A 72,089-nucleotide genomic window follows, 5' to 3' on the forward strand; every position below is an offset into this window, starting at 1 on the left:
TTTCATTCATTCTTTTTCTGTTATTTTGAAGTCACGTATACCCTATTTGTGCTAAAGTTGCACATTTAGTTACTTCAGTTAGGAATTTTAAGTCTAGGTCAAACCCACAGTATGCAATTAAATCGATATTAATTATGTTCCTTGCAGCCTAACAGTCAACAGAATTTGAAAAATATGTGTCTTTAACAATATATATTTAATATCATGGTCCACTAAACATAAAAAAGTTCAGCTTAAATGTTCCATACGTCCCTCTGTGGCTGGTATTAAATTATGTCAGGTTCAGCTGTAAGTAAAATGCTAAAGCATTAACCATATAAAGACTATGTATTGTTTTAAAAGTGATTATCTTAGCTGCTAAACATAACTAAAATGATATTAATTTCCTCATTAATTTCTACTGAGAAAACACAAACTGGGAAGAATAAAGATAATCCTGAAAAGAAAATTAATTAACATAGGAAACAAGTTCAGACCAACAAGTTAGTGAGATAAAGGAACATCAAACTCACCCATACATCATGAGATCTTCATTTCAGTGGGTACAAATGCAACACTGTATTTTTGGTGTGACTGGGATGTATCTTTTTAAAAAAAAAAAAAAAAAAAAAATTCTCAAAAGCTTCTTTTGACTGAATAATCCACATAGAAGTGTTTCTTTTGCGTAAACTAGGAGCTTATAACTTTACTGTTTATGTGCTTGAAATCAAGCATATAAATTATGGCCTCCAGAATGAAAGCTTGTATGTTATAGTGAAGGTTAGCATCAGCAGTGTTAACTTGAAGAATTCATGATCAAAAACATTCTTTGAATATTCACTCTGTAATAATATATAGTTTTAATTAAGAAATAGACAATGAGTTTGAAGCAGACACAGCAAGTGAAAGGTTTGACTGAAATCACATTTTAAATATTGATTTAGGCACAAGGCTAAGAAAATGTATTCTAAAGAGCATCAGGTTGCTCTGGCAAATGGAGTACTACATCAAAAATACATGATTGTTCAAAAAGTAATTAGATTTTGTGTGAAAATCATACTCAGCTATTACATGTATCTTCCTGTCCTTTGCAAAAGAGGAAAAATATTGTGGTACATATTTATCTTTTCCCTGGGAAGGACATAGTAGGATGAAAACCTAAGTGGCTGATCAGCGTAACCAGACAGACTCCAGTCTCACAGTCTTTTTGGGTTGCACAGTGCATTCAATACAGTTTCCTTATCAGCTGATCTTTGTTTAAAAGAGAACCAAAATTTTAATTAGCCTGTGTGATCTCTGTCCTGATTGTCACCTCAGTAAGTTGATAGAGTAAGTTTGATAGGACAGCAAATTGTGCTCAGGTGTCAAGAATGTTAAAACACAATGGGAAATATACTGGTTGTTTAAGAAAGTGGGTGGTCAGGCTTTAATTACCTTGGAGTCCTACTATTGAGTTACTTTAAGAAAAGAAGTTTTCATCAATTCATCAATTATTTATAGAAAATTTAAAGTTTTCAGACACTGTTCTACTTCTGACTTTTTGTCTTTTTTCCTTCTTCAACTGCCACCTGAGGCTGATTGTTACTTAATATTAGCATCAGCTGAAGAGGGAACATACCAAGGTTGACAATATATTTAGACTAAATATCTTCTGTGGTATTTTCAGGACTATCCTGAAATATCCATTGACCCAGAATTCTGATCAGCAAAAATTGTGATTTTACTCCCTTACACATTAAGGCTTATTAAAATCATGCTTTTTTTTTTTTTTTTTTTTCCCCCTGTGGTTCTTTAGCCACTGCTTACTTACTAAATCACATTACAGCTGGGTGGATTATTTGACCTCCTTATCCTTAATGCCATGTTGGTTAATCTAGTAGGTGTTGACATTTGATTGAAATACAGCTTTGCAAGGAGCTGGAAAATCAAATTTATTGTCATGGAGGACCAGATATAAAATTTAGGGAAATTAGGGATTTCTGGTTATCAACGCAAATTATAACAACATGAAAAGTACAACCTGATTTTACAGCATAATTCTCCTTTTTGTCGTAAACTTTGTTAATGGAATCATCAGTAGCCTGCTTTAGTTGCACTTAAATTCCAATGCTATATGCATATGAACTGCACCACAGCTACTGCAGGAGGTGAACATAAATGACTTCACTTTTTCAAAATGATAATTTTCTGACGTATTGTTGTTTACAAAAGTACAGAGTAGACGCTGAAAACAGCCCTATTACTATCAGTAGTGAAGTCCTTAGACATGATATGCATGTAAACTTTTGGAGGCATGTATTGTGTTCAGGGGTGTAGTCAGTGGTGACTGATGTCCAGCTCTGACCGTATCACAGGACAAAAGAGCCACAACTAACAGTGTTGGATGGATGAGCCTCTTTTTTATTAGATAGATACCTTAAGTATAATGATGTCACATATCATTTTTGTCTATATTCATCAAAGGTTACTTAGAATAAAATGTAGAACTTCAGTACATGTTTAAGCCAATAAATCATTAACTAGTTGAAGATTGAAGAGACAGATGGCTAGAGATTTTTGGCATGTAAGGAAGAGTTGATAGACAAAAAAAGGTGGCGGTGGGATTAATAACAATCATATGTTCAAAAGTAATGATTTCAGCTATACCATAACACACAGACTTCATAGAGCAAATTATAATTAATTTCAATTTTTTGACACGATAAATTAGAAGTAACATCAAATACCATCTGGCCTATTTTAAGTTTAGGAGATTATCAATATTTTTAAATCTTGGAAAACCTGCGCTTCTCTAATAATTAGAGAGAAATCGTACATTATAGTGAACAATGGGGGGTGATAAGGTTCATGAATTTGTCTTTTATCTTTTCAGAGTGAAACTTGTTATATCCCACTAGTCATGAAAAAAAAGGCTTAAAATGGTTTAACTGAGCCTAGACAAGCAGTCCTTAGAGTATCTGGAAATTAAGGTTCATGGGTTTTCTAAAGAAATAAATTTGGTATTTTTTCTCATCATGGCTATGAAAAAATAGCCTTTCACATCTCCATTAGCTTTGCTGAGAAGTAGGACTTCTCCAGGTGACATTAATACTGCAAAGTCACAGTTTAAGTTCAGGCACAGTGTGGATTTTACTTTGGAGATTCACAAACGAAAGCTTTTGGTGATTTCCATCTGACTATAAAACCATAACATCAATAACTCATATATCTATCTTAAATGATAGCCTACAAAAAATGAATTCCTATTACAAATACCTTTCAAGAGGCCTTATGCTATTTTTTGTACTTCACACTGTAACAGTTACCATAATTAGTAATTTGTTAAATGTAGGGCAACTGATCTATACTAGAACACCAAAAGTGTCTTGACATTCTGACACCACCAAGATTTTACTATACTTTTAAGCAGCTTAAAAACAGCTTTATGCATGATGTTGTGCACACTGTGCACATGATGACTGATATTGAATTCCTGAAGATGGCAAGTACTTCAGAATTCTACTTTTAAAAATACATAGGTTACATAATTGCAAGTCATTACAATAGTAACTCCACTGCTTGTTCTTACCTCAAATACAGTCTTCAAAAGTAGAAAATTGACCCTTTATTTTCATCTATTTTCCTGCCTTTTCATTCTGCTAGCTGTGTCTATCCAAAGGAGGTTCACTCATTCCTCTGCTGCATGCACTTCTCCGCTATTGGAGGTGGGTTCCTGTTTGAATTTATTAATTTTTGATCAGAGAAAAATTATTTCAAACAGAGAACTGCCATTTTACTCTTTTGTTCAACAATTAGCCTGAAATATACTGTTGACCCTTCCATGACTGGGGATGCAATACCCATTTTTTTCATAAGTGTATATTTTCATATACCATATAGACCAAGATAATTATTACACAGTCCCAAGGCTGTGCCATAAGAAACACTATATTTGCACTGAAATTTCTGTAGACAGTTCATTTTTTCTAAAATTTTAATATTTTCTTATTTTTTTCCTATATTTCAGTCACCTTTTAAATCAATATTGAGATAATAAATCATTAATGAGTAATATTTGCATCAGAAAAAAAAAAAAACTTTTGAAAAATCTAAATATTTTGCATTTTTTATTTTATGAACTATATCTCTTGATTCAACATGGTATTTAGTTTAAAAGTTTTGTTAAAATGTTTTTTATGGGCTTTTATTTTCAATAATTAATTACATTCAAAAGCAACTTGTAAGTTACAATGCACAAAGTACATTAAATAGTTGACTGAAACATAAAATCAATGCATTGAAAACTATTGTACAAATCAAATTATCTGTAAGTCTGATTACACTTACAAATATTTCTTGCTGCTGTTGTTGTTGGTATTGCTATGCTGTATTGGAGCTCAGAAACTTCAGTCATTGACTGGATATTTTTACACCATAACTCTTCTGTGCTGCAAAGACTTGTGCTTTTGTTGTGCTCACTGATAGCATGTGATATTGCCAAAATCCTTAGGGCTACTGATCATGCACTAGGTTAAGCATGGTACTACTTTGTTTTGCCATTGTAACGCTTTATGGACCACATAAACTGTATTGTATTGCCTGTGATATGCGGTGGGCTTGAGATGGAAGAATGAAGAATTGTGTAATGTTATATTGATAAAAACTTTGCAAAACCCCCACAGTTTTATCAAGGCAACATGACTTCTACAAGGTTTATATCTAGCTCGTTTCTCATACTGTGTTGCAGACACAAATAGCCAATTTACAGGCCCAGTCAGAAAGTTCTCTGTCACAGCAACCTCATCAGATACCTGGTCAGAGATGTCTGATTTCCACTGAGATGCTCAAGTAAGGAAGATATGTGACACAACTGTGAGTTCTTTTTTCCCAGATGGCTTATTTCCAGGTGTGTGGTGTGTTGACTTTACCTATGCAAATGAAAATTTATGTGGAAGGTGAAGGCTCAGTGAGGTAAAGTAGAAAAGGATTGTGAATGGCTCCATTGCTCATGGACTTGATCTTCATCACTTGATCTAAGTGATACCAAGAGATGCAGAAGTCTCAACTCTGAGCTACTGATGCTCTATAACTATTTTCTCAGTCCTTAAACCATATCTGGTTAAAAATTATTTCTTCTTCTTAGGTTTTCTAGGAGTCATAAATTAGAAATGTTACTTTTGTGATCTCTCCGGAATATTCTCAGACTGATTCATTGCAGGCAATTTCATGTCTGGACTTGAGGCTGCCCATTGTTTGGAAAGAACTGTGGTGATCTTCACATACTTATGAGCTTTATCCAGAAATTTATGTTGTCAAAATATGTATGCCAGCACGAACAAATGCATGTTCATCATTGTGTCACTTTCACCTAAAAATGTTCCTTTCACAATGCAAAAATATTAAGTAGCTAAGGAAAGCCCAATAAAAGTAATATTAAGAGGCATTTATATAATACAAATTATATTATTTAATCAATGATGATTGTCCTATATGGAAGACTCTTAAACTTAATGGTTCAAATCCTCAGATCATAACTTGACTGAACTCCACTCGAGTTAATGCATACAGAAAATTTTGTATCAGATGAGGATCTATCCCTGAGTTTTACGTATTTCAACAAAACAATTCTTTCTTGACTCTTAAGTTTCTCTTCATGTAAAGAACCTTATGTGGCCCTCTTTATCTCACAGCACTGTATTCCAAGTACAAATGCTACAGTTTTACTGGAAACCAAAACAGTAAAACAAGAATAAGGTAATTTATTTTCTTAGAGTCATGACATTCCCTGTGTTTTAGAAACATATTTTTACTGAGGTGGCTCTTTACTATTTGGATAAACAGTCAAAAGGCATTAAGGGTAAATGAAGGAAGTTTTGCAAGACAAACTTGATTGCTTCTGTTCTCAGTAGTTTGTAAAGGAGTGGATTACGATCTCAAGAAAATAGATTAAGCATCTATCTTGCCAGACATTTAAAATTAAACTGAACTGAACATTGAAAATCATAGTTTGAGCAACAATTGTTTATTAGCAGAAAACTGAATAGAAGATGCAGATTTATTTCACCTTACTTTCTTTGGTTCTCATGCTATGTCTGCTGTCAATTTGCTCTAATAGTGCACATTGTCGTGCTGTTGGAAATTTTGGCCCATTGAATTAGGTCTTCATGCATTTAGAAGAAATGAAGAAGAAGGAGTCTCCTTTGCCTCTAAATGTCTTCCTAAACATAAACTGCTTATCTCTTTCAAATTATTTTATGGTTTTATTACTAAAAGCATCAGCATGGTGAGTTGTAGCCAGGATGTTTTAGTCTTTAACACTTGATTGAAATTGAATTTTGTTTAACAGCTATGTTCTCTAGTACCTTTGCTGTTTTAAAATTGACCCACCATGCTTCATTGTTTTGAAGTACAGGGCATGCTTTCTTGTTTTACAATATGAAGAAACATATCTATAGATTACTTTTTCTATTAAATTTCTTCACTTAATGGGATTGGATTTTTTTGCTTTATTGCTCTTAGTTTGTTCATGTTGACCTTTTATACGTTTGAGATTAACTGGATTTAGCACTGAACTTTTTAAGAGCTCAAGCATTCCTGTGCTAGATAATAATATATAAAACTGATCACAGGCTGTGTAGTAGCAGAACCTCAACTGACTTTTGTAAGAAACCAGCAATGATGGGTTGACTGTTTGGTCCATCTATTACTCTATCCTCCCTCTAGCAGGAATACATAGTTTATTTTGCAGCAAACAGGAACTTGACCATTGCTAATAATTTAAAACTACCAGAGAAGCGGGAAATTTCCCCCCATGCCTTCAACCAGCCCCATGTAATCATGTGCTATTGTGCAAGTATTGTGTTATGGTACTATATTGATTTGTATGGCTGAGTGTGGTGCTCTAAGTCTTGGTTTCTAAGATGTCTCTGTGTCTGGGGGCAGAGGCACCCCTGGTTTGCAGAAGGGAGAAGAGGTAAGCACACATCATGCCATGGCTATGCCCAGGATGAAGTCTGCCCCACAATGAATGACTTGTGAATGAGGACATCTGCCTCCTCCATTTCTCCTTGTGGGGAGGGGACTGCCGTGGCTGCAAGCAGCACACTAGTCACACCAACAGCACTTCTGAGCTCCAGCCCCAGGTGAGAAATTGCTGAGCTACTGGATGCACTTCTCCCTTCTTCATTTCTGTTCACTCTGTGAGCTCATAGGATTTTTGTTATCATCCAGAGTATGTGTCCCATTCATACTAACTAATTAAAAGTAATTTATTGGAAATCTGGGTTAATGCAGGGGTATTTGGAAGTACTGTATAGCAAAGATGTTTTTTTTTTCTCTTTCCCTGGTATATTTTTTATTACTACTTTTAGGGGAAGGAGGGAATTGGATTTTGCAGAAAGTCATGACCTATGCCTGCAAGAGTTTACATTTGAACTTTAACATAATGCAATAGTATCAGTGTTTAAAAGTAGACGACAAGGAGAGGAAAAAGTGGAGGTGAGAAGGATAGTGATTTATTAATCCCTTTCAGCTTATTTGCAACACATTGTAGGATACTGAAAAGGAATTTTGAATGAGCCAAAATAAAGGGTCAATACTGCACCATACAACATTTTAAACTGGAAGGTTAGGAACTTTCACAACTACTGTCTGCTGCTGGATAGGTTAAAACACACAGAAAAAGTGTCAGCCATGCAATTAATATATTGACACAGAAAGACTTTGTGAATCTCGTTTAACTGCATTAATATATATGCTTGCAAGATAACTGCTCCCCACAAGAATCATAAAAAGCACTGGATAACTTTTATCCTCATAAGATTTAGGATACAATCTAAATACTCTGTCAAAAGTGTTAAGTGGTTTGTTTAACTAGAAAAGTTATTGTGAGAATTTTACAATGCAGACTCACAGGCAGTGTTTCTTTGATAAGAGCACTGGATAGCAGGGCTCATCTTGTTTGAGTGTATGCACGATTTATAGATGCATTTTGATGAATGTATATTGTGTATTTCCAACTTCTTAATGTTTCCTGAGTATTCACTAGTTTTCAGTGCTTCTGATGTGGTTTTTGTAGTATATTCTTTACAGGAGACCTTAGACCTGTGTGGTAACTTACAGAGCAAGTGCCTCATCTTTGTCATTGGGTCTGCTGAATAATGTTGTTAACCTGTTTTTGCCAAACCATATTTGATGAAATAGAAGGGAACAAAAACAGGGAAGAAGGGACCCAACCAACATTTTACCAAAATTATTTTGGGTATTCTTCGTGAAATAGTCAAGAGAAACCTTGGGGATTTCTGTCATAATCATCTTATGCATCTGAAAGACAAACAGCATACACTTTCAGAATGCGTGACATTAGAAAGAGTACATTGACGTGAATGCTGAGTATGCCTCTCTGCATGATATTGTGCCAAACTGACCTCTATCGATGGAAAAATAACCACTCAATCCTATTCAGAAAAGACTTCTGATAATAGTAAACCTTGTGGTATGAAGGGGTGAACATATCTCATCCACTTGTCCAGTGAGCTCCATGAATACAGCGAGATTAATGGAGTTAACAAGAAATGGAAGAAAAATTCTCTAGACTTCCAGCCTTCTTATGCAGATGTGGTTTGAGTGTCTAACTGTTTCTCATACTCCCAGTAATGGATTTTGCTTTCTTTAGGTGAACAATCATTGCAGTAATCTGTTGAGCTAAAGATTGTCTAGCAAATACAGTTTTCCTAGATGGGACAATATGTATTGTGTTATTTCTTTACACAGATCTTATTCATGAAATACCACATAAATATGAGGGAAAATATTTTAAACCTAAAATCAGAGTGAATGTGATTTGAAACAAGTATGCAAACATTCAACTTGAATGAGCTATATGACAATTTTATCACTCTTGTAAAATATTTCTTTTCATTTAGCCAGCAAGGGCAAACAGATGCTTCAACTTCTATTATTCAGCAAAATAAATGACATTATTTAAAATTAATGAAAAAATTCAAGGAGCTGGAATATGAAATACCCATTCAAATTTTTAAAGTTTGATAAAATTACAAGAATCAGCATCCAATACTTGAATAATTTCAGTGAGTTTAACAATAAGCAATCTCTCCGGCTCTCTGACTCCGAGACATGCATTGACTCCATAAATATGTGAAGGATTCATGGAGTGCAGAGAGATAAGATAATGGAATATAAGTTCCATGTAACAGTAGTCTACCATTGAAAATAATCCCCCAAAATAAGGAACATTTCAGATGTATAGCATTGCCTCCATACAGGTTGTACATAGAAATCTGTGCTGGGATAACATCAATTATATTATAAATGAAATTGACTATTATTTAGGTAATTCTAGCATTCAAGTAGAGGTTGTCTTCATTTATGTCTGTTCTGCTTACACTATTCTAATCCCATTTTTTGTTTTTGTTTTTTCCCTTATATGTGGCTCAGGGCTTATGCAGAGTGCACCATGCATTTAGATTATCACCCTCTACCTCCACAGAGGCCAAACTGATTTTCCGCATGGATATTTTATGACATTTTATCATATTCACAGATGAAGAGGAAGTCGATGAGGCCTTCTACAGATAGCTGAAAGTAGCCTGAAGATCACAGGTCCTGGTTTTCATTGGGAACTTCAACCAGCCTGGTATCTGCTGGAAAGACAACATAGCCAGGCATACAGAGTCCAGGAGGTTCATGCAGAGCATTGATGATAGCTTTTTGACAGCAGGTGGAGAAGCCAAGAAGGAGAGGTGTGCTACTGGACTTTGTACTAACAAACGGAGAAAAACTGGTTTGGGATGTGAAGACTGGGGGTAGCCTTGGCTGTGGTAGCCATGAGATGATAGAGTTCAGGATCCTGCATTGGGGAAGCAGAACAATAAGTAGAATTACGACCATGGTCTCCAAGAGTTCCTACTTTGGCCTCTTCAAGGTCCTACTTGGAAGAATCCTATCGGTTAGGGCTCTAGAAGGTAGAGAGGTCCAAGAGAGCTGGTTAAGGGATAAAGGGACAGAGTGTACCCTCAGCAAGTTTGTTGATGATGCAAAACTGAGAGGAGTGACTGATACACCAGAAGGCTGTGCTGCCATTCAGTGAGACCTGGACAAGCTGGAGAGTCGAGTGGAGAGAAATATAATGAAGCTCAACAAAGGGAAGTGTGGAGTCCTACACCTAGGGAAGAATAACCCCAGGCACCAGTATAGGTTATGGAGTTGACCTACTGGAAAGACTCTCTGCAGAGAAGGACCTGGGAGTTCTGGTGGAAAACAGGTTGACCATGGGTCAGCAATGTGCCTCTATGGCCAAAAAGGCCAAAGATATCCTGGGGCACATTAGGAAGAGTGTGACCGGCAGGTTGTGGGTTTACCCCCCCTCTCCTCTGCCCTGGGGAGGACACGTCTAGAGTACTGTGTCCAGCTCCTAACTCAGTTTAAGAAGGACAAGGAATTACTGGAGGGAGTCCAGCAATGGCTACAAAAATGATTAGGGATTTGAAGCATCTTTCTTGTGAGTAGAGACTGAGAAAGCTCGTCTGTTCAGCCTGGAGAAAAGAAGGCTGAGGGGATCTTATCAATGCTTATAAATATCTGAAGGGTGTATGTCGAAATGATGGGACTAGACTCTTCTCAGGGGGTCCCAGCAACAGGTTAAGGGGCAATGGACACAAAATGAAGCACAGGAGGTTTCATCTGAATATGAGAAGAAACTTCTTTACTGTGAGGGTGCCAGAGCACTGGAACAGGCTGCCCAGAGAGGCTGTGGAATCTCCTTCTCTGAAGATACTCAAAACACACCCGAATGCAATCCTGTGCGACCTGATCCAGGTGAACCTGCTTTAGCAGATGGGTTGGACTAGATGGTCTCCAGAGTTCCCTTCCAACCCCAGTCATTGTGTGATTCTGTGAGTAGTTCATAAATAGTAACGTCTATGTTCTGGCGAACTATTACTTACAAGCTGATTAGCTTGAAGCACTTGGGGTTTATCTTGTCTGTCTCTAACATTGCATAGCATTCACGTATTTCAGCACAGTTCATATTAACGTCACGTGCAGCCATGAGTTGATGACAGATCTGTAATTTAGACCACAGATGTCTTAATCAGACACTCAGAAAACAAGGAACATACACTTATAAGGATCTTCACCAGCAGCCCTCAGTATGTGTTTAATGCTTCCAGCTGTAAATGAACTGGGGACAGCAAGAAGACCCTCCTTCATTGCCCAATCATTCCTACATCATGTTTCATCCTTAGACCTGATCCCTTCTGTATGATCATATTTTTTTCCTGGGACTCAGGAAAATCCTCCAAATATATAGAGGCTGAACTAACTTTACAAATGATTCTAGCACTTCCCACATGTAATGAATTTAATTTTACCTTTCGGATGATATATTGTTGATAAGAGGTAATAATTTGATGTTTTAAAAGCATATTTATTAGGTATGGCACATCAACTGGGACATATAAAATTTTAACACAATAAGGCACCCTAATCTTACTTTCAACAGGGGAGTATATTTGAGGTTCTACAAAAAATGGCATTTTAAAAGCTTTCTCCTCTCCTCTCCTCTCCTCTCCTCTCCTCTCCTCTCCTCTCCTCTCCTCTCCTCTCCTCTCCTCTCCTCTCCTCTCCTCTCCTCTCCTCTCCTCTCCTCTCCTCTCCTCTCCTCTCCTCTCCTCTCCTCTCCTCTCCTCTCCTCTCCTCCATTTCAGCTGTTCTCTGTTCTCTGTTCACACGTGACAAGAAAAAGAGTTTATCGTCATCTTCTTTATAACTAGTTTATAGATGTTTCTAGACCAATGTCTCCTGCCACAAGGCTTTTGATGGTCTTCTTCAATCAGATTTTCCAGAACTCTGTTATTTCTCATTACTCATCTTTAGACTCTCTACAGTTTATCCATATCTTTCTGAAATGCAACATCCAATCTCAGAATGTTTTGGGAAGCAGCAGATTCCAAGGAAGTCTGAAAAATTACCTGATGTCTTACAAACAAAACTGATTTTACTACATTTTGCAAGTATTTTCTTCTGTAACAGTGCAACATAGCTGACTTCTGTACAGCTTTAGAATACTTGTGTCCTTTTTCTTTGAACAGTTACTTGGATAGCCATCCTCCATCCTCACTTTAAATCCTTGTATGTTCAAGGTATTCTGAATTGCATTTCCCATTTTCCAGGCTGTAGCTCCAATTAAAACATTTTGAATTGTTATCCTGAGCTCTGTGTACATGCAGACCCTCCATCTTGAAGTCATTTGTAAATTTAGTAAGCTTATTCTCATGTTTTTTTATTCAGAAATGAAAAAGTGAATCTCACCTTACTGGATAGATCATTGTGAAATCCCATGCAATACATTTCTTCTGCTTAACCCTATATTTTCTAATAATTAAAAAATGAAAATAAATATGTTTCTAAATAGTTCCAATAAGCAATTTACAATTAATTGTTTAAAGTTGTATTTGACAGAAAATTTGCCCTTTCCTTATTATGCAACTTCTTAGTCATATTTTAGATATTGGGTCAAATTTATCCCTTACCATGTAGTTCTACTATTGTGGTTACATCAATAAGCTTACTGTATGTGAATAATAAAAACCCAAGAAGTTACCTGGTGCTGAATGTATTTTTGTAACTTGCACATTTTTTGTACTTTTATAATAACATTTTATCTTCATGTATAGCTTTTCATTACTGGCTCAGCCACCACATGAAACAATTTAATCTCCTCTCTTTGCAAATGAGAGAGCTGAAGCACCCAAGAGGTTTGCTCTAGCTCATAGGTGAAAGAAAGATATAATCTCTTTTTCCTGAAATAAAGACTCAGCTGGTGTTTGTGCATAATGAATATAGAAAGAATTTCTGGGTGTGTTTTTCTGCAGTAATGTAATTTCTGCTGACAAAAAAGATTTAAAGATTCATTAACTTACCATTCTAAGTTTTTCCATTCTGTCATTAGCATTAAAAAAAAAGCAAAACAAAATACCATCTTTATTTTATTTTCCCTTTTTTTTGATAAAATAGTGTTAGCAGGAAGTTTTCAGAGTCCTTGGGAACCTCACTTATGCCAGTTAGTTTTTGGTACTTCTCTGAGTAATTTGTACATATGTTGTTTTACTGTGCACATTCATCTCTAACTATACACTTTGGTCATTAAACCAAGACATATATGCTATGTAAGACTGTTTTCTCTATCTTCATTTCCTCTTCTTGTTTGTGCTAGAGAAATACATTTACGCTGTACTAGTGCTTCTGCTCACTTTTTTATCTTCAGTATGAGCCATGTAACTCTAGTCATGCATTCAGAATTGCCTTTATTGTTTTATGCTTTGAAATGTTTGCATACTACATATGTCACTGAGGTTATTTAAACTGAAAAAAAAAAAGTGAAGAAAATATTCAACTGTATGGTATGTTGCACTGGCTAGACTGAATACATTTTCTTGGTCTGGCATATAGTGGCATTGGCTGAAACAAAGGTGTTTTCATATTATCCTAAATAGAAGGTAAGTCAGGATGAAAATAACATTTCTTTTTTCCACCCCAAGAGAGTTCCAGTACAGCTTGCTACTTGCTTCCATGTGTACTTGAGCTGTTTTCCTAGACCTGAAAACAAAACTCTATACTCTTCAACCACATTCTTGTTAACAGCACACTGACATTTTTCTCTTTGATTTCACTTATATCAGCCACACTGCTCTGGGTGCTATTGCAGCCTTTGTGCCCTTGAAAATTAGAGTGAGGACTGTTTCTTTAACCTGTAATCTGCAGTTATAACTGCGCGGTGAGGAGAGAAAATACAGCTTTCTTTCAAAATCAAACTAATAAGCTGAAACAACCACTGAATGGATGACCTCAGTTTTTCAACTAACAGGTTTCTTCTGGCTTTACCTACATGGAGGACTTGTGTAGGTACTGAGATATCGTAGAGACATCAGTGGGTCTGCTGAAGGAGAAAGGAAATACATGATTCATAAAATACAAGTTGGGTATGCTTAACAGAAGAAAGAAACTGGTCTTTCTGTTGAAATTTTATGGATGACATATAAACTCCATAGCCTGCTCTACTTCTCAGATTAGATGTGATTTTGATAAATTGGTTTGTACTGGAACTGAGAAAATTCTTATGTGACCTAAATGAAAAAGCATTCAGAAATAAATTTCCCTGATTCTCACATAAATATGCAAGGCCAGTTGCAATAAGACAAGGGATAACAGTTTTAAAATAAAAGAGGGGAGATTCAGGCTAGACATGAGGAAGATATTTTTTATGAGTGTGGCAGAACACTGGGATAGGTTGCCCAGAGAGGTGGTAGATGTTCCATCTCCAGAAACTTTCAAGGCCAGGCTGGATTTGGCTCTGAGTAACCTGATGCTGAAAAAAAGTCATAACTTTTATGTATTGTAGAAGGTGATTAAGTCCCTCTAGTGCACATAAAGAGTATGTTAGGGAGTATTGGTTACTCCTGCTTTGGGCAAAGGCAAACCCACCTGCGGGACTGCTTTTGCTCAAGGACCTGGGTACACTTGGTGAGTAACGCAGAAGGATGTAGTGGTTTAAATCCAGATGGCAACTAGGACCACACAGCCACTCAATCATTACTGCTCCCTTACCCCAAAGTTGGATGGGGGAGCAAATCAGAAAGGGAAAACAAAACAAAACAGATTTGTGGGTTGAGATAAGAACAGTTTAATAGGACAGCAAAGGAAGATTAACAATAACAATAATAATAGAATTGACAGAACAAGTGATGCACAATGCAGTTGTTCACTTTCTGCAACACTGACAGCTCACTCATTCCTGGGCAGCTATGTTTTCCCCCTGGCACACTCCAGTTTATATATTGAACATGATGTCATATGTTAAGGAGTACCCCCTTCGCCAGCTTGGGTCAACTCTTCTGGTTTTGCTCCTTCCCAGCTTCTTGAGCATCTGATGGAGCATGGGAATCTTAAAAATCCTTCACTACCTGGCAACAACCAAAACATCAGTGTATTATCAACATTCTTTTTATATTAAATAAAAACCACATCTACTAGAAATAAAATTAACTCTATTCCAGCCAAAACCAGGACAGTGTGCTTCTCCTTGTTTGCTTTTGTTGGTCTCTGGAGCTGAAAGCTCTGGGTTGCCAGCCAGACTTCTGGACAAAGCTCGCTGCCCATGCTTCTACAAAGTGAATAAGTGCCAAGCATTTGTGAGTCTATGTTCCTTGGTGACAAGGTTCTTGAGGTGCTGTTGCTGGAATATGCCAAAGCTGAGATGCAGTGCATTACAGGTCTATCCAGACACTGTTGGATAAGCCTAAGCTGGTTTCTACTATGACATAATAGAAAAGGATATCTGCTCTCTGGGTCTGTCATAAATGCCTAATACAGGAGTCAAGATCTTGTCAATAAGTTGGACAGATGTGGTGTATTATGCTTAATGCAAAGCTTTCATTAAGCTCATATGACTTTTATCTTGATAATTTTTAATACTACTCACCATATTGCTTTGTGATTTACAAATGTATATTATTCTGTAAATTGTAATTCTCAAATTTTCATATGCATGCCCCTGAAACTTTCTAAAAATTTTTCCAACATCTATAAAGTGAAGAACAGAACAATTTTTATCCAGCTGCCAGTAGCTTTTCATTTACTGGTGACAAATATTTATTAAGAGCCTGAAATATCTTGTGCATATAGTACTGATCTGAAACTCTGAAAAACATATTCCATTACCCAACTCAGTCACAGACTTTCTCTGTGACCCTGGGCTTCACATTTACTCTTTGCTGTCTCTACAAAATTGAAACAGTGTTTCTTTTTCCCAAACTTGTGTTAAGTTGTATCATTTCTATCTAATATAGGACAAAGGATTAATAAGAACCCTCCTTTTTTCCTAATGATCATTGAAAGATTTTCAAAATAATCACCCACACTTTTTGCACTGATTAAATACTTAATCTCTACACCAACTCAACTTCAAAAAATCCTTGCATGTAAGGCAAACAGTTCTTTAGAAAGCATTAGCTATCCATACTGATAGTTTTGACTAGGTTCTGTTTTCCCATAAACAAGGCAATGATGTCTTGGTTTATTACATTTATAATGTAAGAGAGATGCAGAGAATAACCTTCAAGTATGTATATATAGCAGAGGAGGAGCTTATGTATGCTTACAGCCCACTAATTTCATGTTTTGCAGTCTCAGGGATATGGTGTGCCTTGTTGTGTAACACATCCTTGAGAATTCATGGGCTCTCTTCCAGGAGCATGTCCTGGTACTTGCAGATGGCAAAAAGTCTGAACAAAAGGTCAAGATTTAGCTCTGCAAATGTCCTCTAAATCTTGTAAAGGCTCATGCTTATTCCAGTGAGAGATGTGGGTCAATAAAATACATCAAGCCATAAATACTCTAATACAATTTTGCCATTCTGACAGAATGCATTTTTCAGACATTCCCCTAAGTGCCTATGGTTGAATCAGATTGGCTTCTTTGTGTAAATTCTATACAGTCCTTTGTGGAATATGAATGAGCATTCATGCAAGGGCTGTAATATCCCATTCTCTCTCTGTACCTCTCAAACTGCAGAAATGCCTAGCCTACACCTCCTGGCATAGCTCCAAACTAATGCTGAGCTATGTGCTATTCCCTCAAGCATTTGTGGTGCAGACAATGCAACAAGGACAGCTGGGGCACTCAAGGGAGCTCAAGAACATGAATACAGATAGGAATCTTCCCTCATGTAATGGTTATGTACTTCTAAAATGTTAAAAGTCACCACCTTCACAATGTGAATACTTCTGGAAAGCATTTTCTATCAGAAAGGAAACAGAATGAAAGTTATTGTATTGCCTGCCTTATTAACTGGAGCTTCCACAAATCAGAAGATAGCAGTATGTAATGTCATGGACAGAAATATGGGAAATGCAGAACTTTTGTTTTGGACTACTACTTTTGTTTTTCTTTTTATTATAGTGTTTACAACTCATTGGGATGGGATAAAAGGGTGTTAAATCTATGGGTGAACACATAGATTTCTACTTAGTGTCAGGAGACATTAAAACAAAAGACAGTTTGCTCCTGCTACTGTTTGCCTCTTGCACGCTCAGATGAATAGTTTCTGTTGAAATCAATATCAATTATCCATCTTAAACATTTTTGCTGCTACTGTGAGCATCTTAGGAGGGATTTTAGCAGTAAAACTGAGGGTCTTCTATGGACAGAATAATTTACAACATAATAGAAGACTCTGTTTAGGGTTTGTTATTAGAAACACCTTGATTTGGTGCATTGGAACTTAGCACAGCAGTAATAGTGGTGGTTGGAACGTGGATCTTGTCTGTGCCTAGGAGGATTTTAAAGGTTATAGGTATCCCTGCCAGGTTGCAACTGCCAATTTATGTTTATTTATCTTTTTTTAAATTGCAAGGTTTTAAATTACAAATCTTATAAAACACATGAATTTACACTGCGTGTGGTGTCCTCATGGACTAAAAGAACAGGGAACAGCCAGCTGCTCATTCACCCCAGAGGAACTGGCAAGTGCTGCACTGGGGTTATGATCACTGATGTTCTCCCAGTTCAGGGGTAGAGAGTGGTAGGGTTTTAGGAAGCAGCTCAGGAAGGTGTTCCACAAATCTGACATGTTAATCCTACTGCAACATGCCAAATTGCTGCTGGTTTGCAAGGTTTTGGTAAATGACCCATCTCTCTACTTTTTCTGAAATATGTGTATGGTGAATTTAAGATCCCTGATGGCAGTTTTGCTTTATTTAACTATTCTTTCCACCTCCTTAGAAATAAACCTGGACTCTAGAGCTAGTTTTTTCTTATTAAGCTAAAGAGTTTGAGGTCTTGGACCTGAGTACTACCTCATGATTAACCCTCCTGTGAAATTATTGACATTCTCCTTGGCACATTTGGCATGTGATGATAAGTAGATTCAAACAATCTGGATGCAGGAGTTGAATCCACCATTAGCAAGTTTGCTGATGATTTCAAATTGGGAGGTGTTATTGAGTGTCTTGAGGGATAAAAGGCCTTCCAGAGGTATCTAGATGTATTGGAGTATTGGACAATCGTAAGTGGCATACGGTTTAACAAGAACAAATGCAGTATTCTGCACCTGGGATGGAGTAATGCCAGGTACAAATACAAACTGGGAGAGGAGTGGCTGGAGAGCAGTCCTATAGAAAGTGGTGTGGGGGTGCTGGTCAATATCTTGCTGAGTACAAGTCAGAAGCATGTGCCGTGGCAGACAAGAGGTCAAGCCACATCCTGGGATGCATCAAGCACAGTATAACCAGCTGGTCAAAAGAGGTGGTTATTCTGCTGTGTTCAGCATTGGTATGGCCTCACCTTGTGTACTGTGTGAAGTTCTGGGCCCCAAAAGTTCAGAAGGATGTGAAGGTCCTTGAATGCATCCAGCTGAGCACAACAAAGCTGGTGAAAGGACTGGAAAGAATGTCCTGTGAGAAGTAGCTGAGGACTTTGGCTTTATCTAGTTTGGAGAAAGAGACTGAGGGGTGACCTTCATTGCTTTCTACAGCTTTCTGAGAAGGGGAAGTGGAGAGGGAGGAAGTCAGCTCTTCTCCCTGGGATCCAGCGATAGGATGTGTGGGAATGATTGCACCAGAGGAGGATTAGACTGGACATTAGGAAGCAGTTCTTTACCTAGAGGGTGGTCAAATGCTGGAATAGACTTCCTAGAGAGGTGGTCAATACCAAAAGCCCATCAGTATTTAAGAATCATTTGAACAAAGCTCTCAGTAATTTGCTTTACCTTTTGGTCAGCCCTGAAGTGATCGGACAGTTGACCTACATGATCATTGCAGGCCCCTTCCAATGGAAATATTCTCTTTTCCTTTCCTTTCCTTTCCTTTCCTTTCCTTTCCTTTCCTTTCCTTTCCTTTCCTTTCCTTTCTTTCCTTTCCTTTCTCTCTCCTCTCCTCTCCTCTCCTCTCCTCTCCTCTCCTCTCCTCTCCTCTCCTCTCCTCTCCTCTCCTCTCCTCTCCTCTCCTCTCCTCTCCTCTCCTCTCCTCTCCTCTCCTCTCCTCTCCTCCTCCTCCTCCTCCTCCTCCTCCTCCTCCTCCTCCTCCTCCTCCTCCTCCTTCTCCTTCTCCTTCTCCTTCTCCTTTTCCTTTTCCATTTCCATTTCCCATTTCCATTTCCATTTCCATTTCCATTTCTATTCCAGTCCATTCTCTGGACACAGGATGCCAGGGGTTAGCATGGTTTAGAGTCAGTTCTGACAGACAGCCTTCGTTAGGAAGATACTTCAACTCTATGAATGTGAGCTGTGCCATACCATATGGCCCTAGACCCAGAGAAATATCCCTTGGCCATTCTACCAAGGACTATAGCTATAGCTGTGAGGTTGACATGATAGAGAGAGGAAAATCACAGCTCTACAAATTCACTTTGTCCAGATTAGCAGTTAATAAACTGAACACAAAGGAAAATTAAATTATAATAAACCAGAGAGAAAATAATAGTTATGAAGAGCACATAAACATATCTGACTAGAAACAATAGTAAACATGAACTATAGATCCAAAGAATATAAAATTAACCTGCCATGGAAACAATATAAAAATGAATTGCAATAACTGTTGATCCCATGTGTTCACTACACAACTAAACCAAACTTTAACTGAGTGTTGGTTTATTGCCTAAGTACAAAAGACAATATATAAGTTTCAGTAATACATGAAGCTAGGAAACACAGCTTTACATCTCCTGAACATTTAGTAAAGTGTGCCTTATTTTCCCTCCTAAAAGTAAGGTGAAAAGTAAAAATGGTAAAAAATTACAGAGAAATCATGTGTTAGAGGATGGGCGGGGGGCATCAATAATCAAATTATTTCACTTAGGTATTCATAAAATAGTCCATTTTTATGTCAGTAGTGTCTTGCTTTAATATTTTTTGCTAAACATATGTTCAAAATGAAAAGTCATTGACCATAAGAAATCTGATTTGTATGTTGATTTTCAATTGAAATGTTTTCTGCAGTTAAAGCATCTCTCATAATGTCCTACAAAAATATGCATTTCCTTGGCATCATTTTTTAAAGAGAATTGTTTGGCCTAAAACTTCCTAGTGAACTCTGCTAAAGCTCCTTCATTCAGTGGTACTGAAAGCTCAGTTTCATCCAGAGTTGAGAACAAAGTAAGTCTCTTAACATGAGGGTTGGTCAGAATACTACAGCTTTTTGATACTGGCTTGACTTGCAGTTATTTGAGGATCACCCTTTTCTCATGATATCTGAATGTTTCTGCTTGTAATCTTAGTTAGATTCAGAGAGAAGCTACTGCCATTTTCCAGTAACTTTAAAATATAAAATTTTCAAGGATTGCTTTAAAATTTATTTTGTTTATGTTTTGCTAGTTCTTTCATCTCTGGTTAATATGAATCTCTTATTCATAGATTTATAGTTAGTATATTCAATCCTATAAAAGCATCTGCCTCAGAGAGTTAATGACTCATTTTAGTGTTCCAAACTGTAACTTGAGATATACTTTCTTCCTGAGGAGCTCTGACAGGATGGATATCTGGAGGTGCCAGCCACTTTCTGGGCTGGAACAAGAAGGTATTTTTTTTTCATTAAGAGCCTGAAAGAGGTTAAAATATAAATCTGACATAAAGAAAACAACATTGAAGACAAGTCTTCTAGACAATGACAGCATCAAGTGAATCAAGTTTTGAAGGCAGTTGTGGCAAAACACTGCTTTGAATTGCAATATATAATCTTTCAGTGATACAACTTTTTTCACTTAATTTAAATCACTCCTCAGGCTTTCAGAATATCTCTTAGATAGAGTCAGCCTTTATTCCCTGTGCATGCCTAAGCATGTTAAAAATTTCAAATAAAAAGAAGTGATTCTACTGAGCAAGGAAAAATCATAGACAATAAATTACCTGGAGATCTCTGGGGCCTTGTAAAGGTAGAAACAATACATGCTGCCAGTACAGCTTACTTGCCTCTTCCAGATTCTCAGAAGATATATTAGCATCTTAGATGACATTGGCATATTGTTCACTCAGGATCTCAGCTGTTTTTAGCAATTTGTATCAGGAGACAAGTAGCAATTTATGAAATCCATTTCCAGTGAGGTATCTGCAAGCATTTAGACTTGCAATTTTCATCAATAGTTATAGAAGATGTATGTGGTGTTCTACACACACCCAACTGAATATTTTGTCAATAAATCAATAGAACAAATAATTAGCATAGAACTTGTTAGCAGCTAAGAAGTGATTGCAGGGACTTTTAGGTAGCTCTAGATTATGAAAAAAATCTATTTTGTAGCTGCACATTTTTTCATAAGGTGAAAAGAAAGTTATCAGCTCCAACTTCAGTGGCAGCACAGTGCTTTTATGGCAATTTAGGTCCCAACATGCAGAAGAATTAATACAAAAATTAATTAATTAATTAAATTAATTAGTACTAAAATGTTTGCACTTATTTTTTGGTTGTTGTTTTAAGCCATCATTTGCATTTACAGATGCTGTAGAGATTTTCCAGTCATTTTATCTGAATTGCTTCAGAGGGTATTCTGTTGTTCTGTGATTCTAACACACAAGCCATCCACAGTTTTGTGGTACAGCTCTGGTGAAACCAAATCTTTGACTCCATTAGACAAGTAACCCTTGTCAGTCTTGGATCTGCATACCCTTAAAGTTCCTGCAAAAGAGGTATACTTTTCCAGTTCTTCATAACAGAAATTTCAGTTACTAGCACTAGATGCACTTTTCTTTGCTGGCTTCTACGGACCATGTGAAATAAATAGCCACAGTTTTTCCAGGGGCTTGCTGCCACACAGTTAAAAAACACTTTTGCAAAGAGAAAACAAGGATGAGGCCAAATAATTGGTTTTCTGTACTAACTCTGTCAGCCTGATTGACATGATGGTTTTCAGTTATGTCCAGTTTCCATCCCCAGAAACTCTACTTGTTAATATGTGTAAACAAAAATAAAACACATGAAAAAATAATCTTTGAATATGAACCTCTGGATGTTGGACGAGTCTGCATTTCCTGATAATCCACCTATGATATCATTGTCTAATGTGATTCAGAAGGTGCAGAGAAAAATTTCTCTACATAGGATCGATTTATAGCTCAACAATACCCAACAGGTATGGCTACTTACACTTTGACAACATAAGGCATTTCGAATATTGATTTTTTTTTTTTTTCCCATTTACATTTGTAAAATGTATAGATTATCAGCATTTCTCTGTACAGGAATGGCAAACATTTTACATTTAAGCAGAAGCATACAGCCACATTTTTTATATCCATATGATAAATAATGTAACTCTCTATTTTCAGTTAATTGTGTAGTTACCATATCTTGGTAAAGAGATCATGGCTGGACAGTAGGAAGGAGTTCGGCTGGAAGGCCCTGGAGGTGTAATCCATGCACATGTGGCATGTTTTCTTGCCTCCTGTATTCAGGGGAAAGTGAGATGCTTTGGAGAGGAGATGAGATTGTTCACATGCACTCAGAGAAACCACATGCTGAGCTACGAGAAATATGTGAAGTGGGCCAATAAGAAAAAAGCAGTGGAGGAGTCCATGGTGTAAGCAAAGTAACTGCTGAGAGTACCATGGGGCAGGCAATCAGGGCTCTGAGGGCGTAGAAAGAATGAGTATTTTCTAGGGACACCAAAAAGACTGCATTATGAGATTTCTTTTCAACCTGACTAATCCAACACATCTGAATTGCTTCTGTTATAAAGTTGAGCTATTCTAGTTTCTGTTGAAAAAAAGTGGATTAAAGCATACAACTGATGTGTTCTGGACCTTATCAACCCACTTCAAAGCTAACTTGGACTCTAATCATAGTTAGAGAGAGCTGACATTTTAGGTCATTGAAATGAAACAGACTTTTAACTATCCAGGGTTTTTCTTTACTTTGAGCTCTGATTAGAAACAATATAACTTTAAGTAAATCTTTTCCTCTCTGTTTTTAATCCAGCCCTATGACCCTTATGGGAGAATCTTGCCTTTGCTCTCTCTTGTTCTGGCAACAGAAAACATATAAACATGAGGAATAAACCCTGATGAAACCTGTTGCTAGTACATCCATGACCAGATGTCTCATCACAAAATCTTTAAAATTCAAGCAGTCATATTTACATGCAATTAATTTTTACACAAGTAGTACTACATTGCACAACAGAGAAAATGGTCAAACCAACTTTTCCATCATGTGCACTTGAAATTTACTGCAGCTTGAACCCAGCACTCTGCTTCTGCTTTTTGGTAGTAAATTGGATGAAGAATTGTGTATAATAACCATCTAGAGCAATTTTAGACCTTAATATTTGAGACGGATTCAGTTTTTACCCGTAAAATATCACAGAGAAATCTGAATGAAACTCTGCATGTCTATTTACTTGGAGTAAACAACACATTCTTATGTCTCAAAATCCCTTGACAACCTTGTTTATTGTTCTGCTAGGTCAGTTGATGCAAATAATCTCTCCTGCAATTTCTGCTTGCTGAGATAGCTAGTAGCTAGTAGGTTTGAAGCTGTGGGCAGGAAGAATGGATGAAACATCTGGTCTCTTGTCTCTTATAAAAGTCTGAAAATCAAAGAATTTTTTACTGCATTTAAAGGAGCTCATGGATTGCCACTGTGCATTTAGATCAAAATAAGTACATGTATTCAAGGACCATTCTTTTTCTATTAAAACAGTTGGGTCTCCTCTTTCAAAAATCGGTTACTGGGGTATATTACTATCATCTCAAGTTTCCACAATTTTCTCCACTCCTGATACCTCTATGAGGCATCTGCACTGCAGATGTAGAGTCTTCTGGGCACATTGACCAGTATTTACACTCCTTTTTTGAGGACTTTCAGAAGTGTCTCCATGTAATTTGGGAACTTACAAACATCAGGCAAAGATGGAAAGTACAGCAGCATCTACATTTTGGATGTGTATGTCATTGCTCTCTAAAGATCCAACCTGGTGGCCTTGGGGCTAATTTTAATATAGAAAAGGGGAACATCTTTGATAGCTGACTTAAGTGGAAATATAAAATATTTTCAGGCATATCAAAAAACCTGTGAATAATATGAAGGACAGATTTTTCTTTGCTAATAGATTAATGTAAATGAGTCTCTGGGGTTCATTTAATATATTCTGAAGATAACAATTGAGATTACATGCACAAAGGAACTTTATTTAGTTTTGCATAAGTATATAATAATAACAAAATTTATATAGGTTTCAATATGTACAGAAATTATTTTTTATAAGCAGTTTGTCTAATATTGTGAAAGAGAGACATTGTGTAGTATTTCCAAGCACTGACAGCATTAATGATATATGCTTAGTGTTATACACAGGGTATTTCAGAGAGATGGACCCAATATGTTACAATTACCCCAAAAAATTACAAATTATTTAATGAGTTATCTAGTAATTTTTTTAATAAATGTTCCCTCCACCTGCTGTATGGACTGTAAGAGTTTCATTTATGAGCAGTTTGTGGTTTCAGAGATATAGTTATTTCAAATGGGGTCCATCTTTTTGAAACAGCCTGTATAATATGTTGAGTTTTTTTCAGAGTTTGTTGCTTGTAAAACTACTCAAGTGTAAATATTTTGTTTAAATGCTTGTTAAAATCAAGAATTATTAGAGCTATCACCATCAATAAGCACTTCCAGTTAGAATGGTGGCCTGTTTAAATATTTATTGAAAAGAAATAACAGTATCATATTTTGATATCAAGTCCTCACAAGAGTAACAGGAGTGTTGTTTGATGTTTGATAGATACATACTTAGGAAGCAAAGAGACAGTAGCTGAGTTTTCAATACTGTCAATGACTTGCATAGTAATATTTGGTGATTCACTTAGCTGTTTATGGCTGTTTTCTTATACCGTAGTTGCCCTAAAGATCTTTTTTTTCCTAATAGATTCCCTTTATGTAAAAAAATACACTGTAAGATTTTCTGAAAGCTCTATGTGCTTATACTCTCTAAAGATATCTTTAAACTTCAGAGAAAAGTCATCAGGGATAAGATAATATGTGTACCAAACTTATAATCCATACCGCACTCTTTCAAATATGACCCTCTCCTATCCATATTCATATCTTAAAGCAAAGTGTAAGAAGATTTCTCACTGTTTTTGAAGTCATGGATGTTTCTGTCATGTGTTCCCCAAAGTAGCTGATTTGCTATCAGCTTGGCAGACTATTGAAACAGACTGTCTTGAAAACTTTGGAAGTTGCATATTGATGTTGCAAAACTTGAACCTTCACTTTTCAGGAAAAAAGTTCATATATCCGTATCTGCTTGATGGACCTATCTTAACACCACTGTACTTTTGAAAATTCCATTTTAGGAATAACTTTACAGGGCTTTGCAGAAAGACAAATTTTCCTCTTTTAAAATGTACGATATAATTTAGGAAATAAAATATTCAGCAATTTTACCTGGATAATGTATTCAGGAGCAACAGTATGAGTCTTCTCTAAAACCAGAAGTTGTTATTGAAGGGCACAGAACATCCGTAAAACTCAATCACCTGTTTTCAGTCTGCAACTTTTAAAACTGGCCAAGATTACATTTTTTTTTTTTTTCATAATATTGTTCAAATTGACACTTTTCAGATATTTCAGAGTAAAGACCACAATGCCACAAATACAAAAACCCCACATCGACTTCACAACTTCTCGAGTTATGAAGTGACATTCATCTCAGACTGGAGTTTCTGGCTTTCCATCAGAACCTCAATCATTCCCTGAAAAATTAACAGCCTAAGTGGAGGCTTATTAAGAAGCAAAAAGAAACAATCAAGCAAACAAATAAACAAACGTCAGCAAGAAATGTGCTAAAAGAAAAGTGTAATTTCCCATTTGAACATGTCTGAAAAAAGCAATGTACTCCTAAGACTATTAAATAATGGAAAATATTAAAAGTTCATTCTGTAGCTGTCTCTTGTTTCTGTTTTCTTCATGACTAGAATCTACTTGGACTTATTCCTCAAGGCATACTGAAAGAACAAAGGTTATTTTAAGCATGTCTGTAGATTTGGTGTTTTGCTAAAGAAGCTATGAAAGTATAGCCTCTAAAATTTTCTGGAAACAGCTTCTCTTTGATATTTAAACTAAGTCTGTTGTACTACTCAGTCCATTGAACCACCCAGTCAGTTGAACCTGTGTTGTAGGGGATAGGAACCCACAGCAGTGTTAATATACCTACCCACCAAGAATTCCCTGTTCACCCCTAAGAAATTCAGTGCAAGTTTTGAAATAGTTAAAAAATGTAAGGTTAAGTTGAGATGTTTATTTTGTCTTTCTACCTCAATAAAGGACAGGCTTTGTTTCATATACTGTATTTTTCTGTGAAATGTTTGCTGGGTATCTACAATGAATTTAACAACAACTGTTATCCTCATTTGAAAAGTAAGAAAAAATAAACTGTTTTCAAAGGTAAGAGAACTGTATTTTTAGCAAGGCATTTAAAATGCATTGTGCTATTGTTACAAAGCGTTAAAATGTCTGCAAGCAGTTACAACATATATTTTTTACATCTTACATCAATATGCATTGAGTTGTTGTTAAAAATTTAAATTATTCGAAGTGTTTAATATGAATTTTATAAAAATTTTATTTTACTAGGAAATTTTCACTATAGTAGAAAGAAGAAAAATTAATTTTTATTCTATTAAAGAAGTAGAACTCACACTATAGTGAACAATCCCAAACAACCCTCATCAGTGCTCATATATCACATTTTAAGAGAGGTGAAGTTTCATTTGATCAAGGTGAGGGCTAGAAAGTTTGCAATGAGAACTCTATCTGTTCTCTAAGTGCTGGCTGCACTATAAATTTCTGATAAAAATGGTAGATGCACTTGCTATATTTTTTCCAGGCTTTTCTTCTCTAATCTGTGCTTTCTTTTCAGAGAGGTAGATGTTCAATAAATATTTCGTAAAATTACTCAAAGAACCTCTTCTATCCATTTTAATGTTGAAATTACATCTAATCTGCATATAAATTAAAACATAACAGATAATGGACCATATAAAATGGCCAACCTTTTCTTTTATGTTTCAACCACTGATTTGGTTCTTATTTGTACTGCATCCCAAGGCTGTCGTTGACAATTATAATTTCTGCCTGTTTTCACACTCTAATTTTCAATACTACAGCAGAGAACAATGTAAACATTGTATTTAGTTTTTGACAACAGAAAATAATTACAGGGCATGTCAAAAGTCAAGTGCAGAAAAATGCAATAGTGGTGTCACAAAAACAAGGTTGTTGATTTGTTTGTTTGGGTGTTTTTTTTTTTTTTTAGTTTTAGTATGTTTGTTTGTTTATTTGTTTTCCTATGGAAATCACTGAAATACACTATAGAAATAACAAGTAAACTTTCAAATAGTTTGTTTGTCTGGTGGTTGCAGTCTAACCATAACTGAAATTTAGTCAAAACTCAGCTTGATTCATGAGTCAGATGAGATCATTTGTGTCACTGCCAGTTTCCTATGGACAGGCAAACAAGCTAAAAATAAGCTCAGATAAGGTCTTGTCTACCTTTTCTGCACTATAAGCACTAACAGAAATGTTGTGTAGACACCTTTCAGATCATAAATTAAATGAGGAAGGTTCTTGACTATGCATTCTACTTCATCCCACACTTATCAGAAATGCACCATTCTCTCGGGAGATGCCATGTTTTATTAAGGTTGTACACAGTTATTTCCATGGTCGTTCTGCAGCTGTTAAGATTTGAATCTTAATTATCCACTGTGTGTCAGAATATGTATTTGATAGCTTGGAAATGACTTGAAAAGACAAATTTACAGTCTAAAATATCTGTAGACCTAGTCACCAGCAGAAAAATTTGAAAGTCCCGAAAGGACAGTCTGATAAGGAAAAAGCAGTCTTCATTCTTAATTAAATGGAAAATTTAGAAAACATATTGAGCAATGTTTGATTTCTGTTTCATATGACATTGGAAGGTGCTTGTCTGAAGGGCTGTGGTGCCTCATAGATGTTGCAGAACACTTGCCATGGGGCTGCATTCTCCTTTTGAGGATGAATCACTCTGTCACTAGATAGAGATGATACACCTATGACACACTGGTGGTTCAGGCAGAAGAAAAAATACAAGTAATCATGTGAGACAGAGACAATTAAAGAAGTATATTATAAAGATAATATAATAATTAAAAAAAGATAATAAAATTCCTAAATGACACCTTCTAGCGTGATTTATTTATTCCCTATAACTTTGCATTCCGATTTCAACTACTCCCAAGCAAAGCACAAACTCTTCTCAAAGTGCACATAGACATCGTATGGCTAACATTTTGGTTTGCCACAGGAAATCCAGGATCAGCTATTTGCGGCCTGTAAAATTAGTCATGAAAGTGTAGCTGAACTTTTGCCAGGTGTTCCTATCTGACTTGGGCAATTTGACTCCAGATCTGGATGGCAGCACAGGATTAGCTGCAAACTGCAAGTAGCAGAAAGCAGGGAGGGCTCCAATGTTGCTTTGCCACAGTGTGTGATTTTTGTTTAAAACTCAAAAGTTTTTTTGTTGTTGTTGTTCATAGTGCATGCTAGTAAAAGGGGTGTATCTAGGCAGCTGAGAGGAGGGCTGCCTTTTCAGGTTTGTCTTGGTGTGAACACTGCACAGCAGGTGAAGAGAAACTCTTTGGGAGAGAAAAGAGACTACACACTCCCTTAAAGGAGCTGCATCTCATCACGGTGACAAAATTCAACTAAGGTTTGAATGCTTCCCTTTTTAAGCTCTATTTTGTGATTGTTAATCTTATTTGGAATGCATAACCAATTGCAGGTGTACTGTTTAAGTTTGATTTTGCAGATTTCCTGTCAATGTCTTGTAGGTTAAGAGTAGCTCATGAAGCAGTGAAAGAGAACCACTGGTATAGTGGCAAATGATGTAAAGAAAATCAATACACAAGCTTTTCACAACAGCTTAGATGATATGCGGCCATGGCCCAGCCTCTCCATCTCCCTGTGCATCTATTTCCTTTAATTCTGTCATCTCTCTTTTTGTTTATACAGTTAGTAAACTGGTTATGGCTCCCACTGTAATCCTATGATGCCGAACAGGATTCACCTATGATCTCAACTGGGGCACCTGGGCACTACTCTAATGCACACAATAGTTTGTGTCACTTGCAAGATGAAGTGCATGGTTTTGGCAGCCTAGCCTGGTAGTAGCTAGCATAATAAAGAAAAATGGGCATGCTCTGTACAGCAAATGGTTTTTAGTGCTGGCATATAAGATGACAAGTAATCCAGACAGGTATTAGTATGGGCAGTCTGTAAGTGATGGACAGTAGTGAAGTTTCAGTAGTGCCATAATGGTTTTATGAAAGCCATTACAATGCATTATGGTATTGATCTGCATTGAAAAACTCAGCAAGATTCTTTAAAGAATGACTTTGCTATATTTTTATTCACATTGCTAACAAATAGTACTATAATATTTCCTGAATTTATCCTTTATTTTTTACCAGTGACTATAGGTAGAGATTGATAATTTTTATGTATCTTCAACTATGATTTTGCTCTGGGTAAGGAGACAGACTGATGCAGTAATATTTTTAAACAGCTGAGTGCCAAGAACTCTCTGAGATGAAACCATGTTCCTTTGAAACGCTCTGTTTTCTTCAGTGTGCTAATAATTCCATCTTCTGCTAGGAACAGAAATGGAAAATCTCTGGTAATTCAGGCAGGTTGGTCATTCAGGGGTAGATCCACAGAAAATATAAGGTAAGTAGAATGACTAACAGTTAATTACAACCGATATATGGAAGCTCAAAGACTTTCTTTAGCTGTTGCCTCCCATTTTAACATTTAAAAAAAATACAGTTCGCTATATGTCTAATATCTATTTTTTTCTCAATATACTTCTTGGAGTAGGCAGGGTGGGAGAGGGAGGAAATTGATGGCTTCAGGCCGAATCCTGCAACAGAAAGTGTTGCTCTGCACAGGCACTCACTTTGCCTAAACAACTTAGGCTAGAATGTAGTAACAGCAAAGCCTAAAAATATCCAACAAACCTAAAAGTTAAAGGCAAATTGACGTCCCTCTGACATCCTGTAAGAGATCAAAATCACTTGATTGAAAAAATGCTTCAGAGGTAAATGTATGTTCAGGGTGGTTAATTCTGCCTTGTAAATGAGTAGGTACGTAACATGGACTTTACTGCAACATCTTGAATTTATCATTAGGAGAACAAATAAAGAAAAAAAAATTATATCTACTTGAAAAAAATATTGCATTTCAACATTTTGTATATATTTTCCTTCTCAGTAGGGGGAATGAGAAGTGCATTCAGTAAGGTTGATATCCCCATGGATATGGTGTTCAAGAAGAGGGAGAACACAGTAAATAAACTGGTTGTCTACTATAGTGTCTGTTCTTCTAATCCTATGGAGTTAAAGTGAGATGAGATGATATGCTACCTTCTAATGTTCATGACAACATTTTCAATTATTTGTCCAGTTTGACGTAAAATAAAATCCATGTGTTTCCTCCTTCAAGTCTCACTCCACTCAAACTCAGAATATTTTCTTTAACTGTTGAGACAAATACGTTTAAACATACTGAGAGAGACATTTCAGAAAATCTCGTTAGTCAGGGGCAACACATTACTCTACTGGCTAGAAACCAACCAGTAAAAACCAGAGCAATGAAAGTCACATTTACTTAGTGTCTATTTACTCTAGGAAAATCATTACTTCTGGTAGCAGATGACTTCTTACTTCATATTTACTCATTTCTGATATCTGACACAATACAAGGAAACTAATTTTTTGCCATTTCTTTATTCCCCTCCAGTACAAATGGGAAGTACACGAGTGTCTCCAAGGAGACATCTCTACATCTCTTCTGTCCTATATCTTGCCTTGCAGACCATCAAATTGGCAAGGAATTGAATGCATTCTATATTTTTTTACTCCTCTGAATATGTGGAACAAAAGAGACAACCTTACCTTTAAAAGGTGACAGCATAATATACATTTTCTAGACCACCTAGAGAATTCCACAGCGGGCATATGCTAGAGATTAATGCAGAATTAAAATACTAGAATGTCTTAAATTCTTTACATTAAGAAGTTAAAATTTTAATCTGACTCTGAGGAACTTGCCTCTAGTCAAAGCTATAGATTTTTTAAAGGAAGTGTTACACTACAAAAAAAGTAGTTGACATTTCTTTTATTATTTAAAGCTTGGTTTACTGCAGTTCTAACAGAGTACCCATCATGTATTTTCATTTTACAGTACAAGAGCTGCAACATAACAGAATATCAGTAAATCCCACGGCTTTTATGGGTATACATTATTTTTACAATATTGGGCTTTTAATGCATGATACATTTTTTTTTCCTTTAATATCTGTTCCTCACAGAAGACCGTATACTGTCACACGTACTAAGTAATTGTGCAGTGCTTAAAAAATGAGACAGTAGGCATTCAGCTAATTGTTACTTCTTGAATTCTTTAGAACCCATTAATTGTAAACAGACCTATGTACTAAAGTTAGAAGAAACACTTTATTGACTGATGATCAGCATACGGCACTGGAGAGTTATTTCTGTGCATAAAAGCAACATAAAGTGATGTCTCAGTTTGAAAGTAATATTTGAGTCTTTTTGCTATCATAGGAAAAGCAGTCATTCCCTCCTCAACCAGTGCACCAAAGTTTTTTATGCATTCAAATTATTTTGAAAGTCTTAAGCTAGCTTTTCTTCCTGTTAGTATTGTAAAAGTTACTGTCTTTAGCTGACAATTCTTTATTGGTAAACCATGAAGAAGAATCATAAAAATTAACAAGAGTATTGCACCATCAGATCTTTCTGATGAGTTTCAGTACCCTGCAATGAGGCTGTATAAAACTTTCCTATTAAGTGATAATATGATACTTCCTTTGCACCAAAGGATATTCTCGGCTCAGAAAGGCAGACTGTGAACAGAACTGTCTGCTGCCTTTCCATAAATTTGGTGGGTTCTTTGTAGAGGAAGAGCTGGAGGGAACTAAGGCAACTTTTTAATATGATTCTGCAGATATATAAGCACTACAGCTCTCTGGCAGCTACAAATAGAAAATAGATACATTCTGCCTCAGCATATTAAGCTTATCTTTTGCACAGGAAATGAAAAATAATCTAACTAATGATGGGTATCAGCAGTACTCCAGAAAGGAAAGGAACACACATTTTTTTTTTTCTCTTATTTTAAGGTAAGACTCCACATTTTAAGGAATATTCTCTTGACCTTCCAATGTTTTCTCCAAAAGAGCAGCCTTTGGCTAAACTCAGGATTCTCGTATATAAAGCTCTGTCTGTAGGACAAACACAGCAATCACATGCACAATGTTATTGATAGCAAATCTTACCTTTTATAGAGACATTAGCTTTTATTTTAGTTTAACTCCAAGTAGACACAGAGGATGAAGAAATCATTACGTCATCAGGTCAAATTGTATGGCAGTGATATATGGAGTAGAATCTAAGTGTACTAGCTTGTACATGCTATCCATACTAACCTGCATAATTTCAGCACTATTCCACAGTATGAAAGCTAACAGTTAACACCGTGTTTCTCTCACCAGTATCCTATAATGTAAAAAGAACCTACGTTTCCATTCTATTGTGGGAAGAAAATATTCACTTAGTAAGAATATTCATAACTAGCAATAATAAATGCAAGAAGAAAACCCACAAGATCTTTGGAGGACTTGCAAGTGCTTATTTCAATATATCAACCTTGCCACTCTACTTGTCAAGGTTAGAATGATGCTTTTAAGTGCAGGCAGAAGATTTCTTGTCTTTCTCTCATTTCATTTTTGCCAATTTCTTTGAGGAATCTAGTAATCCCTAACACCGGAGACAGGGAAACTATTGATCTGATGGAGTCTGGCATACATATCTGTATGATCCCTACAGACTCATGTCTTTTTAACAATAAATTAACCTCCTTTTAATGGGCCCAGATATACCTATTTGAAGTTCATATAATATAAATTCTTTGAAAATATAGAGTAGACAAAGATATAGTTGATATGAAGAAGACTGCAAGAAAACTGGGAGCAAACAGGACTAAGCCTCCTAGGTATTTGCATACTTGTATTAAAAAACAGATGAAAAATTGTTAAGTTGTTTATGTGGCTTTTGACACTGTAATGATATCTTTGGGTCAAAATAAAGCAAAAAAGACAACTGAACTTATTTGAAATTGTACTAACTATTTCTCTTCCCGTTTTTCATGTGCAGTAATACAAAAGAAGTAAATTGTAAAACAAGGTGAAATGAAAGGATTCTCTCAGTTTTCTGTCCCCTCAAACATTTTTTTGCTACATTCTATAAGAACTTCCACCAGAATCCCTGACCCCATTTTACTTTCCTCCTTCACTTTTATTTCATGCTTGGGTTGTCTTTTCTTATATGATACTACCATACCTTCATTAGCAGATATCCAGTATTGCTTTTCTTATCTGTAACACTGCTGTTAAGGTGATCTACTGTTCTAATCACTGCACAATTGCACTGCACTTTCTTATCAAGTTCAAGTTACTTTGATCCTTGTATTGGAACTGGTATTTGGTGCATCCTACATGTGACTTAGAACTCAGTCCTGCAAAGCATTCTGAGAAGATGGGATACCAGGAGTCGGATTCGACGCTTCAGCCATTAATTCTTTCTGTATCTGATGCAAGAATAACAGCATTCACACTGAGAGCATCTACTATGTAAATAAATTATCTTTGCAGTTAAATTTTCTTAAAATTTGGTTCTCGTTTTTGGGCCACGCCCAGTGTAGGTTGATTTATTAATTTGCTGTGTAAAAGCTGAGGAAAAAGGGTTTTAAGGTACATCTGTTCAGTATCTTGGACTTAAAGTCTCACAGACAGACACTTATATCTCTATGCCACCCCAGCCATGACAGAGGCACTTGGTACAGACAGACCATGCCTGTCACTGCATGGCAAAGGGAGCCAGAAAGTTACTTACTTAATCTACAATTCACTACATCAGTTTGTAGATCAGTGACCTAAAAGATTACAGTACTGGGAGAACTCTCATGGTCTATTGTGCACTAAATCTAGCTGAAAAATTCATGACATTCTCAATTACATAAATAACTGTGTTCTTACATTAAGTGACTTTTAACAAGAAGAAACCATTCTCAAGTTTTTCAAAGTGAAAAAATCAGTTCTTTTAGATTAATACTGTAATTTGAAAAGTTATAATATATTTTAACATTGTATGAGCTGAAGAATTTTCTTGCAATAAGGCATTTTTTCTACTTGATGCCTTGAAAAGAGGCTTCTTTTAAGTTCAAGTATTTTAACCAATTCCATTATCAAATGACATTTTAATAGACAACATTTTCTGAGTTGGAGTGATTTTCAGTTAATAATTTGAAAGAGATTTATAATTTTAATTTGACTTCTAAGTCTTGCTTGTGATCTCAAGAACATTTGTGGACCTAACAGTATTAGGTTTATGGTTGGCCTCAATGGCCTTAAGAGTCTTTTCTAAATTAAATGATTCTATGACTCTATGATTGTAATAAATTTATTTTTAAATTAATAAATAAAATATTTCCCTATTTGATTTTTTTTAATTTATAAAATCAAAAATTAAAAAAAAAACCCTCAAACTTTTTGTTAAGGTGATTATGAAACATAAAAACCAGTGAAGTAAAAAACCAGAAATAATATCTTATTACTCTGAGGATTTGAAATACAGATAGTGCAGACCTCCATTTTTTTCCTACTGAAGTGATAGAGGGCAGGTAGTAAACTTACCAAGCTTAATTTTGAAAGAAATTTCACAGCACTAGAATGCTGCTAAAATAAATGTACTACAGCACATGAAAAGTTCATGATCAACAGAAGCTGGGTTCCCCAAATAGACTAATTTTCCTCTTGCTGACCAAAGACTGTAGACAGATCAAGTGACTTATGTATACATGGAGACTGAATACTGTTTGATTGGTTAATAGAAGTTAAATTTTTCTCTGATTCCTTTTATATGATGCATTAAAATAAAAAGGGATTTCTGATGTATCTGAAGTCACGTTCAATCACTGTGGTATCTCAGTGTCTGTGAAAGGGTAGTCTTTTCCATTTGCCGGTGCACACAGCAAGTACATGCACCGATAAGTAAAGGAAACTATCCTTTCTAAATATATGCTTGTATAGGAAAAGAAAGAAAACAGCATGAGAGAAAGACCTCAGCATTCAAAGCAAAAATCCTCTGTACTGCAAAGAGCTGGGATTTCATGAGATACCAGCACTAGACAGTTTGCTGTAATAAAATATATACCAGATTACCACATTGCAGTCATGTATTTTCCTTCAGGAAGCAAAGGAGTAACTCATCGAGAGGCTGTAAAAAAATACATGAGCTCCTAGGAGAACTTGTGGCCTCCTTTATTTCTTGTCCTGTATTGTTAAAATATCTGAGCACCAAATGGTCTGTTCCTAGTAGTATTGGACAGATGCACCACCTCAAGTCCTGAACTGTTACAGCCATGTCAGCACAGTCCTGCAAAACCTAAGCTCAGTAGCCCAGCCCTAGTTCTTCATAGACACTCATGTTGATCCAGCTCATTTTGCATTTGCACCAAAGCTGCTGCCATGCAGACTGCCTTGCGTATCTGTACCATACTTCCAAACATTTCTGGTTACAATTATAGAGAGATGGTGGTGTATAATGAAACCTATTAACATACTGAAATATTTTACTTAAGCTTAAAATTGTTTGTATCTACAGTGCTCATGGAAAATAATTAATATATAGGTTTGGGGCAAACCCTGATTCTAGATTTGTTCACAGACACTAGCTGAATATGCTTGCACATGCAGGATCAGCACACCCTAGAGTACAATGTAACATTTGCTTTCTGTATTTTCACTTTTTTTGTGGCTGAGGTACAGCTATTGCAGCAGTCTCAGTGAAAAAAGATTAGAGGGAGGCTGATAGGCCCAGCATGCCATTTCATTCTGTCCTCTTCTGAGAGGAAAGCTGTACTTTCCCCAGTCCCTTCCACACACAGCAATGAAAGATGATACTGACAAACAGGAACTGTGCTTGAGATTGAAAGCACTATCCAGAAGGCAGAAATAGCTTCATATAGGCAGAAAAATAGTAAGTCTCCTAGCACTAAAGGAAACATTGATCGTAAGTGTCTTCTATTGATTCCCTTCTGATGCCAAGAAGTCCACAAGCTCACAGAACTGAAATAAATACGTACTTTACTGCAAGTGATTACTTCTTCATGTGGCTTAAATGTGATTTGCATTCAGGCAAGCTTTGAATGATTCTAACAGCCACAGTGCCTGTGCATTGCAGATCTTCCTGCCCTCTGTCTGGGTGACATCAGCCTTTTCTCGCCTCTCTCAATATTCAACATCCTCACAGATCTGAACTGCAGAGGAAAGTGGGGGATAACCCACCAAGTTCAAATACACAAATTAGCTTGAATAGTCACAACTTACGTGATGTCTTATGACTTCCTGAGTCTTCAGTTACGTGTACCTAGTGAAAGGTGATATAACTAGATGAATACTGGAGAATCTCATAACACCAAGGGAAGCAAGGATGTCAGAACTCCTCAGTCTGATCTTTGATAGCAAAGAACAGCTGATACACAAAAAGAAGAGAGACCTAGTTAGGAGTAAAGTAATTTATGTTTTGGTGTGGAATCTGCAAGAAGATGTCAAACTCACCTTTGCTGTGCTGAAGATATGGCCCTATAACTACCTATATGAGGGAAAATTCCTTGCTCTACCCTCCTAGGAATAACAGAGTAGTGACAATGTGTCTGTGTCTGGTATTTCCTTACAAGTTATTCCATAGGGGCCTAAGAATGGTTTAACACTGTTATTTCAAAATAGAGTCATAGTTAGTTATCTGTGACTACAGAAATTACCCTGAGCAAGAAGAAGCATTTTCATTGGATGCTCACCCCTAAGAATTTTTCCAGCCTCTCTCAGTTGTTAAACATAAACAGGAACTCTGCTGGTTCTCAAAAGACCTTTCTAGACACAGAAAAGACTGGTTGGCATAGTTACCTTTGGTAAGGGAAAACTGAAGTGTGGCACTGTGTGATGAAAAGTACTAGGATGACATTTAATTTCTATTGTTAATCTGAGCACCTAACACAGTCACTCTCAAGAAATAGCTGCGATTTTCAGAAAAACAGAACACCACAGATACATATGAACTAAAGGTGGTTAGACTGATCTTTTTTTGTGTGTAAAAATAAGCAATTCCTTTGAAGACAGTAGAGTGATACAGATTTACCCTGCTGACAATGTGCCCTCATGTGAATAGATTCTATTTGGCACGCCATGTGTATGTGTAAATTGAAAGACCCAGGAGCACTTTCCTGTTCTCAGAATGGATATGCACACTTGCTGTTTCTGGCTTACGAGTCAGGATCAGACTTGTGTGTGTACAGATACTCTTCCTTCAGGAGAAAGGCAGGTAGGGAGTATGAGTCAGGACAAAAGATTAAATTTCTTTCATGTTCAGAACGGTATCAAGTCTGGATTAATAAAAGTCCAGGATGATGGATAACAGTCTGGAATATATATTGTTAGAACTGCTATGATCTCTACTTGCACTTTCTTTGGAGCTTAGAAGTTACCAAAATTTTATTTTTATATAAATAAATCTACAATATAACATGATAGTGAAACATTCACCACCACCATCCCCCCAAAACAAAACCCCAAACCAAACAACAATAACAACAAGCCACCACCAACAAAATCCCAACTGTGTTTTTGCATCGCAAATATGAAATGTTAACCTGAGTTACTGAAACAGAAGTCATAATATATTGATATGTATCTTCAAGTTAAACTCTGTATTCTTGATTAAAGATGTTCTAGCCAGCATATGGTTCAGTGGCTGCAGATCATCATCCTAGAAAGTCAGTAAGACATTTGTACTAGAAATGCTTTCACAGCAGGGCAAACAGCAAGGATATGTTATTTTGGAACAACTGGAACAGTGCGGCCTTCAGCAACAGAGCGAGGACAGACTTTGCCGCTCTAGGTCACTTCTAGTGTGTCACAACAGATGTTTTGTTACTCAGCAGCTTAAAAAAATGGTGAGAGGACAATTGTTGTAAGAATTGCCTTCTCTAGCATTGAAAACAAATTGATTTTAGAAAAGACAGCCTGAAATCTTGCAACAAGGCAAAACAACAAATCAGGTAAAATGTGCTCTACATCCTTACTGGTATTTATATGACTGCTGAGGAAACACGTACAACAGCCATGGAACTAAATTTTGCTAATTCATTTTGCAGCAATGTTTTACTCTTTGTCAAGGTGGGGGATTTGAGGTCACTAGCATGATAAAGTATCTGATGGAAGAGATGTATTGGCAGAAGGGCTCCATATCAGCCATTTTGAAATGTTATTTTTGAGGACAGAATCCTCAAATAGCTTCAGTGTTCACAGATAATTTATAAAGAAATAAAGCTTAGATCACCAAGCCAGAGAAAAGAACTAATACTAGGAGTCTTTGAAGAAGTCATACTGCATAATTAGGAAAATAGAAGCTTCAGATCCCTTCACACATGAACCAGGCACTATCATTCAGTCACAGAAACTCACTTCTCAACTGAGAACACCAAACAGATTTAAATAGACCACTCTTTGTGAGTAAACAGTCAAATAAGACATATAGATAAACTAAAAATGTTCATTATTAGTGAAGGCAGAATTAGAAATACATCATTAAACTGATTATGATTGTCCTGGTTTAGGCTGGGATAGAGTTAATTTTCTCCCTAGTAGGTGGTATAGTGCTGTGTTTTAGGTTTAGCATGAGAAGAATGTTGATGCTTTGGGTCTTGCCAGGCAATGTTAATACAAAATCAGGGACTTTTAATTGAGAAGACTGTAGGCACACCAGAAGCTAGGAGACAGCAAAGCCAGCACAGCTGACCCAAGCTGGCCAAATGAGTATTCCTTACCATATGACGTCATGCTCAGTATATAAACTGGAGTTGGCCAGGGGGGCAGATGACACTGCTTGGGAACCGAGGGGCTGTTCATGTCACAGGCAGTGGGCAATTGCATTGTACATCACTTATTTTGTATATTCTCTTGTTATTATTATAGAATCATAAAATTGAATTATAGAATCATTTAGGTTGGAAAAGACCTTTAGGATCATTGAGTCCAACCATTAACCTAACACTTCCAATCCACTACTAAAACATGTCCCCAAGCACCACATCTACACATCTTTTAAACACCTCCAGGGATGGTGACTCAACCACTTGCCTGGGCAGCCTGTTCCAATGCCTAACAACCTTTTTGGTGAAGACATTTTTCCCAATATCCAATCTAAACATCACCTGGTGCAACTTGAGACCATTTTCTCTTGTCCTATCACTCGTTATTTCAGAGAAGAGACCTTCCTTTGTTATTTTATTAAATTGTTCTTATTAAACATGAGTTTTTCTCCTTTTCTCTCTTTTGATTCTCTCCCCCATCCCACCTGGTGGAGATGAGTGAGTGGCTGCATGGTTCTAGTTGCTGTCTGGTGTTAAATCATGACAATAATTAATACAACGAAATATTTTGGCCCAAAGGAACTGCTAGTATTTTTACTTTTCTACGTATTCCAAATAACACAGGTATATCTCATTGCAATGAATACAGAAGATATTTTGACTTTGTAGACATTACTTTAGTCTTCTAATCAGTGCAACTAAGCACAAATATTGGTATGACTCCACACGTGAAAAAAGAAAAAAAAAGAAAGAGTTCATTATACTGTTTCATTCTGTTCCAGTTAGTTTATTCAGAAGCATTTTGGGGACCATCAGAAATAACAAGATCCTTTTTGAAACTTTATAGGCTTTTACCATAATAGAGAATGAATTTAATTCTCTTACTTTTTGTGATCTTCATTAACTATGTTCAATAAATTTTAGTTGCAAACACAGTAAGTAGAATCTCTGCAAATCTCTTCTTATATGCATCTGCACAAAAGCAAATATAGAGAAGGGCTGATTGGCAGAACCTGCTGAAGCTGTTTCTACAGTCTCTGTACTGCTGAAGTGGTGTTGGTGGGGCTGAGTTCAGAGCAAACTATTGTAATGATATAGGTTTATGCCTAGAATTCTGTTTAAAATAAAAAATAATTATAAGAGCATCTAATCCGAACACCTACATGAGAAAAGCCCTAGAATGTCATCGTTATTTCTGAAGTCCATGATTTATTAAGGGGATAGGTTAGAACCTCATTAAAGGCTCATTCACATGAGTAGGTTTATGTGTAATGAATCTAGTGAAGATTTTTTTGTATTGAATTATTAGGAAGAAGCAGCTTTGGAACTCTTTCTCCACAAATGCACTGCACCCCATTGAAAGCTGCTCCCCATTCACAGGGGAGCCAGTGTTGATGCATACTGAAGACTTGGAAGCTGTATTTTGACATCTGACTCTCTGCAATTCACAAGATAGTGTGGTTGCTGAAGACAACTTTGAGCTTTTACCAACATTATAGAAACCAATTCACATAATTCTACCTTATTACTTAAAGACAGATGATATCTTTTCTACTTGACCCATGGAAATTTTAAAAGTAGGAGCAAAATAATTAATTAATTAATAGTAGATGAGAAGATGATGAATTAATCAAAGATAACTGTTTTGTGGATGGTTTCAATGCATCTTTTCGTTTTCATGTTCATTACCTAAAAAACATAAAATAAAATATATTATTATTGCTTATATAAATAAATCTAGTAAGACTAATTCTTGAGCATGCTTGTCGTGCTAGAAGCATCCTGAAAATCACAAAATGGTTTACATAGTGTGATGTGACTTCTGCATGACACAGAACAGCTGTAGCACCTGTTCAAAAACAGATTGGCTGAGGGTTGTTACCCTGTACTGGGTCTGACTGGGATGGAGTGAGCTTTTTACATAGCAGTCTGTAAGGTGCTGTGTTCTGCATTTGGATATCAAGATGTGGTGAAAACATATTAATGCTTTGAGTAGTGCTGAACAGAGCTTGCATAGTGTCAAGTCTTTCTCTTCTTCCCACTCTGCCCTCCACAACATGAGTAGGGTGGGGGTGGTGAGAGATTGGGGGGGTGACACAACTGGGACAGTGGACCCAAATTGGCCAAAGGAATATTATATACCTTATGACACCATGCTTAGCAATAAAAACTGAGGTGGAGGAAGAAGAAGAGTGGGAGAGGGTTGGGATGGGTTTCAAGGTGGTGGCTAATCAAACACTGGCTGAGCTTTGGTCTGCCTGTGGGAGGTGGTGAACAATTTCTTTGGCTTCACTTGTGAGATCTTTTGGCTTTTAGTGTTGTTTTTTTCTTGCTCTTTCATCGATTAAACTGTCTTTATTTCTACTTATGAGCTTTTACTTTTTCTTCCCAATTCTGCTGAGGATGGGAGTAAAAGAGAGGCTTTGTGGGCAGCTGTTGGCTGGGGTGAACCAACCACATAACCATAACATGAAAAAAGGCTATTGGTAAGTGTGTGTACCAGGGAAAGGAAGGAAGAATGAAACCCTGTTGTTCTGATGTAAAAGGTAGTGAAATGTAGAAAAGGAGGTGAAAAAGCACATTCTGTCTTTTATCTGCAAGAAATGATAGGTTCAATGCATTGCTGATCACTTTGCTGTGCCTCTTGCAAAGTCTCTCTTCTATTATGTATCTTTTTCTTAGCATATTATTAGAATTCCCTTTGAATTTGGCAAGGCTAATCAACTGTAGCCCTAAAATAGCTGAAGTATAAATGTGTCTACCTTACTATATCTTCCTTTTATCTAGTTAATTCATATTGTTAGTAGATGCTGGTTGTTTGTTTGTTTGTTTTTTAATAAGCTACTGAAGAGATGGATATTCCCAAATACATATTGGTAAAAAAATATATATCCCTAATATGAAATCCTTAGTATAAGTTATTACATAAAATGCTGTGCTTTTGAGAACAACAGTCAATGTTTTAATTGTCAAAGACAAATAATTCACAGATCATTTAAAAAACTGAAAAGCAGAGAAGTAATTCAGAGTTAAGTTCCTGGGAGTCATTACTCCATGCTTACTCCCCTTGAGTTTTTTGCTAAATCTAGTATTAAAATGCTATTTAGTATGGAAAAGGTAGTAGAGCATTTGGCCATACAATTACTTTTTGTAAAATTTTAATTATAGCACTTTTTCTATTTCAAAATGCAGAAAACTCTGAACATCAGATTTTAAAGAATATTTTATTATATTGCTTGCTTGAGAAATTATTGAGAAATTATGCCCTAGGCTACCATAAAATTGAAATATAGTTTCCTCCCTTCTTACCCCCCTGCTCCCCAAACCCTCTTACTGCACAGCTTGTTAAAGCACATACTGAAATAAACAGCAAAGTTTACTTTTTCTCAGGTCCCTCTAGGCTAATTCATGTCTGCAGTCCTTGAAGAGGGACAGTATTTGGTGGTACATAGTGTTACACAGTCCTTCTTTAGGGGGGAAATGGCTTCTTTCAGGATGCCTGCAGGGTCTCAGCAAGAGATGCTGCCTTGTGAGGTGGCAAGACATGGACAGTCAGCTGTCCCTGCTGGGTTTCTCCAAGCATGGCAAAGCAGGCTGACTCTGGCAAATGCAGAAGACCTCTGGCAGACACAAGCTCAACAGACACCAGGATGCCTTGCCTCTCCCGATAGAAATATCACAACCTTGACACTTTCCTATTAACAGATGTGAAATTGGGCTTTGCCCATACTGCTCTTCCCCCAGTGAAGTACTGTAGCTGCTGTAGATACACATAAAATTCTTTTCCTCTTTCCCTCATCTCACCACACATTTTCACTGTGCAATGAATAAATAACATTTGAAAGATTAATTGCAGACTAATTAATTATAAATTTTAGAACTTGATTCTAAAAATGCATCATTTTTCAGCTTAGTTGTTAGATTTTCTTTCACAAGTAAACTTACATAATGAGATTATTAAGTTTATATTCAGCTAGTTCTAGCTATCATATGTTCTAGCACACAAAATGATCAAGGTTTGGCTTGTCATAACCATCAATGAGAAATGCTTTTATTTTAATTCTTTTGCATCTTGTCTGCACCTACATATTTATTCTCTGGGATATGTGATCACTAAATACATCTGAACTGAAATTCAGTCATGTTTCTCCAAAACAGATTTTTACATTTGACTGAATATTTTGTTTTCCTGAGGAGCAGAAATATCAAAATATATACCTGTGGTAAATGCTGGTATATCAGCACTACTTATATCAATCTTTACTTAAAGAATATTAAGACTTCTGTGAGAAGAAAGGCATAAGAAATAGCATGGAGTAGCCAAGCTGTCTTGTATTCTGTGTCATTGCACATCTAATAGCATATTTTATAAGCATCAGAAACAAGACCAGCACAGCATAAAGCTATAGATCTACTGAAGTGCAAACGACAGCACAAAGCTGTATGTCTACCAAAGTGTAAAGTAAGGTGATAGTGCCTTTATCTCATCTAGGAATTATTCATTGGAAAATCACATCTGTGCTGGATTCCACATAATCAGACAAAGCCTACTGGCTTGCTGCTTCTGAGAGCTGCTCGAATTCATCTAGACAAAAACATTATATTCTCCAATGGTGTTTCACAATACGTCTCTTTGAGTTTGATTTGACATCACTGAAGACAATTAAGTAACATAATCACTTGCAGTAATGTGATATGAATTAGGTCCTTGACGAGGCAGAAAATATAATGATACTAGATATGTCAAGAAGACGAGAGTAAAACACAAGACAAGTTTACAGAAATTAAAAATTAAAGTCATCCACTATTATCACAACTTATAATGCTAATATGCCTACCTATTGTCAAAAGAACCCAAACCTCAACTACTAGCACCTTACAGTTATTTTATCGCAAGTTACTTGTCTCATATTCACAAAATTATCTTCTTTATATTATAGACATGTGCATTTCCAATGATCCCAATGGGATACTCTCCTGAGCATGATAAATCACACAACTGTACTTACTCATTACAGTTTTTAATTAACCAGATTTTCATAATTTATTTACCATAAATTAATTAAACTAATGAAATTGAAAAATGATGAAGAATATACACAATCTTAAATTAGACATTAATGGCAATTAAAGATTATATATTCGAACAGGTAGAAGTCATACAAACAATTCTAACAAAGGATGTGATACTCAAGTAGTAACAAATTAAACTGATAAATCAAATTAGTATTATCTCACACTGAAACATTTTATCTATACTAATCTTTTCTTCTCTGGAAGGTGATTTTATTATCAGCACAGAACATTAACTCTTAATAAAGGCCCTATCAATCTGCTGATCAGGATGTATTTTGGTCAAAATATGTTCCAATCTATGTTACAATCACAGATATTTCCAAACTAAGAAATTTTGACAGATTCATTACTGAAATAAAAAGTCAAAGTTTCCGTGTAGGTCATGAGAATTCAAAGATTTTTTTTTTTTTTTCAAGAAGGAGAGTCAGTGTGAAAACCTTCCCTGCAAAAGACAATGGCATTTACTGAGTTCAGTTTTCAGCCATGCTTTAAAAGCAGTATGAAAGGAGTCACAGATAACTGCATTGTGTGTTTGCTCCTATATTTGTCATATTATTATCTCTTCCCCACCCCTGCACCTTCTTCCTCAGTTTTAATGTGAATTCCACTTACTTTCACTTCCTCTCCTCATACATAAAGGGGGAAAAGATACACCAATTCTGCTATTTTTTTTCTTAGTAATGACTCACCTGGACAAATGAATATAAATGTTCAGGAGCAAAATCAAATTAGTCAAGTTACTAGGAAACTGAATCAAGCAAGATAATAAATGACAGCATAAGCCTCAAAAAAGGTTTATCTTCTGGCTTCTCCAGAACCTCAAGCTGTCAGAAGTAAAAACTGGCTACAAAGTTTCTTACAGACTTGAATTCTCTGAGCGTAATTCTATATTATCAAGATCTTGCATGGTAAATGTGTTGAAAAGAAAGATATTTACCGACTGATGAGTTTGTCATGCAAAGTTCACTTGGTTGTCTCACTTAGTAAATGGAAACTCTTTTTGGGGAAAAACCAACCAACCAACCAACCAACCAACCAAATAAATAAATAAATCTGGAAACCTTGTTTTAGAAGACAAATTCTGGGAAATTCTGTTTTTAGGTAGACAAGCTGAAGAAATTATTAAAAATAAATCTGATGCAACTTAGCGAAGGAAATATGCAAAATGTTTTATTTGACTTAGCTAAGTTGAAGATGGAATGACTAGGCAGCACTTCTGCTGAAAAGCATCTCCAAATGTCTTAGCATCAGTGGATGTGAGCCACTGTGGGAGTCCATGTAAGCTGTGTGATGCACCCTTTTCCTTAGCGATACCTTAGTGGCAGCATTATGTCCAGTTTTGTGTATCTTTTGTCCTGGTTTTGTTAAAAACAAGTTTCTCTTTTAGTGAATTTGCCTGTCAGCTAAAGCCTTCTTATTAGCTGCATTTTCCTGGAAAGTCAGATACATGTTTTGGTAGACATAGCAATGGAATGTGAGGTCACTCATGAGGATGGATGTACATCCCGTGAGAGGGGCAATGAGAAACAAGTGACCAAAAACTGACCAGCTGAAGTATTCCATCTCGTTCATATCACAATTCATATAAAAGTGGGACATCACGAGGATCTCATCCCTTTTCCTTATGGCCGACATTAGGAGAGGACCTTGTTAGTTGTCCCTGTGTACTGAGGCCTAGTGACAGACTGAATCCAGCTCCGATTGGCTGCAGAGTCCAGTTCAAGACTTTGGGTGCCAGCCCTACATCTGTCAGAGCAGTTGCTGAGACTTTCAAGATTGGTTTTGTATATTGTGTATTATTTTCTCTATTCTTATTGGTAGCATTAGTAAAACATTTTTAATTTTTCCAACTCTCTTCTCTCTGTCCTTCTATCCCTCCTGATCACCTGTCCTTAGTGGGAAGCGGGGAGAGGGAGGAGCTGAAGGGGGAAGTGTGGGGAGAGGGGGTTAACAACACATCTGCCACAGTTTTATTGTTACCCCACAATCAAAACCTTGACACCTTCCCATAAGAAATATAAGGAACAATATGGGAGATAGAACTAACTAATTATTATACTTATCAGAAAAAGTGAAAGCTCTGGCTTTTTACAGTGAAAATGAGTTAAAGATTTAGATATTCTACATAAAAAGATCGGGGAATAATCTGTTATCTGGGTTCACTGAGAATGAGAGGAGAATTCAGGAATGCAATGCAGAGCAGAAGATATTAATATTTCTACTGTAAAGCACTAAAATAGACTGCTTAGAAGCATTATCAACTTTAGAGGCTTATTTAAAAGCAGTTACACAAACAGCTGTTAGAAATGGATTAGACATAGTTTGCCTTGCCTGGGGGTAGGTGGGGGGATTAGATTAAGTCTTGCCATTGCTACTGGCTCTGGTTTTTATGTTCTTTAAGAGCAGAAGTCCAAGGCCAAATGAATTAATGGAGAAACTAAATGTAGGTCAGGTGCTGGTTTTTTTTCATTGTTTTGTTTGTTTGTTTTCTGCAGCCAAATATTCTAATAACTTGCCTGGAAGTTTAAGTGCATAGATGTTTCAGAAATGGAAACCTCAAAGGTCTTTGGGAATACTTGCAGAGAAATAGTAGAATGAAACCATTAATGTAGCTGTCCTTAGGAGATGCAGTAACTGTGCAAGAAGAAAATAAGGAAAGCTCACCTTTAGAAAGCTCAGTTATCAATGAGATGGAATGACCAGTCCATAAACGCTCCTCTGCAAGAGAGGTCTCAGGCTCCTACAGACATCACCAATGGCAGATACGAATCTAGCTCACGTACACAAAAGTGTGTTAGCCTCCAGTAAGGACATGGTCATTCATTAGTAAAATGAATCTAAATTAGCTTTAGTTGATTTTTGAGGGAGAAAAGGAAAGCAGATTAACATCCAACTTCAGATGATTTGTCATGGCTTTCCTGGGCCTTTCTGCTTAAGGAAGTCTTGAATGTAAAAGCAACATCAGGAGAGAACAGAAAGAGACTGCTGGCTACTGAGATGATAAGGAAATACTGCTGTGGGATATCTGCATGTGTTGGTTTCTGTTCAGGATGATTTAGTAAGAAAAGGGGAGGTGGAGAATGATGTAGAAGAGACAGAGAATTTTTTTATTGAAGATCTTGGTCAGCCTGAGAGATTTTTTTTTTTTCCTTCCCTATAAAGTACATTATCTTATACTACATTAAAATAATTGAGAGTTTTCATACACACCAAACTTGCTCCTTCAGTTGGCCATAGAGGCTTCCCCAAAATGTGTTACAGGCCACTAAATTCAGGATTGTGCTTTGAATTAACCTCTAATGGAATCTAATATTATTCGGTGATTACAGAGAGAATATAAGGATCTTAACCAAAACATTAGCCTTTGTGAATAGCCTGTATGATCATTCCAGTATATACATGTAACTAAATCTTAACAAAACTTATTTTTATTAAAACACTAGTGGCAGATAAACACCTACTGTCTAGGGCACCTACTTTTTAAGCTTTCATTATCACAGTCCAAGGTACTTATGATAGTTCACAAAACATATGGACTGTGCCTAAAGTACTAGGTTGCAGTGTGCTACAATTGATGATTACACTGTGTTTTATAATTCAGGCTAGATAAAGGTTTTTTATGTTATTATTGTAGAATTTGTTTGCATTTTTTTAATATTTAAAAAATATTTTTTAATATTTAAAGACCTATATGTTTCAGAGTTCAAAAACTCTGAAAAATTAGAATCCAAGACAACAACAAAGGAAAAAAACCTTTTTTTTTTTTTTTTTTTCCTCCCAATGGTTTTGGTTGGGAAGATGTTATTTTCCTTTTCTGAAAAAGAAAAAAAAAATCGTGAAAATTTATCTTTGCAGAGCATGCTACCACATTTCTAGCCATTCATAAAGTTCTAAAGACTCCATAATAGTATGTCTGGCTGCAAAGAAGAGAAAAGTCCTCCCTCAGTTGTTTTTTTCTATAATGCTGATTTATAGATTTCCAGAATGTGTAACTCATGGTGAGAGCTTAAGAAGTAAACCATGCAGAAAATTATCTAATGAAAAGCAGAGATACAGAACAGGGGTCTCTGGTCCCAGCTTTGTAACCATCACTAAGGAAAATGCAACACACAGTTGCTGAGACCCCATAGCAAACCAGGTGTCCATCCAAGATCCAGATTAGCTGCCTGCTTCCTCAGCCACTCTCCTCTTCATCTGCTGAGGGATGAGGAGCTGTGCCAGTCTTGCCTGTGCTGGGCTTAATGTGAGCTGAGATGTCCCAGCAGCCAAAGGATAGCTCAGAACAATGTTAAATGCAACTTTTGTCCTCTAATCCACTTGTGTGCTACAAAAGGTAGACTTTATAATATTTCTTTATACCACACAAAAAGCTCCAGCAGGTGCTGGAGTGGTCCTCTCCAAGCATTCCTGCAACAGAGATAGCTAGCTCCTTTTGCAGACTTTGACTCTTCCATGGCCCTGGCTTTTGGTGCCTGCTTTCCAGACGTGTTTGGGTTTTTTCGTGCTATTCCTGTTTTTTTCTGCATAGGCTTAATGTTTGTTTAGTTGCTTTCATTTCATCGATTTTCCTGTAGAACAAAGTCTATGTTTGTCTTTATGCAAACATACACATGTATTCATAAAAATCAAAACCTATAGAAAAAAAATGAAATTGCAAGAACTTAAATAAGGAAAAATCAATCACTTTCTAGGGAAAATGTCTACCTACACAATGAGAACAGATTTTTGGGGAGAAATAATAGATTTGTTTTTCTGATAATCATAGAAGATTGAGATGTATTTTGTGGGTTCCTTACTGACAAAAAAAAAAAGTTAGAGACGAAGACAAAATGTAGATGCACTCAACTCCTAATTCTCCAAAATGAAGTGGAAAGTATTATCAATGTGGGAAGATTTAGCTCACATTTTTGCAATGCTGGAGAAATGTTGGCATATATACTTACTTTTATTCCTAAAGATGATGACATAGGGTAAAAATACATATTTTTAAAATTCTTATTCTTCATTGAAATGAAAAAGGAGCACAGAAAAATGAAAAAAGATTTGAAAAATAATTATATCAAAATTGTCATGGCTGCTTTTCTTATAAATTAAAACCTTCTGCATAACAGAGTCTTTGTCAATATATCTCTCTGTATAGTGGGTGACTATTGGTGAACATGTTCATTATATTGAGAATTAATGTTTTGTCCAGAGTATTTCAACCAGAACTGCTAAAATTATTAGTTTTATATTAAAATATGACATCAGGAAATATGCATGCAAACCAAGAACACATTCTGAATGCTCTGTAAGTGCTTAAATCTAATACTTTTAAAAAATTTTGCCGATGTATTAGTTTAAAATATTCTTCCAAGGGAAGAAGAAATCTAAAATATGCTCCCAAGAAAGAACAAACATGAATTATTGGTACAAAAGGGGCCTCACTTAAATTCCAAATATTGTATAATCTCTTCAGAGCAGAGGTATTTATGGTAGGTTTGCCTACTAGCAGACATAATGGATCTTGGATAAAAGTTGCTTCAGTGTGCTTTCATGACGTTACTGTTGAGAAAATGACAACACTACAACCTTACAGACTAAAATTCATTTTCTATGTCAAAGTTTTGATTTTAGAACCCATTAGTATGTAGGATGACCCATTGTAAAAACAAAAATTAAAAAAAATAAAAGGAAAATATTCCAATAAGTTATACTGATTTATATTATGTGCATGCCAAGTCCCTTCCAGACATATACAAAAGGAATTTTGCAGAGAAAGCAAACCAATTTTTCCTTATGTTTTCATTTGCATTTCATTTAATCTTGAATGACTATATGTTAGTTCAGTCAGAATTCCGTGTTTTATTGAACTTTATTATTGATCGCACAGGAGACCTGAGATAGATTCACAACCAGCCCTCGACCTTTCACTTTGGAAGAGAGCTACATCGCTTCCTCTTTCTTTTCTCTGCCTACAGTCTGATTCCCTTCGTGACTGTAGATTCTTCTTCTACATCCTCCCACCCTTCTTGGTGCCCACTTCCTATTCTTAGGCACATTAAGATATTTGTTTGGAAGAAATGTACATGGGGAAAAAACATACCCTTAAGGGACCTACTTAATTAGAAGCTCCTCCGTTTGCTATAACTAAATGAATTCAGCTATAGCCTTTCTTTTCCACCTTGAAGAGTATATTGCTAACTGGGGAGTAGAGTATAAAAATAAAATAGGCTTAAAAGTGTAGATAAGATATCATCATTGTTTTGTAACCAGGCATTTTTATAATCCACATGGAAGGTTAAGCTATAATAATAATTTGGCTGTGGTCATAGGGTTATAACTGTAGAGATAGCTTTGATGTAAGTGTAAATAAGTTATTTTTCCATCCATACAATATGCTTATGTTCTTACCAAATATGTGTAGTAATGATTGGAGAATGATCACATATATAAAGTAGATAAAAGAAGTGGTAGAAGCTATTTAAAGATTTTGTGTGCACGTGTGTGCCATTTTCTCTGGGTTTTATTTACCATATTGACTAACATAGTAATTTAAAACCACAAAAAACGTGTTTCATAACAGAGTAAAGCAGGTATGACTCATCAGTGTGCATTCACAAAAGAGAGTTTTTTGAGTTTTAAAAATAATGGTGATTTTAACTCATTATTTTTTTCTGGATTAACTGATTTACTCTCTATAAAAAGACTGTACAGTGACTAATCAGAGACAAACCAACAAACAAACTAAAATAAATCCTAAATGATAAATGTTAGGAATGTATCTAAACTTAATTAATCTCATCCACAGCACAATTTCTGACTCAAATTTTCACCGTAGCACTTTGTTCATGTCGACTGAATGCAGAGAGTGGGGATAACAGGAGCACATGGAAGTTGGAATCACTGCTTCTGGGTCTGATATTTAGCTTAAAAATAGGTAGGTTGTAGAATTAAGTTGCAGGAAAAGTCCTGCTCTGTTTCTGCAATTCTGTGATCGAAAGTGCTTGCTTGTTGTGTGGAAATGATACATGCATGGATGGAACTGTTGGTAGATATTGCAATGGTTACATCAGAGGTTTCATTATAAGATCCTAGCCAACCCACCATGGACATAGCTAAGCTAAATTTTTGTAAACACACAGAAATTTTCTGGTAATGGCAGAATTAGTTTGTTGTAACTGCCAAAATATAGACAAATTAAGTAAACTTTAGGCAAAAAATAATTTCAGCAAGAGAACTACATGCCTAGTAAAGTTATTAGCTGAAAAGTATGTAATATAATGGAAAATCTTATAGTAGATTTCACTCTTTTCATCAACTTTAATGATAATTGCAAATAAATGATAGAAACCTTAAAATCCTATTGGCAGTGTCAGTGGAAAAAGGTTTTACCTCTCAATTTTCTAAAAAAAACCTTCATGTTGGTCTTGTACATGCAATAGATTTTACCAGAATGTCCAACATTATATACCACTAAATGGTCAGTTCTGCACTACTAATCGCCTACACATACTGTACACTCATCTTGTTTTGCTGTATTTCTTCTTGTTCTGATTTGAAAGGATGAAAACTTAGTCTAAGTTAATGTAGCCATGTTTATTATAGTGGGATTACTCATGTGATTTGAGTTATTAACTTTTTAAAAGTATTTGAAAATCTAAAACTTAAAACTGCAAGAAAAGTGTCTTCATGCTGGAAATGAAATTGTACAGCCTCTTTTTAAACCTCACCAAGAATAATGTTGTATCAATGGTACTATTACAAAAACACTTTCATCTTAATTTTTTCCTTACATCTATATGTCATCTTTCATCTTCAACATAGATGTGCATTTGTGTACAAGAATTTTGCTTTCTGTATTTATTCTGTAGTCAAAACAGTGGGAGCCTGGTCCATACCTAGAGATTCTACATGTTGTTCTTTCATCTATAAAGCACAAATAATGAGTGAAATAAAACTGAATGATAGACACTGCTTACCCAAAAACTTGAGATTTTATGCAAATCAAACTTTTCTAAGCAGAACACCGGAATTTTTCTTCTTTCAGATGCTATCATTGATGTCTGAGAGAGAAGCAAAAATCAACCCTTGTTACATGTTTGTTTTACAGGTAAGAGTAAGCTGAACACTTTAACCTTGTTGATATCTGGCTCTGTCATACAAATCCACTTGTGTTCCTTGCACATAATGTATTGGCTGAACTCAAGTATAGCTTTATACACAGTCTATCTGGCAACATTTCATAAAACTTATAACAGAGCTGGATAAGTGGCATTAGTTTGGATCACAAAAAATACTGAGCTAAATTCTCAGATATTGTAAGCCCACATTTTTCAGTGGAAATATGCTGATATACATCAAAGAGCCCGACCCACAGCTTATGCTAGATGTTATATTCTTGTGCCATGTAACTGTCTATTTCACAGCTAAATGGTGCTTCATGTTACTACCTAACTATCAAGGAAGGATATTTGAAGCTCATGGCACTTCTGTGAAATACCTTAGTTGAACTATATGGTAGATGAAACTATTCAGGTTAATAGTTTATACAGGAGCCAACAGGACTTCTTGCCCTGGCTGGCACTCTCACAGTGTGTGATATGACCTGTCTTTCCGGCATAAACGCCCTGTCAAAACTCACTCATCCAGCTGGTAGGTGCAATTTAGCCATCCATAAAACATTCATATAGGGACTAGCAGTGGTCAAGTCTCCTGTGCTCTGTCCCCTTGTTCAGCTGGATGCTGACCTGCAAATAGGTCCAAGGAGATTAGTAATAGTTTGTAAATTTTTCCTTGATTCCTTAGGACAAAATCTGGTCCATGAAATTAATATTACAAAGCTCAATTATCAGCAATGTTTTCCCCCCAAAGCTGTGTTTTAATTGCTGTTTGGGTTCTGAGTTTGTCTCTTTCAGGTTTCATTTCAAGAAATCCAGATGATATGTGTAATCTCTTATTAATGCACTGGGAAAATGTAATTCTCAAATATGGTTTTGCTCAGGTCTGTTTTATGGATGGTTAAAACATAAATTAACTTATTTTTCTTTGCTGGTACATTTATATAGTTCAACAATACACCTTTCGTTTCAAGAAAGGTACCTGTAAGGCTTTGTTCTGCAAAGAATGCATGCATTTAAAAATTAACAAAGATTTCAGATGCCAAGAATATGTTCTGCCTCAGTACATTAGTCTCTTAGTTATCTTTTACAGAAAAGCCTGAAAATTGAAGAAAAACCTGCAAGCAAAGAGCTTTGTTCCCTGGATATTAGCTGCGGAGAGATGTGAACTTGTTCAGAATAACTCAACAAGGTTGCACAAGTACAGCATCAGAGGCAATAGATGGCACTCTTAATCCATTGTGCTGAAAGTACTGCCGTAATATCAGTATCTCTTGCTCCTCACCCACCAAGTCACAACTATCTTTCAGCAGGTTGTACGTCAGTGTACAAACATATTTGAAAAGTTCATTTTGGAGATCTTTTCTTCCTACAAGCCTGGCTTGATTTACATCAATCCTGCTATCCCTGTAAATGGATATCAAGGTGAGGACTGACAGTATCAAGAAGTGGATGGTTTCCTTGCAGATAGCTCAGGGGGACACTGCAGGATTGTTACAGCATGAATATAGTGTTTGGCACTGTGGATATCCAGTCTGATGAGCACATCCTGGATCCCCACATAGATAAGTACACTGCAAACCCTTCTGGACTGATTTCCCCTGCATGGTTCACAGAAAGAGAGAGAAGATACGCATCTTGTCTCCTTTGCCTCTTGCCTGGATGGTCATGCAGGAAGGCATATTTGCCTTCCTTCCATCAAGCCAGGTGCTTATGTAAACTGAAAAAAAAAAAAAAATGCTATAGGTTATGACGATTTTCTGTGCTTTCTCTCATAAAATGCTGACTAAAGGATGGATCCCCAAGGCATCTATGTTTGAACAGTGATTTTCTTGTCCTGTTTGTATGCAGAGGCTAAGGTTTTCTTCATTCCTGTGAAATGATACCAAGAAATAAAATCCTGAAGGAAATGTCTTCCTTCCCCTGCACTTTTACAGGGAATAACATGGTTAGAAATCTTACATAGGATTGCTAAGAGGCTTAATTAGTTAATAAATCAAATAAATCACAGATGCTACAAGCAGCTGCAGGCTTAATCTCCCACTGGTAGTTTGTTCTTCCATCCTCTGTGCACAGAGCTGTAGAGCCACTGGTACAACTTCCTTGTGCTTTCTGCAGTGTCTCATGCAATTGAATTCCAGAGAATTTGTGTCACTAGTCAAGAATACATTGAAACAGAATGTGCCTTGTTGTCATAACCAAACTCTGGAGCATGGAATAGGTCTACACGACTCTTGCCAGAGATGTCATACTATCCTTATATATTGATGTACCCTAGACTAGAGTGTATGCTGTGAAGTGTTGTCATAGATGCTGGATGGATGGGGAAAACACTTCTAACCTCCTGACAGACAATAAAATTTTATATCTGAAACTCCAACGTGCTTGGTTATTATTTACAGGAGCTCCTTCTAAAATACAGCCAAGGGATTTCTGGTGACAGAATTGCCTTGGAACAATATAGTCTACCTTTCTGTTGGCAAATACAGATGTTCTAGGAGAATTATCAGAACAAAATACACTTATGCAAGGTTGTTAAGGGTAGTTGCCCTTGTTAAACAAAGCTGATCAAAGCTGTGTATGAAGAGGGGAAAGAATAAAAAGTGATTCCGTGCATTTCAGGATTTTATTTAATTTTCTCATGGCACTGTGAATCAGCTTCAATTTTTAGGCCAAATTTGCAGTTTCTTCTGTTTTACTATGGCAATGAGAAATCGCAACTTGTAGGCAAAACTTTAATAAATGATTCATAAAATGAGCAGAAACAAATGTCTGACAAACTGTTTTGATTCTTTCTTGATTTTCCAAATACAGAGTCTGATCTTTGCTGTGTCTAAGTTGGGAAGGGGTTGTGCACAAGGTTACAACCCTAGATTTCAGACCCATTATAGCTCAGACAACTTCTTAGCTGAATTTACTGTGGTCATTGAAAGGGGTGCATAACACTGTGATTAATTTTGCTGACTAGGAAACAAATGTAAAGCCATTGAGAATACTGAATTAAAGCAAGCAATGAAGAATGTATCAAAAAATAATTATTTACTTTCCCTTTCTATAGTTCTTATGGAATATTTGCTATATCAAATACCTGAGTACTTTAAATACTCTGACACCCAAATCCTTCAAAGTAAGTGAAGGATCATCTTGTGATGAGATTTGAGTGGAGAGAAGATGTGAGTGCAGAGTGTAAGACTGTGCTCACAAAAGATTGTGGAAAAATTACTTTACTTCTTTGATTACTGAAACAATTCCAAAATGTGACATGAATAACAAATATTGTGTGCATGACTATACAGCAGTCTTGTAACTTGTTGCCTAAACATTTTTCTCAATGTTTTCTGCAGAACAGGTTGTTTTGCTGATTTCTGTTTGTAAAAAAAACATTTTTTTCATTATTTTGTCATTATTTATGTTTTGTATATACAAGCCAATGACATCATGCACTGGTTTGAAGGTACTTCAGGTTGCATTAAACTGCACACAGGATGAGTAACTTATTCCAAGAATACAACTGAGGAGTGAGTATCTGGTTCAAATCTATGACAAATCAGTGGTTAACATGTCTGTCTCTAGGCAGTGATACCAGCTGTGTCATGTAGAAAATTCCGTTTGTCACACTGTTGGTATTAATTTTGGTATGTATTTCTATATACTGCAGTTTTACAGCCAGTAGATTCAGCAAAAGCTCCTGACTTGTTTTCTTCTACACTTGGGTGGCATGACACAAGTGGGAAGCAATTTATTTCAATTGAAATATGTCCTTAAGTTTTAATATACAAACTTTGATTTTTCATAAATGAATCAGCTTGTAACCAAGTCTTCTGGATAACAGTAAAGAACAGCTACCAAAAGATAACAACAACGACAAACCCAAACAAAATCCCCAATATAAAGAAAAAAGAAAGAAAGAAGTACATACCAATAGAAGACAACAGAGGCAGAATGATCTCTGGACCATGAGGAGGATATACACTCAGCCTTGTTGTTTCATAAAGTACAGGATCTGCCTTCACCCCATAAATCATATCTCTGTGTTTTTATTCCCTTTCTGCATGTCTTTAATTACTAAGAAAATAAGGAGAGAACAGGATCTTGGATAGAGCATAGAATTATTTCTCGCCATGATGAACAATATTAATATCTTGCAAGAAAACTATATGATAGACTGTTATCTCTAATGACTGAACTGCTGTATAGTTCTGAATAATGAAAAAAATCTAACACTAAAATCAACACTGCTTTGTGAATAATTTACTAACAGTTAACAGCTAAATTAATTGACTCTGTGTGTGTGCCCTGAATTGTTCACCGAGCTCTCCCAGTTTATCTGCACATTTGTTATTAAGGTCTAATTAGCTTCATAAGCGTAATTCTAAATCAGAGTTTGGTTAAATGAAGTACAGTAATAGAGTAGCTTCAAATTTTTCCACAAAACATTTTAATCTTAAAAATGCCAGTTATTGAAATGAAATAACATTTTGATGTGGAAACACATCATGTTGATTAAATAGACATATGGAAAGTCTTCTCAGGTTCAGGATAAAGTTTTTATTCAATAAAAATGGAGATAGATTGATAGAGATAGATAGATGATAGATACATACATAGATAGATAGATAGATAGATAGATAGATAGAGGAAAGTAGGAATGAGCTCTGAACAATGTAGAGAAGGGACATCGTAAATGGATCTCCCATATGCTGAAGCCACCTGTTGATTTACCATTCTGAATGAAATATTAAATTATAAACAGAAAGTAATAATTTTATTTAGTCTATTACATCCATCATAGAAAGATAATGATAAACTGTCTGCCCACAAACTGTAAATGACCAAAAATAAATATACAGGTTATTAGCCAGTTTGGGGAGAGGTGGGACAGGGGATGGTTTGTAGTTTTAAAATCCAAAGAATAAAACCACCCCTGAATGTGTTTCTAAGATCATCATATCAATGCAACTTTATTAACCAAAATGAAAGACATAAAGTTAATTATTAGAAATCAAAGACAGTTGATTCCATCCATGGCTAAGAAAAAGGATACCTACATTTATACTTTTCCAGCATGTTTAAAAATATAATGTTCTTCTTTTTCAGGAGTAACTAGTTATAGTAGCTCCTGAGTATCTTCTGTGTGGGTTCTATAACTTTAATGGACTTCCCTACACCCTAGTGTCATCAGAAAATATTCTGTATTATGAACTACACCTACCTTGAAATCTGGAAAAAAAAATGAGCTGGATGGTAGCATGGTCTGCAGTACTTGGTTTATGAGAGTGTCCTTCTAGCAAACTCCTGTATGTCAGCATGAAAATGGAAGTAACATTTCTTTACTATCCTTGAGACATAGATCAAACAATATTGTCAAAACAGAGGTTTCTCTGTCAAACATTCCTTTGATCCTACTGGAGACTGTGCTGCTGAGCTTGTGTATCTGTCAGATCAGAGAATGTACCTTAGTATATTTTGTTGAACTGTTTTGTCTATAGGTTTTCGTACTGTAACCATGGCATTTATTAATATCATTGTACAAGGTGGTTATTACAGCTGTGTGTGTGGGGGTGGGGGACGACAACACACTGCTCTTTTTTTTTCTCAAGGATGAAATTCAGTTACTGGATAATTTTCAGAATATAGCTCTATTTGTACGTAGTAAAGCTTCTTTTTTTTTTTTTTTAATAAGAAGATGTCTTTATGTGTAATTGAAAAATTATCAAATTATCAGTCAGAACAGGGAAAATATTTCCATCCTTTTAGTAACTGGCACTATGTATGTATGTCTTGCAGCAGCCTAAGATAGACAGGGACAGTGTGTTATTCACTAACACTAGCACACATTTTTATATTGGTTTGACCATAGTGACACAATTTCTATTTATTTTTTGCCATACCACTGCTAATATAAAAAAAAATAACTGTGAGAAGAAAATAATACACATTGGCGATTTTGACAAGATCATACAGTGAGAACAAAATCAGTATTGTCTGTTAAGCAAAATAAAACAGCAATTTTAATGATAGAGTAAACTACTTGAGCTTCAAGATCTCAATTAACATATGAAAGAAGTTAGACAAAAATGAATGTTTTCAGTAAATAGACAATACTGCTGTGTTTGCATTTACATTTTTTTTCCAACTGTGGTAGACGAGTGGTGTTGGTAAGTGGTTACATATGGATGATGGTACATAGGCTGTGACATGTCCTGGGTGCTCAATGATCCCAATCTGGAAACTGGGCAGAGGATGTGTGTCTCCCTCACAGGACTCTTGCTAACATCCTGTGGATATACACTCCCTGTGCTGGCAGGTGGGAACTGGGGAGAAGGTCTACAAGGAAAGAAAGGAGTAGGGACCATTGGTAGACTTTGCCTTGAAGTGGAAATAAGATGCAGCTGTCCAATGAAACTGAGCCATGGGAGCACTGTGGTCCACTGCCTAGGGACTGCCTTTGTGCTGATGCCTCTGTAAGGTGTATGAAGGACAATTTTCCTACTTGAGGATGCTGAAATTTTTCCAGTAGTCTTATGAATTCCAAAGATTCTCGGTACATGGTGCAACTGGAAAGAGATATGATTGCATTTCCCCAAAGTAACAAGCAGCTGAGATAGCTTTTGAGATATTTGCCTCTTTCAGTATTTTAGATTCCTAAGAGAGTATTTGTAAAGTCTGGAAAACACACATAATGCAATTACCTGAATCACAGCAGTCTTTTCAATGACATCTGCCCAATTCTAGCTGTCAGATGTTTTAATGAAATAACAAAGCAGTAGGGACAAAGTGCATTCCTTTGTCTTGTAACAGTGACAAAACAAAAATCTGCTTTAATCTGTAACTCAGACTGTGTTTTTTGTCTTGGACCAGAGCTAACAACCAAAATTAGATTCAGCTGTAATGTAGATGTATCTGTAAAAGAGCCTTCAAGGAAACCTATAGGATTTCTCCAATGTGCAAACATTTCTCTAGTGACAAAATTTCTGCCTGTGTAGCTCAGACTACGTAGCCCTGCTGAATATGGCTGGAGGCTTGTTGCTCGCTGATGGGTGCTGCAAGGACACTGGCTGATAATATTGCACTGTGATGGTAACGTGTTTGTGTATTAGTCCTTGCAATACAATAGTTTTCTGCAGAGAAAAATATATTCTTTATGATTCTTCTTCTTCTCAAGGAATGAGAAAGAATCCACAGTGGTCTCAGTTTTCTCGCTTTTTAAAAATGTTTGTTTAGAAGGAAAATGGATCTAAAGAGGAGGGTGGGATATCTGTCTTGTTTCACAGGCATAGAAAACTTCTATTTTCCTTAAGCTGTTCACGGTCAGTCTTTTCCCACTGAAACTGTTAATGTGATCTTGCAAGTAACTTATTTTTTAAAGGAAAAACATACTTAATTTTTTAAATTATTTTTTTAAACTTTTTTTAATCTTGTCTCATTTTTTGGGCGATGCTTCTGGCATTTGGCTTATGAAACTAAAGATGCTGTTTCAAACTGCTTTCCAAAGCAAAGGTATCTTTGGTTTTGCTCCTCAGTTATTGGGGTAAGACGCTATTTGCTGCAGCATGGCTCATCAATTTCTTATTTACTTTTTCAATTTTTCTTTTTCAAATTTGAACAAAATCATGTTAACCACTGCTACAAGACCCTGCAGATCTGATCTAGTATATAAGATACTACTCTTCCCTGAAAATATTTGTAGTTCTTCTGAAGAAAATTGTCTACTAGAAAGCTTGAATTTATTTACAGTAATGTTTTCCTTGAAGGTGTGGATTTGCTCAGTGTTTCTAGTAACTGCTTATAACCACCCTATACTATTGTGGAGAATGTTGTTTACAGTGTCTAAGGTCACTAAGAGATTTCTGATAAAGGCTCTGAGCTCTTTTTGGAGATCAGCAGGGAAGCCTATTATTTGTCTTCACACTGTAACATCATGGAAGATATATCCTTAATCATCTCTGCCATCAGAATTACCACTACTGCCAATATGCATCCTTTTGTAGTCAGAAATTTGTCCTTTGCACAAGCTAGACAAGAACGAGTGACACTGTGGCCCTGCACAAACAGGCTCGTGCCTGCTGCCTGCATAGGCACCTCTGGCGAGGTGATCGACAGTGGAGGAGCACAGAGTCAGCACTGGGGGTGTGGGTGGGCACAGAGGGGCATAATGGAGATGCAATGGTGAGAAAGGATTTCGGAGATGGGGGTCTGCCGGCAAAAGATATCAACTGAACAGTGGGAATTACAAGGGAAGAAAGAAAAAAAGAGATCTTCAGACAGAAGAATGAGCTATGGGAGGGAAGAAAAGTAAATTTTCATGTGAAGTCTCTGGGAGACCCTCATCTGTCTCCAAATGTTTCTGTTCTCCCAGAATAACTGCTGTCCCACCTATAATAGCCCCCACCCTCATGCTAGTAGAAACCTCAGTTCAGTCTTACTGTCTTATTCTGCTCTACCACCAAAACTGAATTTTGTCTACACGGTTCACAAACCTTGAATTGATACTCTGTATGACTTTCAAGCAATTGTATCAGAAAATCTTGTTCAGTTTTGGTATTGTCATCAGTGTACTCAATTTGCTTTAAACTAATCTTTTAAAGTAATATTTAAATTAGATTTGCTGATTGTTTAGACTATTACTGAAGTCATCATATCAATGTTTGTGCATATTCATATTTATGCAAACAGAGAGCTTTATCTTCAAACAGGGATGCCTGTAGTCCCTGCTGTTACGTTTTGTAGGTCATAGGAAAACTTCATATAGAGTTTCTGTAAACACAGTTGATATCTGCGGGGATTTCGTATCCAGTAGCAAACTCAATAACATATCTTCAATAAATGTAAGCATATTTGGTTTCCTATGTATCTGTTGAAATATGGAAGGCATGAATAAGTCTGTCTTTGGAAACAACATTATGTACAGAAGGTGATATGTTAATTTTTCAGTTCAAATCAAGTTTCCTGACACAGGTTGTCTTCACTCATTATTAACCTTCTAACAAAGTTGTTTTCAAATGCAATCCAGGCATCTGTTGTTTGTTTAGTTGAGTCTAACTACGATAAACCATTATGTGAAATTTCTAGTAAAAAATAATTTTGTAATGTTTTTTAGCTCTAATAATTGTTTCAAAAATTTGGTTCTCTCATTATAGGAAAATTTCTAATATGACTTGTAATAGTGGAGTAATACTTTGGAATCACCTGAAAGTGGAAAATACATCATATCTCCTCCACCAATTATTCAAATAACTTCAGATAGTCTCTAGTTACTAAAACCGAATTTCTTGTTTTCACTTAAAAAAAGCACATAATCCAGTTAGCAACCAGATTGTTTTCTTAAATAATGTGGCATTTGCTCTATTTGATGCTGTATTAGCCTCTTCAGAAATAAATTTACCATATGAAACTAATCACTTTCAAGTTTTTAACCACTGAGATTTTAATGTCTCTTGCTTTAATTGCTTAGTCTTGATGTTTATCGTGCTCATGTATTGGCCTTTCAACTAGTAAATGTGACAGTAATCCAACTATCTAGTAGGTACTGGATGATAAAATGTGAACATCAGCTTACATTTAACCAGCTGTTTTAGTCAATATAGATATTACTGTGCTTTACTAAATCAGAAATGCATTAATGATGTTACTATCAAACTACAACACAGTAAAAATGTGCAATCTATTGGGATGATTTTCTGTTTTTAAATACAGGTGAGTTATTCTTATAGGATTAAGTGCACAGAATTTTGCTGCAGGGATGTCAAAGTTTAACCCCAGGTGGCAACTAAGCCCCACATCACTGCTGTCTCTCTTGACCCACGTGGGACAGGGCACAGAATCGGAAGAGTAAAAGTGAGAAAACTTGTGAGCTGAGATAAAGAGAGTTTAATAAGTAAAGTAAAAGCTGTGTGCACAAGCAAAGTAAAACAAGGAATTCATTCACTACTTCCCGTGGGCAATCAGGTGTTCAGCCACCTCTAGGACAGCAGGCCTCTATGATGTGTAATGGTGACTTGGGAAGACAAAACATCACAACTCTGAATGTCCTCTGCTTTCTTCTTCTTCCCCCAGCTTTATATGCTGAGCATGACATCATATGCTGTGGAACAGCCCTTTAGTTAGTTGAGGTCAGCTGTCCCAGGTGTATTTCCTCACAGTTTCTTGTGCACCCCCAGCCTGCTTACTGAAAGGTCCTTGACTTGGTGTAAATTTTGCTTAGCAAAACCTAAAACATCAATGTATTATCAGTATTCTTCTCATACTAAATCCAAAACACAACACTATACCAGCTACTAGGAAGAAAATGAACTCTATCCTTGATGAATCCAGTGCAAGGAAATTAAAATATTTTTATCTTTTCTGTATCTATATTCAGCACCTCGAGTATGATGACCAGTTTTGCAGTTAGCTGCTTTGTAACATCTTCTGGTTTCCTCATTATTCTGTGCAGTAACATTACACAATTACTGTATAGTGAAACTATGTCTGTGCCTTTAGGATGTCTACTATAAATCTGGGCAGCATTTATTACTTAATTGTTAATCTAGGGGTATATATATCTTGATGCCATTAGATTGTCATTCATGGGACACTGAAAAGCAGATGGGAGCAGCAATGAGAAAAGAAGAATATAGCTTTTGGTGAAATATGTGTTTTCTCTGTGAAAAAAGTTTTGTGCTCTTTCTCTCTTGATAATATCTGTTGGGGATGATTGCTTTATTAGGTATACTATAAGACATTTCGAAGAAGGGTTTATTATTGTAGTTAATTTCTGTGTGTTTTAACAGTGACAAGAACACAGAAATGGTGGTTTTTGATGTGGATTCAGACATTGTTGTGACAGAAACATTTAATGGCAATTTATTATTCTTGAAATTAAGATATTTATGAAACTATTTTTCCCATCTTTGAATCTTGAAAACTGAAGGCAAGTCATTCTCAGGCATGCTGCAGCACCCTTTGCGAAAATTTCTGTGACAATATGTGAAAACCATCACTATTTTCTGCTGTGCTGCACTGTCTAGAAGTATGTGGGAAAATGGTTGTTGGTGATGGCCTTTTGAGATACTCCAATAGTCAGTCTTCTTTTTATTACAGCCTGTTAAAAAATGTTATTGAGATTGGGATCGACACATGCACACTACTTAATGACTAATTTTCTACATATTGCAAGCTTACTTTTGTTACCTAACACTCTGGCTTATTTCTGCAGGTAGTTCAGCTTCTTCGGCTGTTCTCTTTATGTACAAATGTTGTGGAATTCCTACATTGTCCTGCCTCAAATCATCCTACTGTGATTTCTGATGCTTCTTGCCAGTTACTTTAAGTTGACAACCCACTCAAAGTTTTTGTTGTTGTTGTTGTGGTTTGTTTCTTTTTCTCAACAGTAGATAGAAAATTTATTTTAGAATTCTTTTCTGTATGTAATAATTTTCAATAATTAGGAAGATCTGATTTAACTCTCTCCTTAGTTTCCTGATTGTAAGTAAATGCTTCTTACTGTTAAGCATGGCCTTCTCTTTGCCTGTCCTCTTTTGTTTACTTTCTTTGGGTGTAGAGGAATACTCTGAAGGAAGTTGGGAAACACAGGTTCAAACTGTATTTCCTTTTTCTGTGGGAAGACATCTTTTCACACAACATTTGTTGGTTTTCAGAGTAGAATAAAAACTAGTAATCAAGATTAATTGTTATGTCTTCCCTTGTCTTCCCTTTTTGAATAAGACAGGGTGTCTTTTACTGGAAAGGCTAAGTGGATGGTTTTCCTATGCATATATTTCTGACGCTTTCCCTCATCAGCACCCTATTTGCTTGTTTCTTTTTTCCCTGTTATAGATTGTCACAATTTCCACAATTTCTGTAAGGACTTTTTAATTTTATTCCTCCTAGGATGTGAAATTTTGCCTCTCAGTGTTCCTTTACAACAGTCTTACTAACTTAACGTGTGGCTCAAAAATTCCATATTAATGTCAACCTGTGTTCACTTAATCAAAACGAAAGTCTTCTATAACACCAACCAAGTTTTTCTCTTGAGCATTTTATCCACAGATTTTCTTGGGAAAGCTGATGATCCAAGCTTAATTCCAATTATGTTGCTAATTATTCTGTTCTATACTGTGCCTGCCCCTTAATTAGAATGACCTTCAATTGATTCTAAGCTAACACTTTAATAGAATGATCAAGATTCCAAAACTTTGAAAACTAACTTTGAATCTAACCACTTCAGAAAATACAGATTTTACAAGTAAAAAAGTTCAATTTACATTTTTTTTAAACCACTATGAAGGGTTACTTCTCATTCTTATCTGCTTTGAATATATTATCAATATACTTTCAAATGAAATTTGGGCACTGGATTTAAACACAATAGATGGATTTATAATCTGACTTCATTCTCAGCAAAACATTTCATTCTTCTGTGCTTTGGTTCCTGGTCTGTAAATGGACTCATAGCAGTTCTGTCCTTAGAAGTATGTTTTGAGCATAGATTCATGCACACTAAAAAATGTTCATAAACAAGAAGATGAAGAATGTACAAATGGATAGTGTGGGTGACAGGAAAAGCTTTGGAAGTGAATGAGATTAATACCTGGTATATAACAGCACCTTCAGAGAGAATGACTAGAACATACTTTCCAGTCTGAAAGATAAGCATTACAGGCAACTCTTTAAATACAGTTATGTAAATGTTAGTTCTTTGTTTTACGTTGAGGGCATATCAGACATTTTTATCCCATAGGTAAGACAACTTTTAAATATTAAAGGCCTGTAGCCTTAAAAAGTTAAATGAATTTAACTTGATGCATAACAAGAAGGTTGTACAAGCTCAGCCATCCTCCTATATGACTACTGTTAATAAAAAACCACAGATTTCATGTTAGAACATTTTTTAGATTTACCAGTTACCAGAGCAGAACAAACCATTTTCTGTGGGTTACAAATGAAAACTATTTATCTTCTCCCTTGTGTCTAAATGATTTTTACAGCTCATGAGACAAAAATGGGGAGATGCTTTCTATAAAATGTTTCTGGGATTTTCTCTCTGTAAAAAATAAAGGAAGAAAAAAAGAACAAAGGATAGAGAGGAGAGGAGAGGAGAGGAGAGGAGAGGAGAGGAGAGGAGAGGAGAGGAGAGGAGAGGAGAGGAGAGGAGGGGAGGGGAGAGGAGGGGAGGGGAGGGGAGGGGAGGGGAGGGGAGGGGAGAGGAAGGGAGAGGAGAGGAGAGGAGAGGAGAGGAGAGGAGAGGAGAGGAGAGGAGAGGAGAGGAGAGGAGAGGAGAGGAAAGGAAAGGAAAGGAAAGGAAAGGAAAGGAAAGGAAAGGAAAGGAAAGGAAAGGAAAGGAAAGGAAAGGAAAGGAAAGGAAAGGAAAGGGAAGGGAAGGGAAGGAAAGGAGGGAAGGACGGAAGGGAGGAAGGCAGGAAGGAAGTTGTAAAACTAATGCACCTTCTAAGCAAGATAAAAATTAATAATTCTGAGTTTTACAACTGGCAAGAAATATACAGAGTGAGGGTTAACAGGCAAAATACCAATATGTTACACTGAATACAATAAAAATAAATTCTAGCTCAGAATATGTGTTTTTAAAATGCGGTCCCTTTTCCTCTCCTATATCTACTGGTATACATTTCATTTGCTGGTAAAATATTATTTCATTTAAAGGTAAATCTGCAATAGATATGAAGCAAATGGTAAATATAGACTAGAAAGTGAGATGTTCTAGAAGAACTGTATGACACTAGCAAATTAAGAGCATTTTAGAAGCTTCATAAAGATGCAGGTAATGTTTAAAAAAAAAAAAAAAAAAAAAAAGCATAGTGTGTGATAGGGAGGGAAGGAAGCCGTAGAAGTGCTTGAAGAGCCTGAGCCACTTTGGTAGCCAAAAAAATAGTAAAAATTGCCAAGCTATATTCTGTCATCACACAGAATCTAAATGAATAGCTGGCTGTTACCAGCTTCAATGCCAATTGCACGAGCAGTGTACCAAAGCTGTCTGGGCAAAGGGGAGTTGCTACCCCTACCATTTCACACTGTGGTCACTGTTACCAGGCTTGGGATATGTGGGTACTGCACCTGCTGCTGTTCTTAGGTTTGCTCGCAGCTGCATGCCTATCTTCATGTCTCTGAATAGCAGTGTCTCCCTTTCCCTGATATTTACTCAAATTCTATTCCAAACACGGACATGAGGCTCTCATTCTTTAAATACAAGTGTCAAACTGCTCCTCCCAAAAGCTAATAAATATGACAATTGACCTATTGGGCAAAGCTCAGGTGCTCATTTTTATACACTTAAGTCAAAGCCATTGAGTGAAATAAAAAATACATATCAACTGAACAGAGTTTGTATTACCTCATAGTGCCTGGAGAAAAAAAATTACAGTAATAATAGCACTGGTAAGGTTTATTTTTAATTCATGTGGCAGAGGGCTGAATGTCTGAAACAGTCGATAGTGGATTTTTTGTTATTCAGTCTGAATTCAGCTGTGTTATGTTGCAAATAAGTTTTATTTCACATTTTTGGTGCAAAGAATTTAAACAGAAGACTAGGGAGAGAGAGAACATAGCTGTCAAACACAGAATTAGGGGTCAGGACAGCTGACTCATGTTCCTAACTCATATGTGACTTTCTGTGGATGGCTTCCCTTGGCCTCTGGTATGCTTCTATATAAAAATTACAAAGTGCTTAGAAATAATTTGTTTAATGCATACCTGTGTCATCGGCAAGCTGATTTTCTTCCTATTACATGTGCACTCCTACACATGAACAATAACTTAGTACTTGTGAAAAGTCCGGTGTCCATGGCTGCGTTTGGAAAACTATCAAGGCTGATTTCTAAGCACAAGAAGAGCCATATCAAAATCTACAGATAAAGTTCAGTAAGGGCAATTATCTGATTTACTTTATTACAACTGACTGTCATTTGGATACATGTAAGTTTATGACAATCACAATTATTCAGATACAAGCTTTTAATTAATTCCATCCACCGACTATACTAACACTTCACATACTTACGGCTTCAATTCTATCTGACAGGATGAAAATGGTTCATATAGGCAGTTGATTATTACAGACAAAAAGCAGCTTTCCCCAGGCCAACTGCATTAATTCAATGTAGTTTTCATTAGTGAAAGTAAACAGAAGCTAGAGTTTGAGATGACAAGGTTTTTGGTACTCATGGGCATTGCCAGTGCTTAAAAAGGAGGAGGAAAAAATTCAGTACTTTCAAAGTGAAACAAACAAAAAAAAAGCAATAAAACAGTTGCCTGGAAGCTGTGTACGACTAGTCCCTTGATTATCTAAATAGGGTAAAAGACAAGGAGTCCGTACTTCTCAGTAGCTTCATTACAATTGTCTGTATTCTAAAGTCTGATTAAAAAGAAAACCATTTTTTTTCCCCCATTCTTATTTGCTCTTTGTTTTTCTCTAAATCTGTTGCCTAGAGGGTGATGCTGGTAAGCCTGCTGATCTGATTTTAATTCCTAATGGACCACACTCCATTTAAAAAAACCCTTGTTTATATCACATGCTCTGTAGAGTTACCAGAACAGTGCTGGTTGTAATTTCATTGCTTACAGTTATATCTTTTACTTTGGGAAGTTCCTCTGTCTACATTTAGTTGTGCTTCATCTGTGAAACTGCAGGTCTTCTTTGCATTTTGGATGATCTCTTGGAACCATTTGGGCTCCACATTTCTTGCAAATTAGACCCTTATGTTGCAGCATAATGAAAGTTGCATCTGTGGAGAAAAGTGAGTATCCTGGGAGTTACAGATCTCATCCTGGGGCAGATAATTGTACTTCTGTTCTTTTTGAGCTTGTCTACATGAGGAAATTTTACCAGTTACGTTTACAAAGTGCTGCAAGTGCCACTTCCTTTGGAAGACACTCCAGTTTATCCATTAAAATGGCTATATCAGCTTAATTGAAATACCTTCTCATATAACATAAATCAACTCATACATGCACCTCTTCTGAAATAATCTATAAAAGAGATGTCCCCTTATGAGCAAAATCTGTTAGATGTGTCAGTTAAGTCTGTGAGTTCACATTCCCATTTCGGGATTTTTAGCATCATCCTACTGTACACAAAGCTTGTAGTATCTTTATTAATGAATCTTAGCAGTAATACTCAAGACAAATGCAGCTTCCTAATTTTATATTATATTTTAATGCTTCTCGATTCTGCAAGCCCTGGTTTACAGCTTATAATAACAAGTCTTTAGCTCATGATTAAAACTCTCAAACATGATGTTAATTTTTTTTTCCTCCTTCATGTTCAGTGCCAAATATAGGTAATATTTTTCAAGAAAATATATATGTAGGTACAGCATACAGCAGCACGATGAGGGTTATTAAGGACCTTGTCTGTCCATTAATAATGATTTCAAACTTAGCAGGATAACTAAGACCTTGCTTAGTCCCTAAAGTCTTCAGTGTTCCAGAGAGTGTTAGCCATAAATCTTTTGCCTTTGGAGTGCAATGTTTTTGGCTTAATCTGATGAAAAATACTATCCCTATCCAGTCTGACACAAGCCAAAAACCACACCATCCTCAAAATAGCAGTAACTTGAGTAATCAAATAGTTTGCAAATGAGGATTATGTCCTATAACTAGGTATATCTGTGAATTCCACAAAGGGCAAGTATTTGTCATAAATTTAACAATTATTCTGATAAAATCTATGTCCTGCATTTAATCATGTAACTATGCTATATTTCCCTGTCAAAGTTACTAAAAATTAATCTTCAATACAAAAGATACTTGGACAAAGTCATTATGTAAGATTAAATAAAATGGCTAAAAAGTCCTTTATAAATCAGGGAAATCTCCTTTTATAAAACAAATTGAGATTATTTTTTTTTTCTCTGAGTTTTTTGCTGGTTATTTTCCGAGTTTGATAACAGAAATTAAGAAGCTCAGTATTGAGTGCTCCAGCACCTTGACTTTTGATGTCCACATTCAGGCAATGGTTGTGGGAAAACTTATGCATCTGGACAGACCTAGTATTTCAAATAAACACAACAATTTTAGGCAAAGGGAGCTTGTGGAGTACATAATCAGCTGGTGCAAATATTCTGATGTTCTCTGAGTCCTTGGTGTCTACCAGAAGGCAGGAAGGCAATGTCAAAAGTAAAGAAAGAGGCAAATTTCACTGCTTTTAGTATCCTAGGAATGTAGCATATTAATTTTTTTTTTTTTCCTAGTGTTGCCTGATCGTTGATAAAACTTCATTTATATTTTCTATCTGTCTCTTATCCCTGTATCTTCATATTTATTACTGTTTTTCAAAAATATTCCTGCACTGGTATTACTAATGGTTTGTTTTCTTATTTGTTGTGCCCTCCTTAGCGTTTATAGACAGGAAGAAATTTACATTGACCAATTATTCGCAGGATTCACATTTAAATGCATTCTCATTTTATCATGACCTTCTTACAGATAATTTTTTTACCTCTGAAGGATTGCTATTTTTGTATTTGATCACAACACTTCAACTGTGGATTGGCTAAATTATTATTAATCCATTGTTTAGTCCTTTTTCCAAATGTCTAAAAATGTTTAGAATGTTATGCCTGATGAGCCTATTGAATTCCCATCACATATTTTATCACATTCTGAAATGGTCACATATGAGTGCTGTTGCTTTCAACAAAAATCTGATAAGTCGTAGTACTTGCATTCACAGCCCTTTCCACAACATGTATACCTTCATGATTAACATTATAGCGTATTCTTAATTTGGTTTAAATGGCAAGTTTTTGGTAGTGGGAAGAAAGTACATTTATTCATATCACAATTTGGTGTTTAGATCAAAAAAGCATTTGGTTCATGCAATTAAGCAATGTGCAACATAATGTTACACAGCCACTTCTGTTCTGGTAGTTCCCAGTTTTCAAGGATTTACTTTCCTACCTTTCTCTTCTTTTTTAATGGAGGTACTGTGTATAAAATGTCAGATATTGTTTCATTATTAGTAAGTTTATTCACCTATGTTTTCCTTCTACATTTCTCCATTTCTTAATTTTTCCCCTCAATAAACACTATTGCTGCAATTGAGTATACAAGAAGCTGTTATTGAGGAGACAATTTTGCTTCAGCTCATTTAAACATAGAAGTTCATGGTATGTACTCATAGGAAAGCTGCACATAGTAAGCTCAAGCACTGAACACAAATCAATACATTCTAATCAGTTCTATTGACCCCTTATGAAAAGCTATTCTTGATACTGTCTGTAAATACCAAGTGGCTGAAAATAAATTACAGCTATGCTATCTCACTGAGATAATACACAGAACAAAGAGGCTCTTATATGCAAAAGTAAAATTGAGATTGCTATGTGGGTTGTTTACAGTGTATTTTCATCGTAAAGATCTTACAGAAGTTTGAGATCAGAGAAAAAATTATTGTACTTCCAAGTACCTTCATGAAATGGTTTAAGTATCATATTCACAAGTGCAAAGATTTTCTGTTTGTGTTGCAGAACAATTCATATTTTTCTTCTCCAGGTCAAAGAATTTTTTTGTCACTGAACCTCAGAAAGCAGCTATGAAAGATTACTGTTAAATGCTGAATGCTGAGGAATATATGTCTATTTTGCAATCTTCTTTACGTATCTGAAACTCAAGTAACTCTTCAATATCACTGTGAGAGTCAAAAAGATGTTCCTCTCAATTCTTAATGAAATCAAGGAACTATGAATTCATGCACTGAACTTAAAATATATGTTCAGATTCTTCACATATATTCATAACTGTAACAGGAGCTACAGTAGAGCTTCTAGATTTAGAATAAAATTGGTAATGAACAGGCTTAATTGTGTATGAAGAAATTAAAATGCTCCAAAAGAAAATCAGTTAGTTTGTTTTAGATGAGCAAAATTTCTTCCTGAATTAAGACTGGGAAATCAAGTTGGTCCTTAGGTACATAAAAAACCAAGACTGACAGAAAAGAGGTGGGTTATTGGAGTGCAGAGTCTGAAACAACATTTGTTATAATACAGTGGTCCAACAGAACTACTTGTCTTTTTTACAGTCTGGACATTTGCTGGTAGCACAGCAGAAGGCAAGCAAAGAAGCCAAAAATAAAACCCCTAAAAAATCTGGAATATACTTTATTTTGCAAATTATAAAATAAGATAAAAAGTTTTTTTTGCAATATACAAATACTCCTAGTACTTTCTATACATATTTCACATTTGTGAAAGGAAGGGCTTGTATTTCCTTTTCAAGATCAATTGACAGGAAAGGGCATTAGGATGTTCCCTTCTTGATATGGAAGTCTGAAAAAACACAAGTTAATCAATTAAAAGTTATTCATAATTTATGTTTATTGTGGATATGCATTATGAATTAAGAATTGTCCTTTGGTGTTTCCAGGAGTTCTGTCCCTAAAATCTTGAATACCTTTAGTGAGACTGATCCTTTAAAGTATCTTGTGTGTTCTTATCCTTTACAGTGAGATTGTACAAATTCTGTAGTGGCTTTACTGTTAAAAGTGTCCTTCAGTATTCTTTCTAGAAGAAAATTAAATCTCAGATTTGTTTCCATTACAGCAGTAGTCAATTGCTAAGTAGTTCTAGCTACTTCATGTGTTTTTAAGCACACTGATAAAGCTTTGGCATTTTTCTGTATTATTTTGATGAACTCACAAACCAAGGACAAAATTCTCCAAAATTATCTGAAGAAAATAAAGTGTATTGCCAAATTCTCATCAAGAGTATTTGAAGAGAATTTCATATCACATCCTAATTTTCCCAGAAAAAGTGAAGAAATAAAACTAACCTTGGAAAAAGTCTTTGTTAGAAGCTCTTTACTGTTAAGCTAAAATTTTATATTATTACACAGGTCAGAAAGCTATATGTCCTATAAATATATACATAAAAACATTAGCTCAAAAATTAATTATGAAAATAACAGAATT

The sequence above is a fragment of the Nesoenas mayeri genome (genome assembly GCF_963082525.1).
Source record: "Nesoenas mayeri genome assembly, chromosome: 1".
In the NCBI taxonomy this organism is placed as follows: Eukaryota; Metazoa; Chordata; class Aves; order Columbiformes; family Columbidae; genus Nesoenas; species Nesoenas mayeri.